General features: G+C 44.6%; 2 protein-coding genes across 5 annotated transcripts; one reads left to right on the forward strand and one right to left on the reverse strand.

Moving 5' to 3' along the window:
• The first annotated feature begins 2,555 nt into the window (after positions 1 to 2,555).
• Positions 2,556 to 17,720, forward strand: LOC133381125 (zinc finger protein 501-like). Of its 2 annotated transcripts, none has more exons than XM_061619714.1 (3): positions 2,556 to 2,893; positions 3,982 to 4,108; positions 15,345 to 17,720. In XM_061619714.1, the coding sequence occupies exons 2-3, from the start codon at positions 4,093 to 4,095 to the stop codon at positions 16,454 to 16,456; spliced, it is 1,128 nt and encodes a 375-aa protein (XP_061475698.1). In that variant the 5' UTR covers positions 2,556 to 2,893; positions 3,982 to 4,092; the 3' UTR covers positions 16,457 to 17,720. The 2 variants fall into 2 exon arrangements, with proteins under 2 accessions (XP_061475698.1, XP_061475699.1); XM_061619715.1 differs by having other exon boundaries at positions 2,556 to 2,865.
• Positions 17,721 to 30,587: 12,867 nt separating this feature from the next.
• On the reverse strand, positions 30,588 to 59,253 carry LOC133381095 (zinc finger and SCAN domain-containing protein 2-like). 3 transcript variants are annotated; one of them, XM_061619650.1, is made up of 6 exons: positions 59,137 to 59,253; positions 55,794 to 56,736; positions 54,179 to 54,329; positions 49,686 to 50,180; positions 48,272 to 48,779; positions 30,588 to 35,303 (listed from the first exon to the last, which is right to left on the reverse strand). In XM_061619650.1, the coding sequence occupies exons 2-6, from the start codon at positions 56,574 to 56,576 to the stop codon at positions 34,577 to 34,579; spliced, it is 2,664 nt and encodes an 887-aa protein (XP_061475634.1). In that variant the 5' UTR covers positions 56,577 to 56,736; positions 59,137 to 59,253; the 3' UTR covers positions 30,588 to 34,576. The 3 variants fall into 3 exon arrangements, with proteins under 3 accessions (XP_061475634.1, XP_061475633.1, XP_061475632.1); XM_061619649.1 differs by lacking the exon at positions 30,588 to 35,303 and adding an exon at positions 46,853 to 47,566 and having other exon boundaries at positions 48,321 to 48,779; XM_061619648.1 differs by lacking the exon at positions 30,588 to 35,303 and adding an exon at positions 57,267 to 57,416 and having other exon boundaries at positions 46,853 to 48,779.
• Positions 59,254 to 60,269: the final 1,016 nt, after the last annotated feature.

The following is a 60,269-nucleotide window of genomic DNA, read 5'->3' on the forward strand; positions in this document are numbered from 1 at the left end:
CAGCTCCGTGATCACCAGGTGTGCCCCTGGGCGGGCTCAAACCACCATCCTTCTGGTAAACAGCCAGACACGCTGACCAATTGCACCACAGATAGCTGGACCAAACCACCTCTCATCCTCCTGCTATGCTCGCCTAGATTCTCAGAGCAGTGAGAAGGTCCTAGCCCCCAACGCTTATAAGGTTTTATTTTCCTTTCCAAAGAGGTCGCTGGAGAGAAGCAGCTGCTACTCAAATACTGCTGTGACCTTCAAGAGCCCAATCTCAGGTCACTCTCTCTTCCTCTGCACCAAACTCACAAACTGAACTATTCCATTCTTTTCACACCAAGTCAATTTCTCTTTAACTCTCTTCGTCTAAAAGGAGGCCCCTGCCAGGAAGGTCCTGCTCTGTACAGCGTTAGAGCTATTAAAGGAGGACATAAAGTAGGGTTCAGCATGCTGGGTTAAGGGCTTTCCATAACTCGTTGCATAGACTTGGTGTGTTTAATCCAGTGAACAGACAAATCTGGGACTTGGGTCCAACACTGTGTCCCTGAAAGCCATCCAGTCCCACGGTAGAGGTGAGGCTGCTGGAATTGACCACAGGATAGCGTACCATACCATATCCATATTGCCTGAATAACACATCTCTTCAAAGCATAACTGCTGTAGTTTCCCAGCATTTTGCAGCTTGAGTGAAAATGGAAAGCCCTTAACACCACTTACTGAACCAAAAGGTTTTTTGTTAATTGATTCTAATCAATATAATACACTTTCAAGTTTAGCAAAGATGTAGTAATGTCTAACTTGCTTGGTTTGTGACTAAGAGAACTTTGGAAGATTGGTGGGACTGGAAGCAGTACCCCATTTTGGAGTTCCTAATTTATTTCAAGAATTCCAAATTCCTAATTTATTTCGACATCTTTTGGCCATTTGTGGTGTGCATAGACACACTTGATCATGCCATGCGTCCACAGGAAGCTCCAGGCCAGGCGGGATTCAATGGATTCTCAGAGGACTCTTTGTCTTATCTATGAGTGTATGATTTCAGTGTCCCAAATTATATTTTGGGGTAAGAACCGCAAGTTCCTATTCTTTTACTACATATTATGGCCATTTGCCTTGTGCCTAGATGCCTCTGACTGTGCCATTTACCTGCAAGAAGCTCTGGGACAGGTGAGATCTAATGGCATCTCGTAGAGGACACTCTCCTGTATATGTGAGTGCTTGATTTGTGGTGGCCCAAAGCAAATTTGGGGGTAGGCAGCTTCAGTTGCTTTACGTTAGCTATTTTTCTTGAGCATAGATGCCCTTCTCCATGCCATATGTCCAGAAGAAGCTCTGGGTCAGACAGGGTGCATTGGCATCTCATGAAGGACACTCTCCCGTTAGCTTGGGTGTACGATTTGTGCTGGCCCAAATCACATTTTTATTGAACATTTGTTTTGATTTGTTTATGGGCTGGTTATACAGAAGCATTCATCCAGATTTGCTTGCAGGGTGTTTACATGTCTGCAGTGTGGGAGATGACAGAAGGAGCAGATTAGGCAGGAAATCTGTTCTTGGACTGAATCACTTCAGACTGCAGGGGGATTGTAGCAGAATTGAATGTTCTTCCATACAAATCAGCAAGAAAAAACCCAGCATACAGAAATCTAGCAAGTAAAGAAAAAGGGGTTTGGCCTCTTTTCTTTGCTAATGTGCATGGGATTTTTATTTTTAATATGGAGGAGAGACACCATCCAGAAACTTGCTGACCACCTCCTCTTGCTCTCTGTTATGGCTGGTTGTGTGAAACAAACTCAATGATGCTCAGATCTCCCAGACGGCAAACAGGTTTATTCATCACAAGGGTAGCTATGATAGAACTAGAAAAGGTCCTCAAATGCAAAGATGTATCACCGAACACTAAAGTCAGGATCATGCAGACCATGGTATTCCCGATCTCTATGTATGGATGTGAAAGTTGGACAGTGAAAAAAGTGGATGAGAGAAAAATCAACTCATTTGAAATGTGGTGTTGGAGGAGAGCTTTGCGCATACCATGGACTGTGAAAAAGACAAATAATTGGGTGTTAAAACAAATTAAACCAGAACTGTCACTAGAAGCTAAAAATGATGAAACTGAGCTTATCATACTTTGGACACATAACGAGAAGACAGGATTCAGTAGAAAAGACAATAATGCTGGGAAAAACAGAGGGGAGTAGAAAAAGAGGAAGGCCAAACAAAAGATGGATTGATTCCATAAAGGAAGCCACAGACCTGAACTTACAAGATCTGATCAGGGTAGTTCAGGACAGATGCTATTGGAGGTTGCTGATGCATAGGGTCGCCATAAGTCGTAATCGACTTGAAGGCACATAAGAACAACAAAAACACAAGCAAGCCCAAATACACAAATTAGATCAAAGCACTTGGTTGCTTGAATACTTTCCCAACTTTCCCTAGCGGTTAAAGGGCCATTACATCACACATTCTTTGTGAAGCAGGCAAAGGGTTTCAGGCCCTTTAAGGGTTTAGAACAACAGAGCAGCCATTCCTAGAGGAGAAGGAAAGACGGCAGAAGAGGAACTTCCCTTTCCTATCCCGCCTTCCTGAAAGAGATGCCGTGAGGGAGCATGGGAGACTTTTTCTGTTTGCACAGATGATAGAAAGGGCCGATGGAGGAAGCCCCAAGATCAAGGAGCACAATTTGGGGCAGTGGGTAATGGGCCCTTTAAGCCCCCCAGCAGACTCCCATTGTTTGAGGCTGCAGTCCTGCCCTATATAGATCTCAACTGCCCTACCACTGGGCTCTGTCTGCCTCCACACCCCACCCCACCACACTCTACCCCGCTTTCTGTGTTTGGGGCCCGATTTGAGTATCCTTCGGGAACATCCGCAGTTAAGTTATGGTGATGAATAAAATCACGTATGTAAATAGCAAACATTTATTTTAAAGTGCTGCACCTTTATGCTTTACCTTGGAATTTGATCTTGAATGTATCTAAGCTTTGGATATACACACGTGGAATACTTAAGAACATATCTAAGCAGACAAAAGTCAGCTAAAAGGACTGACTTTTAAAGCAGCTTCTTAATGTTTCTTGTTTTGCTGTTTGGCTTAGCCTTGATATTTTAATAATGAAGTTATTATTTAAATACCCATCTGCTGGCCCTCCTCTCTCAAAATTAAGGTCTGTGCTTGATTCACAAGAAGAGAACTGTGGCCCTGCTTTTCAAAGTAGCCTGGGAGACATAATGTTTTGCAAGTGAAGCTTTTCCTGCAACTGATGCAAATTGGTGGGAACAACTTCCCCCTCCCTCTTCCTGCATTCCAGGTGTAAGAGCCCTGCCAAATCAGAGCCATCTCTCCAGTTTAAACCACATTCAACACATATTTAAATTATGTGGTTTCCTCCAAAGAATCCTGAGGGCTGCAGTTCATTATGGGTGTTGGGAATTGTAGCATGGTGAGAGGTAAGCTACAATTCCCAAGATTCAACTGGGGGAAGCCGTGTCCTTTACATGTGTGTTGGACATGCTTTAAACATATGGTGTGACCATACACCTATCATGTCTCCTCTTACTCATCTTTTCTCTAAACCAAAAAGGCCCAAATGTTGTGGTCATTCCTCACAGGGGAGCTCTCCATCCCTTTAATAATTCTGGTTGCTCTTTTCTAACCCTCTTCTACCTCTACAATGTTACTTTTGAGGTCAGGCATCCAGAACTCTACACAGCATTCCAAGGGTCTGGATTCCCTTTTTTTTCTTTAATGCAATACATTGACCAGTCCTCAGATATAGAAGCTGGTCATATATGTACATATTTTTGTTAGAAGATCAGCAACATCACATTTTAAGACCTCTCAGGTAGATGCCATGTGGACTTCAGATGTTTTGTGAAGGAAAAATCCCCGCTTACCTCATCTCTCTTCAGATTGTGAGTGAAGGGCAGATGATGTCCACACCTTGTCTGGAAGCGTTTATGAGGAAGGCTATTGTTTTCTTGTCTCAGGGACTGGTGACCTTTGAAGACGTATCCTTGCATTTCACCGAGGAGGAATCGGTCTTGCTGGATCCAGGCCAGAGAGCCCTGTACAAGGAGGTCACTTGGGAGATTCATGAGATGGTGACCTCTCTGGGTAAGGATTCTTTTGCCCTCCGTGAATAGCTATGGAAGGTATGAATTTCTCTTGGTGATGTTACCAATGAGATTATAAGAAGGGTCCTGATCTGTTTACCCGGCATAAGAACATAAGAAGATACCTGCTGGATCAAACCAAAGGCGTGTGCAGTCCAGGATTCTGTGGCCACCCAGATGCTCATGGGAAGCCCACAAGCAGAACATGAGTGTGAGAACACTCTCCCCACTTGTGATGCCATCACTGCCTCTGATAATGGTGGTAATGGATGGATTTGCTCTGAGTTATGTATCCTGTTTGTCTTTTTTCTGGCCAGGCAGGTCTCTCGTTGGGAGAAGGATGGGGGGAACTTGCCATTCCTTCAGAGTACACAGTCCTAAGGTGGATAGGCCCAGGAGTGGCTGGCAGGGAGGGGTAGGGATGGGTTGGTAAGTAGCTGGGGGCTGTGTCAACACACTGGGGGGGGGAGTACTGGATTGGCTCCAGCAGTGCTCTGGCAGAGCCCCGATCTCTCCATCGTGTTGCTCCTCTCCCTCATGCTAAGTAGCAGCGCCACCACTGCTGGGGAGGCCTGGTGAACATCACCCCTCCCAGTTGGCTGCTCCTGGGTAGACTGATGCTGATTAAGGCAGATTTGCATTTATATGTTTCTTGCTCCAAAAACGCCACCTAACCTCATCTCCCAGCTGGAAGAGGAGAGATCAGCAGGAAGATATTCAGTTGAGATTGGACTATGTGTCTGGGAATGGTGACTAAACTGTAGAATATGAGTTGTGTCCCCATCAGCATTACTTCACACAGGCGTTCTCAAACGTTCCTACTCGCAGGGCCCTCCAGTCACAAAATGGTGGTGCAGGGGCAGAGCCAGTTCCAGAACGGTGGCAGATGGAAGTAAAAGATTTCCATTTCCCCAGATCATCTGGTATGGAAGGAGAAGGCTCACGGTTTCTCCTTTGTGCCACTTGGCATTGCATTTCTTGATTTTTAAAAATGTAGAGTGATTTCTAGACTACTGGTTCTCAGAAGCATACTGCATCTGACTGTGTTGGCAGAGTGCAGCCATCGGGGCCAGTAGCCATTGGTAGCCGTATCCTCCATGAGTTTGTCTGATCTTCTTTGAAAGCCATCCAAGTTGGTGGCCATCACTGCCTCTTGTGGGAACGCATGCCATAATTTTACTAGGTGCTGTGTGAAGAAGGACTTTCTTTTGTCTGTCCTGAATCTTCCAACGTTCAGCGTCATTGTATGTCCATGACTTCTGGTTTTATGAGAGAAGGAGAAAAACTTTTCTCTATCCACTTTTGTCATCCCGTGCATAATTATATCCACTTCTGTCATGTCGCCTCTGACTCGCCTTTTCTCTAAACTAAAAAGCCCCAAATGCTGCAGCCTTTCCTCATAGAGGAGTTGCTCGATCCCCTCGATCATTCCGGTTGCCCTTTTCTGATCCTTTTCCAACTCTACAATATCCTGTTTTGAGGTGAGGCGACCAGAACTATACACAGTATTCCAAATGCAGCTGCCCCATAGATTTATACAGTGGCATTATGATATCAGCAATTTTATTTTCAATACCTTTCCTAATGATCCCTAGCATGGAATTTGCCTTTTTCACAGCTGCCGCACCCTGGGTCAGTTTCTTCTGCTTGTTGACACTCTGAAAGACTTCTAATAAGTTAGTGAGACAGGACTTTCCCTTGCAGAAGCCATGCTGGATCTGCTTCAGGAGGACTTGTTCTTCTATATGCTTGGTTAATTTGTCTTTAATAATACTTTCTTCCATATTTCCTGGGACAGACGTTAAGCTAACCAGCCTGTAATTTCCGGGATCCCCCCTGGACCCCATTTTAAAGACTGGCACTACAATCGCCATTTTCCAGTCCTCAGGTATGCAGGTTGATCTGAGGGACAAATTATATATTTTTGTTGAAGATCAGCAATTTCACAGTTGAGTTCTTTGAGAACTCTCAAGTGGATGCCATCCAGACTCGATGATTTGTCAGTATTTATTTTGTCTATTAAGCCTAGAACTTCATCTCTCATCACCACTATCTGCCTCAGTTCGTCAGACTCCCTTCCTGCAAATGTTAGTTCAGGTTCAGGGATCTGCCCTATATCCTCTACTGTGACGAGAGATGCAAAACATTTATTTAGCTTCTCTGCAATCGCCTTATCCTGCTTTAGCACACCTTTGACTCGCTTATCATCCAAGGATCCAATCGCCTCCCGAGACGGTTTCCTGCTTTGAATGTATTTAAAGAATGTTTTATTGTAGGTTTGTATGTTGTTAGCAATGTGCTCCTCAAAATCTTTATCAGCATCCTTTATTATCTTCTTGCATTTGTGTTTCCAGAATTTGTGTTCCTTTCTATTTTCCTCGTTCAGACAAGACTTCAATTTTTGGAAGGAAGCCTTTTTGTCTCTAATAGCTAGTTTGACTCTGCTCATCAACCATGTTGGCATCCTTTTGGCCCTTGTGAAACCTTTCCTGATCTGCGGTATATACTCTAGTTGAACTTCTATTATTGTGTTTTTAAACAACTCCCAAGCATTTCGCAGTGATGTGATCCTCAGGACATTTTCTTTCAGCTTTCTTTTTACCAATCTGCTCATTTTTGGGAAGTTTTCCCTTTTGAAATCAAATGTGACTGTGTTGGATTTTCTGGCAAGTGGCCATTAACATGTACGTTTAATTTATTAGCACTATGGTCACTGTTCCAGATTGGTTCAACAATACTTCTTGCACCATGTCCTGAGTGTCACTTAAGAGTAAGTCCAGGCTCACTGTTCCTCTGATTGGTTCCATGACCAACTGTTCTAGGGCACAGTCATTTAGGGTATCTAGAAATCTTGCTTCTTTGCTGTGACTGGAACACCTATGTAGCCAATCTATGTCAAGATAGTTGGATTACTGTAATGCGCTCTATGTGGGGCTGCCCTTGAGGTTGGTCCGGAAGCTGCAGCTGGTGCAAAATGCTGCGGCGAGACTGCTCACTGGGGCAGGGTATTGCCAACATGTCACCCTGCTGCTGAAAGAATTGCACTGGCTGCCCATTTGCTACCGGGCCAAGTTCAAGGTTGTAGTTTTGGTGTACAAAGCACTATACAGCTTGGGACCAGGATACCCGAAAGACCGTCTTACCCCATATATGCCCAGTCGATCACTGCGCTGTGCAGGTGAGGGCCTCCTGCAGATACCATCCTATCAGGAGGTTCGTTCTGTACAATATAGGAAACGGACCTTTAGTGTGGCGGCACCTACCCTGTGGAATTCCCTCTCCTTGAATATTACACAAGCGCCATCTCTGCTATCTTTTCGGCGCCTTTTGAAGACTTTCCTCTTCCAACAAGCCTTTTAAGTTGAGACCTATCCCAGGATTTTTTTAACATTGTTTTGTTTTAATGTATTTTAAGATCTGTTTTTATGATGTTTTAAAGTGTTTTTAGCACTTTGTTTGCCGCCCTGGGCTCCTGCTGGGAGGAAGGGCCGGATACAAATTAATAAGTACTAATAATAAATAAATAAATAATAGTTGAAGTCACCATTTACTACAACATTTCCTAGTTTGGATATTTTCCCGGTTTCATTTCTCATCTCAAATCTCCCTGAGCAATTTGATCAGAGGGACGATAGCATGTCCCCAGTACTAAGTTACTCTTGGGGCGCAGCATCACCACCCACAACAGTTCTGTGGAGAAGGTTCTGTGAGGTTCTAGCTTGCTGGATCCAATGCCCTCTTTCATCTATAGAGTGGCACCACCGCCAATACATCATGCCATTTCGTTCGAATGTAGTTTATAACCAGGGAGAACCGTGTCCCACTGTCTTTCTCCGTTCCACCAGGTTTCCGTTATGCTCACTATATCAGTGCTTCCTCCGAAGATGTTGTGTTTTTCCTGCGGTGGAGGAGGGGAGTCATGGAGGGGTTGTTGCTGCCCGCTTGCCCCACTGGCAGGAAGTTGGTCTTTTGAAGGGTTCCCCAAGTGGGCTGAGCAACCGCACCCTAGATTGACTTCCTGCTAACTCCACTGGAGGTCATTCATGAGTAGGGTTGCCAGGTCTCCGGTTTTCTGCCGGAGTCTCCGGCAAAAGGGGGCCGTCTCCGGCCTCCAGCCATAGTTCCTTTGAAGAGGCTAATCTCCGGCTTTTGAGCGTGCCGCTCAGCCACGCATGCGTGATTGACACACGCATGCGTGAAGGCTGTGGCTGGCTGCCTTCCTGCCCTTTGTAATTGAGGGAGGGACTGGAGAGAGAGAGGAGGAGGAGGAGTTGAGTCGCCGCCACGGCCCCCCCTGTGCAGCAGAGCCTGGCTGCTTCCGCCGGCCGCAGAAGTACAGGTGAGGGGGTGGTGAGTGGAGGCTATAGCCGCATGGCGCCGATGGGCTGGAGCGGCCGCGATGGGGCTGAGGAGTCTGTGCGTGCGGTCGTTCCGAATCTGGTTGGGGGAAGAAGGCCGCTGGTGGAAGGAGCTGGTTTGAGGCTGGGTCGTTTGTAGGCCGTCGCGCAGAGGGAGAGAGAGAGAGAGATTTGTCTTGAGTCTGCTGTATTTAGTGAAGCTTGAGTCTGCTGTATTTAGTGAAGCGGCCGGCCGTCCTTTCCGGAGCAGGGGAACTGGCTGAGGCTGGCAGGCCGCTCACTAAATACAGCAGACTCAAGCTTCACTAAATACAGCAGACTCAAGACAAATCTCTCTCTCCCTCTCTCTCTCTCCCTCTGCGCGACGGCCTACAAACGACCCGGCCACAAACCGGCTCCTTCCACCAGCGGCCTTCTTCCCCCAACCGGATTCGGAACGACCGCACGCACAGACTCCTCAGCCCCATCGCGGCCGCTCCTGCCCATCGGCGCCACGCTGCTCCTTTCTGGAGCAGGGGAACCAGCTGAGGCTGGCAGGCCTGGCAGCCTCAGAGCCAGTTCCCCTGCTATGATAAATGAAGGTAAAAATGAATTGGACATTGTACTGATTTTAACTTAATAAAGATTAACATTTTTTAAAAAATGGATGCTCATTCCCAGGTTCATAAAACATGGGTTTATGAAGTCTCAAATGACTGTTCAAACTGACCTACTGCAACATCTATTCCTGGGTTCAGAATTCTAAGTTTTAAAAAGCTACACTGTAAATTCACAATATTACTACGAAATGACAAGGTGAAGCAAGTGGTGACCAGAGAGGGTGCCTCCTTAGTTGTGACACCCTCTTTATAGATCTTCCTCTCCAGATAAGTTTGCTTGGTAGCCAATATTACATTTTCTTATTTTCCCAGGCCTTTAAATGTATAATATTGTATTTTTTTAATATGATGATGACTGGTTCTTGTATTTTACTTTGTTTTTGTAATGCACTCATCTCTATTCTTAAAATTTGTTCAACCTTGGCAGGCAGAACTTCCATTTGGTAACAGCAAGCTTTTAAACCTCACTGGGCTTCACAAAGCAAAAATCAAAATGGAAAGGTAGAGTCAAGTAGCTTAACCAAATTTAAGAAATGTAGATATTAGGTAATGGCTCCCTGTAAGCCTTTCCCATATTAAAATTCTTCGTAATATTTTAACCAGCAGGTTCCTTGTTGTTTGCTAAAACTGCTCACTAGGCCACTGAGCAGCTTTTACATTTAAGGCCCTGTCAACTAGAAGAGTGTTCATCAGTGCACAGATAAGCCTGAAAAAAATAAATAAAGTGTCTAGCATCCACAAAATGCAAGAAAAAGAGGTAAAAAACCAGAATGCTGAAAAGATATTTATTGTTCTGTACAAAGGTACTATTAAAAATATATTGGAAAAGTATTTGCAAAAAATTTTTTTTGAAAAATAATTGCAAAAGCTAGAAATTATATTACAATGTGTCCCCTGATGAAGGCTTGGTTGCACAAGCTGAAACGCGTTGGGCTTTGAGCTTCTAAGAGCATCTTGTAATATAATTTCTAGCTTTTGCAATTATTTTTCAAAAAAAATTTTTTGCAAATACTTTTCCAATATATTTTTAATAGTACCTTTGTACAGAACAATAAATATCTTTTCAGCATTCTGGTTTTTTACCTCTTTTTCTTACAGATAAGCCTGGCCACAGTAGGAGATGACAGTTTTTTTCATGCCCCTCGAAATCTCTTAATTCCTGTCATTTTTTCTCCCCTCCTACAAAATCTCATTCTTGCAGGGGAAAAGACTTCATGCTGTAACTTGCTTAGCAAGTTCAGTTAATATCCATGGCACTAAGAGAGTATTTGGATTAAAGGACTACAGCATACAGATGTTAGCAGAATTTTCCCACAGACTTAGGCTTTTAAATACCCCTTCCATCTCAGTATCTGTCCAAATTGATTAGGCTGTGGATTGAATCGTGGTATAGAATGAATGAATTTTTTTTGTAGTCTGTGGATCTTAATGCAAGATTCGGAGCTTACACTTCTGGATCTAATGATCTTCTGAAATGCAGATTACAAGTGAGAACACCCACCTGCCTTCTAAACAGCTAAAGGGATTATTGGAGACACCAATATGGGGAGCAGTAACATGGGTGCAGTGTGCAGTCCTGGTGTTGTAACTCTGCTGGATTATTTGTTTGTAGTAACTTAATGCTACTGTAAAATTGGCACATTGATGCCTTTTGTGTAGGCATCTGCCACTCAACAATAGCAATGAGCAACCTATTAATATAGTTGTCCCCTCCCAAGGCTGGAACTGATCTGGAATGTAGTAGGGGCACTTTCTAAGGTGGAGGCCTCCTGGACTATAGTGCTTTCATGGGAGTCTCTTATGGGCTAGCAGATTAAAGCATGTATGTAGCAGCAGACATGGTTTGAATTGTGCCTTTTGTTTGGGATAGTTGGTGCCATAAAACAGCTCTCTCATCCCTACAAACGTTACTTTTAGATAGTGCAGGCAAGAAGGCGTTGTTATGTGCCTTCAAGTCGATTACGACTTATGGCGACCCTATGAATCAGTGACCTCCAAGAGCATCTGTCATGAACCACCCTGTCCAGATCTCGTAAATTCAGGTCTGTGGCTTCCTTTATGGAATCAACCCATCTCTTGTTTGGCCTTCCTCTTTTTCTACTCCCTTCTGTTTTTCCCAGCATTATTGTCTTTTCTAGTGAATCATGTCTTCTCATTACGTGCCCAAAGTATGATAACCTCAGTTTCATCATTTTAGCTTCTAGTGATAGTTCTGGTTTAATTTGTTTAACATGGCTGCAACCATATCTACTCAGAAGTAAGTCCTATTGAGTTCTATGGGGCTTAGTTCCTTAATAAGCATGTTTACAGTTGCTGCCTTCAGGGGCATCCATCTAACATCTCTGCAACACTAAGCTCCTTTCTTCCAATAATGGCCTGGCCTGAGGGCACGTAAACCCTTCTTGCCAGAAGCAAGTAAACTAGATTAAATGTTCCCTAAAGGTGTTGAACTGTGACCTGGGAGACCAGGGTTTGAATCCCCACACAGCCATGAAGCTCACTGGGTGACCTTGGGCCAGTCACTGCCTCTCAGACTCAGAGGAAGGCAATAGTAAACCACCTCTGTCTGAATACTGCTTACCATGAAGACCCTTACCATGAAGACCCTATTTGGGATCAACTTGAAGGCAGTCCATTTCCATTTTGCATCACCCTAAGCTTCTGAGAAAGAGTGACCTTGTCACTTCAGATGGACCTAGGAACACCCTATTTTAGGTAAGATTTCTATTTTAATCTCCAATCAGAGAATTTTTTTTTGAATGGTATGCTCCAAGCAACTGTGGTTGATACAATGTATCATGTTTAATGATGTCACTAGGGCCGGCCCCATGATGTCACTAGGGCCCACCCCATGACATCACTAGGGCCCGCCCCCGTTTTCTCAGGTTTTTGGATGGTTCCGACCTGGCAACCCTATTCATGAGCTCTCTCCAGAGCACATGAGAGCAAGATGGGATTCTTTTCTTTGTCTCTTTACTTCCTCATTCCTTCCTCTCGCCTTCTTGCTCTTTCTTAGCCAGCTATTTCAGCAACCTGATCTCCCCCTCCTTCTTTCCATTTTCCTCTCCATCTGTCAATTTCACCCCCCTTTTTCAAAAGAAAGAGGGGAGGGGGAAGGAAAGAGAGGGGCCAACGTGAGCATGATGGTCCTCTCAGTGGATTCCTCGGAGGAGAGTGAGGGAAGGAAGCTCGCCCGAGGTGGGGGTTCTGCTTCTGCGGTTCAGCATTGGGGCTCTTCTGCCCTCTCTAGCACCACAAAGGTAGCTGGGGGTCTTGTGACATGAGCGGCGGCATCAGGCATTCTGGTAGGCCCAGTGGTAAGCCGGGAAGAGGGGGGAGGGAAAGGCCAAGGGTCCCTACCTCCTGTACCTCATGAGGACATTCTGCTAACACCAGAAGTCTTCAGGGGCTTCAATGGGTGTTTACTCACCCAGCCCCCAGTTCCGGACAGGCTCCCCACCCCACCCCACCGAGGCCTGGCAGTGGAGGCCATGGAGGTTCCCGCCACTGCAACAGGCCAACAGCGTGGGGTGTAGTTGTCCCAGCCCTCCCTGGAGGTGCAGTGGGGAGCACATGGGGCGGCATTGACCTCAGATGACGGTGGCCACCATTTTGATAGAAAGAGAGTGGAAAGGTCAGCTTCCTATTCCTACTCCTTTGGTTCATCCAGGGGTTCAAGGGGGGACTCATTTGCCACAGGTGGTGCCGGTGCCGCTGCAGATTCCACACATGCATCCCCCGGCCTCCCATTTCACAGGATGGTTCCCTTTCTCTGGAGGAAGGCAGCCAGCAGGGACAGGGAAGGGCTTAAGGGCAGGCAGGGCTGGGTGTCCCAGGAAGACATCAGGCCTCGAGAGAGAGAGTTCCCAGGCAATGAGGCAGCGGGGGCAGGAAGACCCCCCCTTCCCTCCCTCGGACAGGGAGGAGGGGGAACTCTCATCTGGAGGGTCAGAGGAGGAGGAAGACTCAGGAGCTCCCAAACTGTTCGCCCCACAGGACCTAAAAGCCGTCCTCAGGAAGGCCTGCAAAACAGTTGCACTCGCTCCTATTGCCTCTAGGAAGGGGGAGCAAGCAACAGAGGCAGGGGACTCTTCTATAGCTGTTCCAAAGCGCAAAACTTACAAGAGAAGTCCTTTGCACCAGGCTTTAAGGAAACCGTTATGTCCGAGTGGAAGAACCCAGGGGTGGCTAGATCCTGTCGAGCTCTCATGAGACGTCCTTAACCATTTGAGAAAGGTTGAATTTCTGGGGGTCCCGCTCATAGATCCGCCAGTAGCTTCTCTGGCGCATGGCTCCACGATGGTCGGGATGGGGAGGACTTCTGAAAGAACCCAGAGGATAGGAAGGCAGAGGCCATGTTGCGCACGGTGCACAAAGCCTTGGTCTTATCCATCAGAACCTCAGCACCGCCATCCTTTATGGCCAGGACCTGCCTGGTATGGGCACAGGCCATTTTGCAGTAGGCGGCCCAACCTGATCCCCATGTACAACCAGGACTGACCGAGCTAGCCACGGCCTCCCCCTTTGTGGCAGGTGGTTCAGGAGATGCCATCCAGCTCTCACCTAGAGCCATTGCAGTGGTCTCCAGGGCCTCGGGAACTGTGGCCACTTCCAAGCAGACCTTCCAAGTCAAGAAAAGTTCTCCCTCCTGACTCACATTGGCTACAAGTCCACACGTGGCTCTTGAGAGGGGACTGTGACGCCCTTCCCTGGCTCTCCCTGTGAGGTTCCTACCTGCACGTGGCTACTGCCTGTCACTAGGCACCACCAGGGACTCCACCAGTCCGGACTGTCCTTTATTTTATTTTTTCTCTCCCCGCTCTAGCACAGATCTCAACAGATCCCCCTGCTAGGCAACCACCAGTCACGTCCTAATACTAGTATTCCCAGAGACTCTGAATACTGGTATTGTTATTCTCTTCACCGCTGCCACCATTTGTTACAGTTCCCCTTCAGCCTTGGTCATTACCTTACCCTCCCTTCTGGTCTGTGAAACCCCAGCCAAGGATCAGGCCTTTGGTAAACCAAATTAAGTATTTATTAAAGATAACAAAGCTAACAAGATTAACAAGATTTCTTCTTAAGGCACATAAGCATATGGTTTTACTCAATACTAATCCGAACTCCACCCCCCTCCTTCTCCACTCTCTCCTGGCAAACCACTCTCTCAAACCCACCAAACAACCCACTCTTTCTCTTCTCTCCCCAGATTCCACTCTCTTTCTTTTATACGTTCAGCCATTTTAAACACTCAGCCAATCATCTAGCATTCTACTGCCCATTCACTCCCCCTCCTCTTTCACTCCACTTACCATGTATCTTCTAAACAACCAACACTTACCATATATACATTAATATAGGAACATCACAGGGACACCTAAGGGGGTTTGGTTTCTCTGACAAGGGAGCTTCAGCCATCATGGCCTTGCACAGAAGCTCCATGCAATGCATGTATGAGTTGACGTGGAGAGCCTTTGTCAGGCGGGCATAGAGGAAAGGCCAGGCCTATTAAAGTACCTAGACAGCCCAGCCCAGGGCTCTGACCCCAGTGGGGACAATGGAGTGATCTGCTAATTCTGACTGTACCTTCTTCTTCAGGACTCTTTCAACTTTTGCCCAGGAGCTCTGCTCCCCTTCTCTCCTTTATCTGGGCTGCTATGCAGAAATATGGGCTTCAGTCAGACACTGGAGTCTGGTTGACCAGCCAGCTCGAATAACCCATCCAAAAGGTCAGCTTCCTGCCAGCAGAATGAGTGAGTAGCTACTCACTCCTCTGCTGCAGAAAAGCAACTTATGGTAAGACCAACATTTACTTCACACAAACACATCCTAAGAGTCTTGTGAATTACGATCTTTTGAAATTGTCAATAGCAAGTGTTGGCAGATCTCCCTAGAACATACACTCACAGAGGACTTAAAAATGGGGATATTTATTGAGCGCACGCATACAGAATCAAAATATACACATTTAACACCCCAATAGGGAATAGTTCAGCAAAAATACATATGTATTAACATCAGTAGAGTTAGCCTGTGACAATATACATTTCTTTGGAGTGAGGGAATTAGCTAAATAATCTTGACCATAACGAAAGTCACCCACACATTCAACATACATGCAGACACGAAGGAGCAAACACAGAAGGCATAGGAGTAGGTGGGGGGTTGAGTTCAGCACAACTGAGGAAGGACACTAGACTGCCCTTTATCATTCAGGGTTTACTTTGGAGAGTTGGCCTCAATCACAGCACTTTACCAGCTTTCCTTTTTATTCCACCAGGAGATGTCTGCAGGATTATGGCTGAAGGGAAACCATCAGAAGCGTTATTGGAAAGAGCTGAAGAGCAGAAGGAGGAATGGAAAGTGTGGAGTAAAGATGGAGCAAAGAGACAACAGGAGAGACACACAGAGAAGCTGGGGGATGAAGCCAGTACTTCTCAGGGAGGTGTAAATAAAATTAAGGGGGGTGCTGATCATCTGAAAGAAATGAGAATGTCTCCTGAGTGCAGTAAAATCTCAACTTGCCAAAAAGCCCTGAATATACATCCAAGACGGCATATGAGAGAAAAAGCATATAAATGCTTAGAACGTGGAAAGAGTTTCAGTTACAGTAGCTCCCTTACAAAACATCAAAGATCTCATTCAGGGGACAAACCTTATGAATGCTTGGAGTGTGGAAAGAGCTTCAGTCAAAGTGGCACTCTTACTACACATCAAAGAACTCATACAGGGGACAGACCTTACGAATGCTTAGATTGTGGAAAGAATTTCAGTCAGAGTGGCCACCTTACCAGACATAAACGAACTCATACAGGGGACAAGCTTTACGAATGCTTAGAGTGTGGAAAGAGCTTCAGTCAGAGTGGCCACCTTACTACACATCAACGAACTCATACAGGGGACAAGCCTTATGAATGCTTTGAGTGTGGAAAGAGCTTTAGTGACAGTAGCTCCCTTACTCGACATCAACGAAGTCATACAGGGGACAAGCCTTATAAATGCTTGGAGTGTGGAAAGAACTTCAGTCAAAGATCCACCCTTACTTTGCATCAAAGAACTCGTACAGGGGAGAAACCTTATAAATGCTTTGAGTGTGGAAAGAGCTTTGCTGACAGTAGCTCCCTTAGGAGACATCAACGAACTCATACAGGGGACAAACCCTATGAATGCTTTGAGTGTGGAATGAGCTTCAGTCAGAGTGGCACCCTTACTAGACATCAAAGAACTCATACAGGGGACAAACCCTATGAATGCTTGGGGTGTGGAATGAGCTTCAGACAGAGTGGCCACCTTACTATACATAAACGAACTCATACAGGGGACAACCCTTATGAATACTTGGAGTGTGGAAAGAGCTTTAGTGACAGTAGCTCCCTTGCTGGACATCGATGAACTCATACAGGGGACAAGCCTTATAAATGCTTGGAGTGTGGAAAGAACTTCAGTCAGAGATCCACCCTTACTTTGCATCAAAGAACTCATACAGGGGACAATCCTTATGAATGCTTGGAGTGTGGACAGAGCTTCAGTAGCAGTGGCAACCTCAGTTCGCATTGAAGAACTCATACAGGGGACAAGCCTTATAAATGCTTAGAATGTAAACAGTTTCTATGACAGTGGCACCCTTACTAAACATCGAAGAACTCACACAGGGGACAAGCCTTGATGTGTGGAAAGAGCTTCAGCTAGAGGGGCACCTTTACTTTGCATCCAAGAACTCATAAAGGGGACAAACCTTATGAATGATTGGAATGTGGAAAGAGTTTCATTCAGAATGGCCATCTTCAGGCACATCAAATGATCTATATAGGGGAACAGCCATATAAATGCTTTGAATGTGGAAAAAGCTTTAAGAAGAGTTGTAGTCTTTCTGTGCATCGAAGGACCCATAAAGCCCTATGAGAAACTCATACAGGGGAGAAGCCTTATAAGTGCTTGCAGTGTGGAAAGAACTTCAGTCAGTATAAGAATCTTCAGACGCATCAAAGGATCCATACAGGGGGAAATAAATAGCCAAATAAACACTTTTCATGTGGAAAAAGCTTTAAGCAGAGTTGTCGTCTTAACATACATGAAAGCATCCATGCACCGGAGAAACCTTATAAACGTGTGGAACGTGGAAAGAGCTTCAGTCATCATCACATCCTTGCTGCACACAAAAAGTAACCACACTGGTGGGGAACTATATAACTGTCCAGAGTGTGCAAAGAGTTTCATTCAGCATGCCTCCTGTTTTCTGCATCAAATAATTCATAGGAAACAGCTTGAATCCCATTTCCATGTATCATTCACCTCAAAGGATACTTAAAGGGGAGAATGTTTTATTGGCAACATGAGTTCTTTGATGAATAGTAACAGAGCTACTGTTCATGACTGAAGCTCTTTCCACACCATAAAAAGCTGAGAGTGTATCAAGAGAGTGTTGGGAGTAAAGCACCAACACAATAGTATAAACAACCTGAAGTCTGGGTGGGGGAAGAGACAGAAAGGCAATCTAGTCTTGCCTCTGCTGATTCCTCTTCCAGAGTTTGATGTTTTTGCAGGCTTTGCTCCTCTTTACTCCCTTCTCTTCCTGTTTTTCTTCTTTAGTTCAAAATTGCTCCCTGAGTGCAAGCCGCATGGCTGTTTCAGCATTGTAATAAACCTTAAGTTTCTTTATTCTTTAAACCACCTGTCTTAACAGACCAGTTATTGCTGCAATATATATCCATCAAACACTCTAACAGAGAGAACAAAATGAACAGTACTAAAGCTCCACATAAAAGTAAAATGCATTTAAAACATGACATAACGGAGAAAGCACCCTTTTCTTCCAGTGTGAGAGCCGCATTGCCTTGTGGGCAACCTTGCAGGGGCTGCATACCAGTGATGGGCGAGGCCAGAGGCAAGAGCGGGGGTGTTAATCTGGTCATTGCTGGGGCTACATATGGCAGTTATGGTAAGAACATGTAGTAGTGAAAGTGTGAGGTGAAGGCTGGAAAGTGACTTGAAAGACTAGGGAAATGTAATTGTTTTCCTGCTTCTTTTTCTTCATTTTCGAAGGGCTGAGGAATGTTTTATTGGCAACTGAGTTATCTGAGGGGAGACGGCGAGAGAATGAGCTAATGCTAATGGTCTCTCCTGTTTCTCTACTCTTGCTTCAGATCTGCAGAAGTTGATTTGTTCAGGCCACTTTGAGGCTGGGAGGAGGGGGAGCTCTGGTTTTATTTTTATTTTTTATTATACAACCACAAGAGTGGCTGTATACTATAGCCAGCATGAATTTTTTTCATTCCACAATGTTAAATTGAAAATACCCCCATACCATTCTGCTGCTTCCCATAAGCACATTTCAAAACAAAACCTTACAAAACTTATAGTCCTGAACTCAGAAACACTTGCTTAACAACCCTGTATGTTTTCATGGTGATACACAAAACAGTCAGAGAGAAAAAAGTGTTCTAAGTGTAAAAAGAGGGGGGGGGAACCCAGATCCCTTTTGGACTTTTTTCTGTCAGAGTTCTCATAATTTGTTGAAATTAATTAAACATCAGCCATGTTCACAGAGTCCCTGTAATCCTATTACTGACATTGCCCCATACTCTGACCTTCATCTTCTGCAGTTTAAAAGTTTAAAAAATGCATGGCTGATTTTTAATTAAAGTACGACATTTAACATTAAAGTCTATTATAGTGTCGTGCATGCTCAGTAAGAACCAACTATCAGTGTTCTAAAAGCCAAAGTCACAGCTGTTTGGCTTGGCTAATTGGGGCCACCCATGCCAGACATTGATTCCACTTTAGACAGTCATGGCTTCCCCCACAGAATCCTAGGAAGTGTAGTTTGTGAAGGCTGCTGAGAGTTGGTAGGAGACTCCTATTCCTCCAACAGAGCTCTAGTGGCCAGGCTGGTTTAACAGTCAGCCCCTCTTCTGGGGATTTTAGGTCTGTGAGGGGATTAGGGCCTCTCCTAGCAACTCTCAGCACCCTTCACAAACTACACTTCCCAGGATTCTTTGGGGCAAGCCATTAAGGTCTAAAGTGAAATAAAGGTCTGGTGTGGACGTAGCTAGTGACAGCTTTGGTTTAAATTTGGGTGGGAGACTACATGTGCCTGCCGTAGAATAAAAAGGTGGGGGAAATGCTGAAAAACAGTGATACTGTTCACAATGTTTCCCTTTTGGAAAGCAAAGGGGCTTTCCCTCTGTCCAGTGCCTGCCCCCCAATCTCCCTCCACTTTCTTACCCCTACCCTTCCTCCCCTTCTCTCCCCCTTCACCCTCCCTGCCCCTCCCCAAGTCAGTTGTACCTCTCCTAAGTATGATTGCACAGGAGTAAATCCCATTGAACTCAATAAGCATGCAAATCATCAATCCATTCTCAGCAAACTTGCACAGGATGCCATTTCTTACCTTCTGGATTAAAAAGCAGAGAAATTCACTAATGGGCAAAAAAAACCCTTGCAGTTTAAGAACGTACCTATAGCCCACAGATATTTCTATTAAACTTTAAACAGCATGGAAATTGGGCAGCTATAGTGAATGCAACAGGGCGGCAGGAGACCTGACCTCCTCTCTGAGATACTGTATGGCCCAGAAATTTGTAAAAATGCAAACACAATTTGGGTTGGTCTTTCACAGTCCAAAAAAATACCTTGGACAACTTATTCCTTGACCAGTAACCAAAGACAAATGAGCATACAAAGTCAAGGTCTAATAAAACGTGATATGTTCTGAAAAATATGCAGAAATAAATAATGGAAAATATGGTCTCATAGCCATATGAATGTACAATAATGACCAATTTCTACTGCACATCCAATTTACTCCCACAAATTGTGATGTAAACTGCTTGCTGTGCTGACAAGATGTACGTGCACTCCCAATGACAACACAGCAATAAATTGCCAAGGTATTCTAATGCAGAAGTATAAAATGCAAACAGAGAACATATCTCAAATAATTTGCCAAACGTGATTCGACTTGAGACAAGTCTTCTTTAATGGCATCTATATGGAAAGTTTCTCTTTGAGTGGGGATTTAGATAAGGCAATACTTAAAAATATATAAAAAAACTTTTATTAACATGAAAGAATGTACCAGTTCATATTAAAAATATACTTAAAATTTAAAAAAGGCTTACCAAGTGAACTACATTGCTGCTGCAGCAAATATCATCTATGGAAAATACTTTACAATCCTTCCATAATGCAGCAAGATACAAGCCTATGTGAACATGACCACTCAGGATTATATTCCAATTCATATTTGGAATTGCTTTTTAATATGTTTTTAAACCTTTAAAAAAAACACAGTATGTTTTAACCTTTTTTAAAGATGTCTTGGAAGCTTTTTAAAAATGTTTTTAAAGATGTTTTGTTTTAATGTATTTTAAAGTCTGTTTTTATGATTTTTAATTTATCAATACTTGGGCGCAGTCATTAACCAAAATGGAGACAGTCAAGAAATGAGAAGAAGGATAGGACTGGGGAGGGCAGCTATGAGACAACTAGAAAAGATCCTCAAATGCAAAGATGTATCACTGAATACTAAAGTCAGGATCATTCAGACCATGGTATTCCCGATCTCTATGTATGGATGTGAAAGTTGGACAGTGAAAAAAGCGGATAAGAGAAAAATCCACTCGTTTGAAATGTGGTGTTGGAGGAGAGCTTTGCGTATACCATGGACTGCGAAAAAGACAAATAATTGGGTGTTAGAACAAATTAAACCAGAACTATCACTAGAAGCTAAAATGATGAAACTGAGGTTATCATACTTTGGATACATAACAAGAAGACATGATTCATTAGAAAAGATGATAATGCTGGGGAAAACAGAAGGGAGTAGATCACAACAGGTTCACAACAGATGCTCTTGGAGGTCGCTGATTCATAGGGTCGCCATAAATCGTAATCGACTTGAAGGCACATAACAACAACAACAACGTGTTTTTAGTGCTTTTGTTTGCCACCCTGGGCTCCTGCTAGGAGGAAGGGCGGGATATAAATCAAATAATAAATAAATAAAATATTCCAATTCAAACAAGAACTTAAAATTTATCTCAATCCATGAAAAGTTTCCTCACCCAAATGTTCTACTTCTTTCTCTTGTTTTTGCTCCCATTCTGCATGTATATGCTTCCTTATTCTAAGTCCATGCTCAGAAATAAGCTGATTTATATATTTATTTTTATGGGGTTTTTTTATGATGACTCAGCATCCAGTGGGAGGATGATGCAATGTTACATTTTCCAAGACTGATGGAATGCTAACACCCCTGCATACGGGCTTCACTCTGACAGTACTTAACATATTTAGAACAATGATATCAATTTACAGAACTTAGCATGTAATGTAATATATATATACAATCTATGAACCATTTTGACAGAGCCAAACTGACTCACAGAGAATAGCTAGGAATAACCATAAATGAATCTATGAACAGGATAGATATAGTTCTACATAAGAGGCATCCAATCTAACTCTTCATTTAAACCATTTGGCATTAAGGTATCTAACTTATATATCCAAAACATTTCCCTCCTTCTTAGCTGTTTGCACAATTCTTTCCCTGAGGTTTTAATTTTTTCTACACACCAAAATTGAAGAGATTTCTCATCATGTTTGAATTCCAAAAAGCGTTTTACTAATGGGACACATACTTTCTTCGTTCTAATACAACTTTTATGTTCACAAATGCATATTTTAATTTTCCTTGTAGTCATACCCACATACAAAAGTGGGCACGGACAACGCACAATATATAGAATCCCTTTAGCATTGCACGTGAATAAATCTTTGATATGATATGCTCTCTGATCTCTGGGGTTAATGAATGATTTGATTTTGTTGCAATTAGAACAAACACTACTGTTGCCTTGCCTGGAGTGCTATGAAGCAACCTTGGTGTTCTCAGTCCCAAATGTACTAACAAGTCCCTTAAATTAGGTGCACATTTGTATGCAAACATGTGATAGTTCTTACAGCGTGAAATATCCTCCAGGAGGTGCCAATGTTTATTGATAGCCTCCTTTATGGATGCTGCATGTGTGTTAAATGTTACCGGTACAATCATCCCGTGCTCTGGAGCAGACCTGTTCTTGGATGTCATATATATATATATATATATATATATATATATATATATATTGTGCTGGTACACAGCAGTGCAAAGTCGTAACAAAAGTGAAAGCAGAGCATGTTTTTGAAGGTGCCAGTGGAGAATCACGGAGGCAGGGGCCTCAGATGCTCCTCTTTGTCCCCCTCCCAGATGAACGTATTCTGGGGTCCACCCACCTTCACTTAAAGTCATAACATTTATTGGACAATTCCAACTTTCTGATCCAGTTTGGTGGTCAGTATAAAAGATGCATTCAAATATTGGGGAATTAGCTGTTCTTTGGGGGGGGGTTGCATTTGGGTCACTTTTTTTCTTACTATTATCTGCTTTGCTCCGTCCCTGCTTTTGCATGCTTTGCCCAAGCTGAAGGCTTCAGGGCCACCCAATCATATGTAGCTATGTCTTTAATATCCTGGGAAACTCAGCTAAAAACACATGTCGTTGGGCTGGAGGGAGTTAGGTGGAAAATACTGTGTTTGCTTTGTCGATGCTATTTTAATCATTCTCTCGGCGTTAACAGTTCATGTTTTTGTTACTTAACTATGAGTTCATATCATTACTCATTAGTTTATGCAAATATATATCACATTGTTTTAAGACGTTTTGTAAGTTACCTTAGGTTGCTGTAGTTTCAAGTATTTCTCAAAGTAAACCAGGACTCTTGCCAACTCGCGATGTGGCAGCCTCTCAGCCAAATCCCCCTTCCCTGCAAAATACCAAGCCTTGTGAGGGGAGATAGGGAGTTGCCAGCCTCTTTCCTGCAGCCTTCTTCCTTGGGAAGGAAAGGGCCGAGAGGTATAGAGGCATCTGAAAATTAGTTTCTAAATTTCAATTAGTTTAAGGCATGCATACACTGTCAAACTCTGGCCCATGCATCAACCTTCATTGGATTCTTGACCCTGGTTCAGTTTACACAGCAGCAACCCAGTCTGCGTCTGTGTTGGAATTGCTATCTAACATGCTTTTAAACCTTTTTTTTTTTTTAAAAAATTAACCTTTTTTTTTTAAAGTCTTCAAAGCTTTTTTTAAAAATGTTTTTAAAGTTGTTTAATGTATTTTATTGGCTGTTTTTATGATGTTTTAAAGTGTTTTCAGTGCTTTTGTTTGCCGCCCTGGGCTCCTGATGGGAGGAAGGGCAGGATATAAATTAAATAATAAATAAACAAACAAACCCAGGAGAACACGGAGAGAGAAAAAACAAATCTATTACCAGAAACCACAAACTCAGAACTGTAACTGAAATGAATACACCAGTTTATTGAAGTACAGTGGTATCAGAGGACATGAAATGATCAACATTCTCAACTGAGACAACAAAAATGTAATGTTACAGCAACACAAATTATCATATTTATTTATTTATTTATTTATTTATTTATTTATTTATTTATTTATTGCACTTGTATACCACCCCATAGCCGAAGCTCTCTGGGCGGTTTACAGCAATCAAAAACATTAAAACAAATATACAATTTAAAACACATATTTTAAAAACAATTTCAAACACAATTTTAAAATTTAAAACAATATAAAAACAATTTAAAACACATGCTAAAATGCCTGGGAGAAGAGGAAAGTCTTGACCTGGTGCTGAAAACATAACAGTGTTGGCGCCAGGCGCACCTTGTCAGAAACATCATTCCATAATTTGGGGGCCACCACTGAGAAGGCCCTCTCCCTTATTGCCACCCTCCAAGCTTCCCTTGGAGTAGGCACCCGGAGGAGGGCCTTTGATCTTGAACATAGTGTACGAGTGGGTTCGTATCAGGAGAGGCGTTCCATCAGGTATTGTGGTCCCAAGCCGTGTAAGGCTTTATAGGTCAAAACCAGCACCTTGAATTGAGCTCGGAAACATACAGGCAGCCAATGCAAGCAGGCCAGAATCGGTTTTATATGTTCAGACCGTCTGGTCCCTGTTACCAATCTGGCTGCTGCATATTGCACAAGCTGCAGTTTCCGAACCGTCTTCAAAGGCAGCCCCACGTAGAGTGCATTGCAGTAATCTAATTTGGAGGTTACCAGAGCATGGACAACTGAAGCCAGGTTATCCCTGTCCAGATAGGGACGTAGTTGGGCCACCCACCGAAGTTGGTAGAAGGCACTGCGTGCCATCAAGGCTACCTGAGCCTCAAGTGACAGAGATGGTTCTAGGAGAACCCCCAAGCTACGAACCTGCTCCTTCAGGGGGAGTGCAACCCCATCCAGAACAGGTTGGACATCCACAACCTGGTCAGAAGAACCACCCACTAGCAGTATCTCAGTCTTGTCTGGATTGAACCTCAGTTTATTAGCCCTCATCCAGTCCATTGTTGCAGCCAGGCACCGGTTCAGCACATTGACAGCCTCACCTGAAGAAGATGAAAAGGAGAAATAGAGCTGCGTGTCATCAGCATACTGGGCGGCAGATTGATGATTTGATAGTGGCAACAAAAAATTGTTTTTTTTGCTGCCCTCACTGCCCCTAAATACAGCTTACATAGGCACTTACCAGTGAGTAATTGCATCTACCAGGAGTTCACCTCCATCTGTACTCAAGCCGTCTCCGATATTGTTTCATCGCTCTCAGCTCTGGGGTATACCATGGAGCCGTATGAGCTCTACACAGGACAGGGCGCTCAGGATCAATCATGTCAACCACCCGGGTCATTTCTGTATTCCACAGTTCAACCAGGGTTTCGACAGGAGCGCCAGCCCTATTAGCCGGAAAACTCCCCATCTGGATCCATTAGTCTCTGGGGGCGGACCAACTTAATAGGTCCCCCACCCTTGCAGAGGGGAAAAGCCACTGTAAGTCAAAGCTTCAGCAATCAGTGATCTGTCCATGACAGAGGGACTGATGTAAGGCCCCCCACATTCAGATCACCATCTCCATGTCCAGTTGCAAAAACCAAGTCTAGAGTATGCTGTGCTACTTGTGTTGGGCCAGTGGCATATTGGGACAGTCCCATGGTTGACATGGAGACCATGAAATCCTGAGCCACCCCGGATAAGGTGGCCTCGGCATGGATGTTGACATCCCCCAGAACCAACAGTCTGGGGGATCTCAACAGTACACCCAAGACCACCTCCGTCAGCTCAGCCAGGGAGTCTGTTGGGCAGCGGGGTGGGCGATACACCAACAGAATCCCCAGTCTGTCCCGTTGACCCAACATAAGGTGCAAACACTCCAGACCAGTAGTCACAGGGACAGGGTGCCTGCAGAGGGAGATGGAGCTCCTATAGACCACAGCAACCCCCCCTCCCTGACCCTCAGGTCTACTCTGATGCTGAACCAGGTATCCTGGCGGGCATAGCTGGAAGAGACTGACTCCCCCCTGCTCACCCACCCAGGTCTCGGTTATACATGCCAGATCGGCTGCCTCATCCACAATTAAATTGTGAATGAGGGAGATCTTATTATGCACCGATCTGGCATTTAGCAGCAGCATCCGGAGGCCTGAGAGCTGGCTGATAGGGCAACCAACAAACCTGCGGGTGTGGGAGGACCGGAACAAGGCACAGCCGTTAACTGCCTGGGCCGCATTGCCCTTACCTGGCAAGCCCTCCTCACAATGCCATATCTCCCTCGACCCATTACTACACTGATTGGGGGCCCCTCAAATCTCCCCACTTGGCTCTGAGTCCTCTCTCCCAGGTACATAACTGAAGACCCAGAAAAAGGCAGACAAAGCAGGAGCCGCCTCAGCCAGCTGGCTTATGTATCCCCTCCAGAGAAGGGACAGGTGGAAAAAATCAGCCACAGCTGGCTGAGTACCTGGGGCCTGGTCCTGCAAGGTGTGGCCCCCGCAGAGCAGAAGTCCAACTGGGAAAGGGCGGTGGTGGTGGTAACCGAGCAGCAGCAGCAAATGGCTCCCTTTCCCTGGATGGTGGTGTCCCCCTTCCTCCTGCTGGCACTGGGTCTCATAGGAAATATCTTACTTTTGTATCATCTGCAAATTTGGTAAGGATTCCCTGCACCTCCTCATCCAAGTCATTAATAAACATGTTGAAGAGCACAGGGCCCAGGTACCCTGCTCATTACCTCCCCCAAGTTTGAGAAGGAACCATTGATAAGCACTCTTTGGGCACGATTCTGTAACCAACTGTGGATCCACCTGAGAGTTGTTCCATCCAGCCCACATTTAGCTAGCTTGCTCATCAGAATATCATGGGGCACTTTGTCAAAAGCTTTGCTGAAGTCAAGATATGCTGTATTATGTCCATAGCATTCCCACATGCGTCAGAACGATCAGATGCTGTGGCACCCCCATTTATTTTAAAGCATGCCATAGTGTAATTGGTTCATTAAATGTAGAAAATCCTTCCCAAAGTCTAATTTACACAATAAAGCCTTTTAAAAACTCTGTTCTACCCATCGAAGGCTTTAAAAGCATCTAGGAAAACAAGCTGCTGAACATTTACAGGAATTATTAATTAAATGTATAAAATTTAGAGCTCTGTGAATGGTATCACCAATGTTCCTCGTAGGAATAACATCAGTTTGATCTGTCACCACATACTGACGTATAAAGAGATTCAACCTTGTGACCATCACCAAAGAGGATCTTAGTGTCTTGGTTTATGAATGCAAATGGGCAGTATGAATCCTATTGAATCCTACCTGGTTTCAATAAAAGCACTATCTTTTACCATTGCCAGGTTCCAGGCAATAGCCTCCTGATGGGGTATAGTTAAAAGTTTGGTGAGCCAAAGGGTTCGTTCAGGCCTAAATGCCTTATTATTATTATTTATTAAATTTAGATCCTACCCTTTCTCCCAGTAGGAGCCCAGGGCGGAAACAAAAACACTAACAATCCTCTAAAACATCATAAAAACAGACTCTAAAATATATTAAAACAAAACATCTTTAAAAACATTAAACCAAAGCATCTTTAAAAACATCTTTTTTAAAAAAGCTTTGAAAACATCTTAAAAAACCATTCTAACACAGATGCAGACTGGGATAAGGGATATAGACTGGGATATAAAAGTCACTTGTGAAGCCGTCTTCTGGTGATTTGCCGTTCTTCAAGTTTTTGATAGCCCACCTCCTACTGAAATGGCCTGAATGCACAGGATTGAGAGTTCTGCGGTCTCCCCTTTTGTCCGTAAAATATCCAGATGACTTATATGGCAAACGTGGCCACCTGAGCTTCCAGAGTCTCTGCCAGCAGTTAGTCTGAGATAGGCATGCTAATGGTTTGAGATCTTGATCTAGGGATAACTTAGGAAAATTCATTTCTTTAACATATAAATTGCTTCAGTACACATAATGCTATGGACAGCTGCAGCCGAGGAATCAGAATATCAGATCATACACAGTACATACGGGGGATGTGCACCAAACATGTTACACTTTAGAACAGTAGATGTCGTACATCACATTACAGTCTTCTTCGCTACAACATGTAATGGACTCAGCTCGCTCTTGTAGTCTGGATCAGCAACAGGCAGAGCAGCGTTCTTCTGACCAGGCTTAAAGCACTGGTAAAAATGTCCTGGCCTGACTGTCTTGTCACCTGTTCCCATCTGTGAATCTCACAGCATATGCTGCTTATGTTCTTTATGTATTCTCTGTATAATGTAATCTGACCTTGTGTCTGTAAGCGATGGTGCTCATCAGGAGCATCTGACGTATACAAATTAGCAAAGAAAGATGCAAATTCAGAATTAATTTGCTTGTGGTCAAAAATAGATACTCTTGAATCATTCCAGGGATTAGAAATTAAATTTCTTGTATTTGGAGAGCATGAGTTAATAATTTAGAACCCCTGTCACCAAATTCATAGTATCACCTTTTCATGTGTGCCATGGCCACATCATCTTTACCTGTCTCTAAGGCTTGTAACTCCATTTGCTTACTGTGTAAGACCTGGCCTATTGTACCATGGCAAAGGCAACGATTTTGGCAGAATCCGGCTCCAAAAGGCCAACTGGCCATTATTAGGTGCACAAGGGGAATATCACGTATACATTTCTAATTTCCCTCACAGAGCTCCAGTTCTCAGAGTTCTCTGGGAAGAGAGACTGACCACTACACCACTGGGGGAATTGTAGCTCTGTGGGAAGGACAGGAGTCTCCTAACAACTCTTAGCAGTACCCTTCACAAGCTTCACTTCCCAGGATTTTGGGGGGAAAGCCGTGACTGTTTAAAGTGGAATAATAGTGGAATAAATGTCTGGTGTGAATGTCGCCCGAGTTTCTTTTACATAGTTCTCAGTCTGGCATCCATCTTGGAAACACTCCCTTAAAGTGTTTAAACTAGTTAAAGTGGAAGTATAGTGGGATTATTGTTTTCATCTTACTGATGTAGCCTAAATACAGTAGATTATAGCTCCCCCATACCAGCTTGCCCATTTCCACAGCCAGGGACAAGAGCACAGCGGAACACGCAGCCATGGAGCCTCCTGTAGCTCACAGATGGGAGTGGCAAAGCCAGCATGGCCTTCAGTAGCTCATCTGGTAGAGCAGAAGAAGGTAGTGTGCAATGCAAGGCATCCTTAGGCTGCCGGTTCAACTCTGGCTCGGAGGAATGCTGGAGGTTCCGGTGGCAAGAGTGGCACAAAGCAAGGGGAGTGTTCTTTTGGGCAGCGTCCATCCAAGAGAGACAACTTGGCCAAAGAAATGTAAAGCTTTGCCAAAGCCTGGGACTGAACTCGAGACCTTTAGCTTTTCAGTCTCCCAGCTGAGCTACTTCGGCTGCTTCAGGAGCAAGCAAGCACAATTCTAACATCTGTGAGCCAAGGTTCAAACAGGCTAAGAAGGGGGCTGTCATCTCCCCACCACACACACTGGTTTGAAACCTGGTTTCAGTCTAATGATGGATGTTTATATTTTAATGTCTGTGTAATTGGTTTTTTATACTTGTAAACCACTTAGGAACCTGTTCTGACATCATGTAGTATATAAATGAATTAAATTATTGCTATTATTACTATTATTATTTCACATCTGGGGCAAACATGGCAACCATGTTGCTACAAAAACTGCACCTTGGCCAGAGCCTCATTCCTGCCCCCTGAGTGAGAGAGATCCATCAGGCATGTGGTTACCCCTTACTGTACCTCTTGAAAAGTTTCATATGAAACCTACAGAACATTTGTGGCATGAGAAGTTACAGGATTTCAGCAGGATGTGCACTGATCGGAAATGAAGCAATCTGACCTCCCCAAAACGCTTGCAGGTGCAAATAGCTTTGAAAGCAGGATCACATATGCACCAACAATGCACAATAAAAAAGACCACCTGTAGGGGCCCCAGCTGCAGTTTCTGGACTATCTTCCAGGTAGTGCCACAATCCTGCCGGCAGGAGCAGAACCATCATCACATCGAGCCTCCAACTCCAGCGTCACCAAGTTGTCTGCGGGAGGATACCATGGCTAATGGCATGAAAGCTACCGAGAGGTCAACTCCCCATATCTGATACAGGTCATAAGTCAGGATGACTATGACGCCAGCACATCCATTGCACTCTTGGTGTGCTGATCCCTGCGATTTCCCCAAATGCAGAAAACTTGAGTGTATCATTTGTGAGTCATGTGTGGCCTGAGAAGGGAGATCCAGCCAAACCGAGTGTTCCCGTCTGCTCGGGCCACCCTTCCCTTTAGACCTTGCTACTACCAGATGATTGGGTTTTCCTGCAAGGCTGCCAATCATCATTCAGCCTTGGGTCTCCCTGAAATCTCTCAAGGTAGTATTGTTTATGGCTTCTAGGCATGGGGGTGTTTAAAATAATTAGAGACCACAACAGTTTTAGGAACAAAATAAAAAGTTTTTCTAAGTGTTCATGAGTAGAGTGATGCGGCGAGGCAGTGGTGCTCAATGCACCTGGTGGCGGTGGTGGCAATGACGTTGCTCAAGACGCCCAGTAGTGGTGGTGGCAATGGTTGTGTTCAAAGCGCCCGGTAGTGGCAGCAGCGATAGCGGCACTTGAAGTGCCCTACAGCAGCAGTGAAGGAGGTGCCTGGGGGGGCAGAAGCAAGCAAGGCACCCAGTGCACTGGCTGTGCTGTCTGGGCCTGGGTCAGTCGGTTGGTTGGTGAGAGGGAGACCTGTGGGAGGGGAGGGGATCTGGGTGGATGGTGACCCATGGGGAAGGAGGGCTGGTGACCCATGGGGGGAGGGGAGGACTGGCAACCCATAGGGAAGGGAGGGCTGGTGACCCATGGGGAGAGAGAGGAGAGGGTTGGTGACCCTTGGGGGGAGGGATGGAGGGGAGCGCTGGTGACCCATGGGGGGAACAGCACTGGTGACCAGTGTGCAGGGGGAGGGAGGAGGAGCACTGGTGACCTGTGGGAGAGGAGCGCTGGTAACAGTAGGCAGGGTTGGCAAGCAAAGCAAGCAGAGGTGGAACCCCTAGTACTAAAATTTTTTTTTTTTTAAGTTTATTAGAATACAGGCATTACAGGGAAAAGCTACTAGCATACAAGCAACTTCCCTGTGGAGCAAAAGAAAGTAGATTAAAACACCATCAACGTTGCCTGAAACTAAACGGTTCCTTACCATACCATTCTCCATAGAACTTTCTGTCTTTCTGCAGCTATCATATATATTCTTAACATACCGAGTTCCACCTTGAACTAAATCTCAATCAGCCAGCTACCTCCAAAAATAATCCCTGCCTACCTGCCCCCTGTCAATCGCAGGCTCTGCCCAGCAGGTTAAAGACATCAGGAAATATTGGAACCCAGGTTACACGCACCAGGAAGTATTTGGAGACTTTAATTCCCAGGTTGCAGGCAAAAGATGCAACATCCTCCAGATCCTCAGTGGAGTTCCCACTTCCCATTTGAGTCGCACAGGGCAGGGCAGGGCAGGTATAGCTAGTTACCTCAAGACAACAGACAGGCAAGAGTTTATATGTTCATGTAATACAAAACAGTCTATAAAAGCAAGGTCCATACAAGCAGTCCATTTCAGCAAAGACGACTTTCTTCAGTGACCAAGGCCACTTCAGTGCCTACCTGAGACATAAAGCTAGATCAGGGATGCGGAAACTCAGACCCAGGTGCCAATTGTCCTCTTTATCTGGCACATGAGAATCTCTCCAGGCCATATCCTTCACTGGCTCTGATTTGCACTTTCCTTGAGTGTTTCTGCATGGCTGGATTGTGTTCCTTAACTCTGATAATGCTTCCTGTTGGCCTAGACTGAGGATAGATGTGAGTCTGTGTAGAAACCAGCTTACTATAAAAAGGTAAAGTTGACATTAATTGCTCTGCCCAGTTCTGCATCTGGCCCTGCCCACCACTGGCATGTCCAGGCTGTCCAGGAAGGAATGTGATCCTTGGGCAGCAGCGTAGTGCCAAATTTAGAACTGCAGGGTCACTTCATTAGTCATCAGGATTGGCCTCAGAGGCCAAATATGATGGGTAGTGTCACCCACCTGTCAATCACATGACATCATTATGGTGTAAAAGGATTGATAGGTGAGATCTCCAACCCACCTATCAAGATCCCTTGCAGGGGTCCCCAAGCCACAACAGCCTACTGGCAATCAGGTGCTTGGAAATCACTGTACATGGGGCTTTGCTAGCCCTGTGCTCGACACTTCCCAAGCACCAAACATAGTGCTAACCAAGTGGTTCCATATGCACTTCCATGGGCGGGGGGGACAAAGAAGCTGGTATTTTACAGGTATTGCTGCGTGCAAGAGAGGTCCCTCTCGCAGCTGATTTGCAAAAAAAGTTTCCCGTGTTTTGCATTAGCAGCTGAGAGAAGGATTTCTTTCTTGCACATGATGCCTGCAAAATACAAGGGTCATTGCTTGACAAGCAATTCTCCTTGTCCAGACTCCCTGCAGCTATTACAGAGGGTGCGTAGGGAGAGAGGGAAAGAGAAGAGGGCTGAGAAGAGTGAGTGGAGAATGAGGTGAGGTGGTGTTTCCTCACAAAGAAGGGGGCAAAGGAAGGAAGCCTGCGGAAAGGAAAAAGGTTGTCTGTAAAATACAAGGGGAATTGCTTGTAAAGCAATTAGAGAAAGACCTCAATGGATGACTGAAGAAACTCTTAAAATGGTTAAAGAGAGAAGGAAAGCAAAAGCAAAAGGAGATAGAAACACAGTCAGAACCCTAAATGCAACAATACAGCGACTAGTATGTAGGGACAAAGAGAACTATTACAATAGCTACTGTATAGAAATAGAAGAGGACAATAAAAGGGGTAGAACAAGATCCCTGTTCCAAAAGATTAGAGAAATGAAAGGGAAATTTAAACCAAGAGTAGGGATGTTGAATAATCAACAGGGGAACACACTGACTGTCCGAGATGAAATAAAAGGAAGATGGAAGCAATACACTGAAGAACTCTACAAAAGAGATGCCCAGATGACAGATTCATTCACGGAGGAACCGTATGATGTAGAACCAGAAATTTTAGAATGTGAGGTGAAAGCTGATCTTAAAATACTTGGAAGAAACAAATCACCAGGAATAGATGGCATAACAATAGAGTTGCTACAAGCTACTGAGACTGAATCTGTCCAAATTTTGACAAAAATTTGTCAACAAATATGGAAAACTAAACAATGTCCCACAGACTGGAAGCGTTCCATATACATCCCAATTCCAAAGAAAGGGGATCCCAGGGAATGCAGTAATTATCCAACTATTGCCTTAATATCCCATGCAAGTACAGTAATGCTCAAGATTCTGCAACAAAGGCTCTTACCATATGTGCAGAAAGAAATGCCAGACATCCAAGGTGGATTTAGAAAGGGAAGAGGCACCAGAGATCACATCGCAAACATACGTTGGAACAGACCAAGGAATTTCAGAAGAAAATCACCCTGTGCTTTATAGATTACAGCAAAGCCTTTGACTGTGTAGATCATGAAAACTATGGAATGCTTTAAAAGAAATAGGGGTCCCACAGCATCTGATTGTCCTGATGCGCAACCTATGCTCTGGACAAGAGGCTACTGTAAGGACAGAATATGGAGAAACTGACTGGCTCCCCATTGGAAAGGGTGTGAGACAGGAGTGTATTTTACCACCCTATTTATTTAATCTATACACAGAACATATCATACGGAAAGCAGGATTGGGCCAAGATGAAGGAGGTGTGAAAATTGGAGGGAGAAATATCAATAATTTAAGATATGCAGATGATACCATACTACTAGCAGAAACCAGTAATGATTTGAAACAAATGCTGATGAAAGTTAAAGAGAAAAGCACAAAAGCAGGACTATAGCTGAATGTCAAAAATACTAAAGTAATGATAACAGAAGATTTATGTAACTTTACAGTTGACACTGAGGACACTGAACTTGTCAAGGATTATCAATACCTCGGCACAGTCATTAACCAAAATGGAGACAATAGTCAAGAAATGAGAAGAAGGCTAGGATTGGGGAGGGCAGCTGTGAGAGAACTAGAAAAGCTCCTCAAATGCAAAGATGTATCACTGAACACTAAAGTCAGGATCATTCAGACCATGGTATTCCCGATCTCTATGTATAGATGTGAAAGTTGGACAGTGAAGAAAGCAGGTAAGAGAAAAATCAACTCATTTGAAATGTGGTGTTGGAGGAGAGCTTTGTGCATACCATGGACTGAGAAAAAGACAAATAATTGTTAGAACCCATTAAACCAGAACTGCAGTAGAAGCTAAAATGATGAAACTGAGATTATCATACTTTGGACACATCATGAGAAGACATGATTCACTAGAAAAGACCACAATGCTGGGAAAGACAGAAGGGAGTAGAAAAAGAGGAAGGCCAAACAAGAGATGGATTGATTCCATAAAGGAAGCCACAGATGTGAACTTACAAGATCTGAACAGGGTGGTTCATGACAGATGCTCTTGGAGGTCGCTGATTCATAGGGTCACCATAAGTCGCAGTCGACTTGGAGGCACGTAACAACAACTGTGAGAAAGTGCGAGGGAAGAGAGCCTCACAGAGGATGGAGTAAGACAGAAATAGCAACGGACGAAGTGGGCAAAGAGCGAGGCTGCCTGTATTTTATAAGGGGAAGAAACCTGCTTTTGGTAGATCAGCTGTGAGAAGGAATTCTCTTGCGTGCAAGTGATGTCTGTAAAATACCTCCACTCTTCTTAGCCCTTTGCTTCCCCCATCCACTTTCTCACAATCTGCAGAAAACACCATCAAGGAAGACAAAAAAATACTTTACAAGCAACACACCTTGTATTTTACAAGCAGCCTTCCTTCCTTTGTCCTCCTTCCCTGAGAGCAAATGCTGCACTGCCTCACTCTTAGCCCTATGCTCCCCACCCCCCAGTGTGGCTCTCTTCACCCATCCTCCACTTTGGCAGCTATTAGTTTTTATGGGACCGTTTGAAAGCCCTTCTTTTTAGCTCTCTGCAACACAGGATGAAAACTATGCTTAGGATGAAGCAAATCAGAAGCTTCCATTTAGGCTGAAGAATATCAAATAAGATCCCCCACTCCCCACGCAGCTAAAACTTCTAGATAGTCCTTTTCTCCCTTGAGTGGGTTCTTTCATGGGATGTAAGACTGCCCTTCTGACTGAATCTCCTCCCACAATCAGAACACTCATATGGCTTCTCTCCTGTGTGGATTCGCACATGGGTCATGAGGTTTCCCTTCTGGCGGAAGCGTTTCCCACAGTACAAGCATGGATATGGATTCTCATCAGTATGGATCCTCTCATGTATTACAAGGTTTGACTTCTGAGAAAAATTCCTCCCACAGTGTGAGCACTTGTACGGGTCTTCCTCTGTGTGGATTCTCTTATGTGCAATGAGATCACATTTTCGACTGAAGCATCTCTCACAATCCGAACACTTAAAAGGTCGCTCTCCCATGTGGGTCTTCTCATGGATAATAAGATTGCATCTCTGAGAGAAACCTTTTCCACAGTCCAAGCACTTGAAAGGTTTCTCTCCCGTGTGGATTCTCATGTGTTTCCTAAAAACTGAGCTGCGAGTGAAGACTTTCTCACAATGTGGGCATCTGTATACATTCTCCCCTGTGTGAATTCTCCCGTGTGCTGTAAGGCTCGAGCTATGATAGAAGGTCTGTCCACAGTCTGTGCATGCATATGGTTTGTCTCCTGAGTGGATTTTCTCATGTGCTCTAAGATTTGAGCTGTGGGTGAAGCTTCTCCCACAGTCAGAGCACTCGTACGGTTTCTCTCCTGTGTGGGTTCTTTCATGTACTAGAAGGTTGGTGCTTCGGCTGAAAGTTTTCCCACACTCTGAGCACTTATACTTTGACTCTCCTGTATGCATTCTTTTGGTGTTTATGGTTTCAGCTCTGTTGGAAGCTGCCTTTGACATCAGTACATGGTTTTACAGCATTATAATCATGATCTGTAGCTTCTTCCCCATCCAAATCATCTGAACAGGAAGCAGCTTCATCCATACTTTTCACTAGATCATTTCTTCTCTTGTGCTCTGGTCCCTGCTGATCCCCTGGCCTTGTTCCCTCCCTAAAATACTGCAAAGGGTTGCTTCTTCCCAGTAATGGGACATTCAGTTCCACTTGCTCCACACCTTCCTCCTGAAGGTTCTCCCTCTTATTCTCGTGCACCTACCCATCACCTGCAGAACAAAAAGGAGAATCACAGTATGAGTCACATCCTACTCTGGATGCCTATTTATTACAAAAAATATTACTCCACACATTGGTCCAAAGATTTTTAGAATGGCTCATCATGGTCTAAAAGCACCAAATGTAGCAGCGACATAGAAGATGAAAAGCTGGAATCCATGAAGTCTAAAAATCCTGAGCAAATAAAAAAGAGTTTGCCCAATTCCAGAAAGACAACAAGCTTGGCATCAGGTCAGCAAAGAGACCATCCCATAAGGCAGGGTGAGGAACTTCAGGCCCAGAGGCCAAATGAACCCTCCATGCCCTTCTATTTGGCCCTTGGGACCCTTCCCATGCCACATTCTGTCTCAAGTACATTAGCCTCGCTGAAATGTGTCTTTCAACTGTGATAATGCCTCTTGCTTGCCCAGAAGGGAGGGAGGGAGGGGGAGAGAGAGAGAGAGAGAGAGAGAGAGAGAACCCTCTGCCTTTTGCATGGCTGGAATGTAATCTACTACACAAAGGTAAGATTCACATCCATTGCTCTGTGCACTTTTGCATCTGCCCCTGGACCCCACTGGTATCCAGCCCTTGGAAAGTTGCCCACAAGTGAATGTGGCCCTTGGGCTGAAAAGGGATCTTCCAACTCTGCCATAAGGGATGCCACCACCAAGAAAGCCCTATCCCCAGTCATGTTCCACCTCGCTTCCTAAGGCAGGGGCCTGAGAGAAGAATCTCTTTGGCCAATTTAAATATTTATTTATATCAACATTTATGCGCCACCCCCAATTCCCAGAGGGCTGCCTACAATAAACAAGTTAAAATACAATCCAAACAAGAATGCAAATGCAGCATAACATGAAGCAACAGGGAACAAACTTGGCTGAAAACAGCAGGATTCTCAAGCTGCATAAGCAGACCTCAGAAACGTCAACGCTCCAAACCCTGCAGTCCCTTAAGGACTTCCCAGCTTTTAAAAAAGTCTTCACCTGATCCTAACTTAGGGAGCAATCCTACACAACTGAGTGGGTCTGACTGTTCCCAATTCTCTCAGAGGCCTACTGGGGTAACTGGTTCAGGTAGATTTTGTTGGTGGGGCTCTTGTGGATCCAGGGTGTGGACAACGCATTGTTGTAGGAGGGAGTGGTTCCAGCTGCCCTGAAAGAGGCAGTGATCTGACCGCTCCTGAAAACGCCCGCCCTGGACCCATTGGTTTGTGACAACTACTGCACGGTCGCAAATACCTCCTTTTTAGGGAAGGTGATTGAAAGGGTTGTGGTACAGCAATTGCAAGTACTCTTGGATTTCTTAAAATTTTATTAAAGAACAACTCTTTAACCTTTACATATGCCAACTTTCCAATTAAAACATTACAAACATAAATTACATTAAGTTGTACTAACCCAACGTCTAGTATATTTTAATTTTAACCCCTCCCGCCCTTCAAAGAACATACTAACCCCTTTCTCCCTCCCACCCTAAGTCCCCTGAGAAAAACAGAACTGTTTGCATAGTTAATCATACCGATAAAAGGGAAAGTTCTTTAACTTAACCCTATATATCTTGCTGCAACTGACAAATGTCCTTGTAAATCACTCCAAAGCGTATGTAATAAATTTCCACCATGTAGAATTGAAATTGTCTTTTCCAATCTCAAGAGAGATGAAGTAAATGGGTAATTTTCTCTAATAAATCAATGTCCCATACATTTTTATCCATGCCAATATATTCAAATCTTTTAATTCTTTCCATCTTTGTATCATCGTTTGACATGCTGCCAGAAGCAATAGAGATATCAATTCTTTAAATTTAATATTCGCATTCTGATCTTCAAATAAGGATAATAAAAATAACTCAGCAGAACATACAATCTTTCCCCCTGTGATTTTGAGAAGTTCTCTGTGAACTTCCCCCCCAAAAATCTGAATTCGGGGGCAGGTCCACCAGAGATGAAAATATGTACCTTTTCCCTGACACCCTGTCCAACAGGCAGGATTCATTAGAGATGTGATTCGGACAATTTGAACTGGAGTTCTGTGCCACCTATGATAGATTTTTAAGCTCATTTCTTTCAGATTGGCTGAAACCAACTTAAATGGTTTCAACATCCAGAGTGCCTTCCACTTTTTATCTTCTATTTTTATATTATCCTCCCATATTTGTTTGGGGAAAAGAGGAGGTCCTGTTTGGGTGTCTATTAAAATTTTATAAAAAGGTTTTACTATCCCTTTCCCTGTCGATCCCCGATTCAGAACAACCAGTTCAAACTGCACAAGTGACCTTGTAGCATCCCGAAGAAAATGTGCCATTTGTATTTCCTATAACCAATTTAAATTCCATTCCGGAATATCAATTTTCAGTTGTTGTATTGTTACTGGAGTATCTTGCATAAAAAGATCTTTTATTCTATAATATCCACTTGTTTCTCATTGCTTAATTCTATTATGTGCAAGTACTCTAGGATGAAACAGATCATCTTGACCCATTCCAATCTGGGTTCAGGCCTGGTTATGGGATTGAATCGGCCTTGATCACCCTCATGGATGACCTTTATCGGGAGAAGGACAGGGGGAGTGCGACCCTGTTATTCTTACTTGATCTCTTGGTGGCTTTTGATACCATTGACCATGTTATCCTTCTGGGCCGACTTAATGAGATGGGTATTGGAGGCACTGTTTTACAGTGGTTCCAATCCTAACTCCAGGATCATTTTCAGAGAATAGCATTGGGCAATTGTCTTTTAGCCCCCTGGCAGTTGTGCTGTGGGGTGCCGCAGGGTACCATCTTGTCCCCGATGCTGTTTAACATCTATATGAAGCCCTTAGGAGCGGTGATCAGGAGATTTGGAGTGAGGTGTCAGCGGTATGCTGATGATACCCAGCTCTGTTTCTTTGTAACATCTGAATTGGGAGAGACTGTGCAAGCCCTGGACAGGTGCCTGGATTCAGTGATGGGCAGGATGAGGGCCAATAAACTGAGTCTGAATCCTAGCAAGACAGAGGCGCTGTGGGTTGGTGGTTTCCGAGTTCAGATAATTGGTCAGTTGCCTGCTTTGGATGGGGTCACATTCCCTCTGAAAGAGCAGGTCCGTAGTCTGGGGGTGCTCCTGGATCCATCTTTGTCGCTAGAGGTATAGGTGACGTCAGTGGCTAGGATTGCCTTTTCCCAGCTTCGGCTGGTAAGACAGCTGCAGCCTTTTCTGGACCAGGACAGCCTGGCCACTGTTGTCCATGCACTGGTAACCTCCAGGCTGGATTCCTGTAATGCACTCTATGTGGGGCTGCCCTTGAGGTTGGTCAGGAAGCTGCAGCTGGTGCAAAAGCGGCGGTGTAACTGCTGACTGGGGCAGGATATAGCCAACATGTCACTCCGCTGCTGAAAGAACTGCACTGGCTGCCAATTAGCTACCAGGCCAAGTTCAAGGTTCTGGTTTTGGTGTACAAAGCCCTATGCAGCTTGGGACCAGGATACCTGAAAGATCATCTTACCCCTTATATACCCAATTGATCGCTATGCTCTGCAGGTGAGAGCCTCCTGCAGATATCATCTTATCAGGAGGTCCATTCTGCACAACATAGGAAGGGGTCCTTTAGTATTGTGGCACCTACCCATTGGAATTCCCTCCCCTTAAATATTAGACAGGCAGTCTCTGTATTGCTCTGTATTGCCTACTGAAGACCTTCCTCTTTCAACAAGCCTTTTAATTAGAAATCTTATCCAAGAATGTGTCTGTATTGGAATTGCTTTTTAAGATGTTTTTAAAGCTTTCTTTTTTTAAAGATATTTTAAAAGATGTTTTGTTTTAACATTTTAAAGATGTTTTGTTTTAACATTTTAAAGATGTTTTGTTTTAATATATTTTGAAGTCTGTTTTTATGATGTTTCCAAGTGTTTTTAATGTTTTCGTTTGCCGCCCTAGTCGCCTGCTGGGAGGAAGGGCAGGATATAAACAAACAAACTTAGGGAAGGAGGCTGAGGGCTGAAGGAGGCTGCAGCCACCTTTCTTTGCTGGTGCCATGGGATGCCAGCTGGCGGAAACCACCCTAGAAGTAGAGGATAGCATGGTGAGGCTCTGTCACTCACTGAATCACCCTCCAGCTGAGTAGCTGCTGCATACTGAGACAGTAGTGATGCCTCTCCCTTTCTCTGTCCCAGTATGTAGCAGCAACTCAGCTGAAATGGTGCAGTTCTTCCCTAGTGTGCGGCCTGCTCCTTAGAGCAGCAGAAGACATCTCCATCACGGCTGTTCTTCTGCTGGCAGTGATCCGCAGGGGGTGGGGCCAGAAAGGGGGCATGTCCAAGGTAGGGAAGGGAGAGAAATTTGATTCAGTTCACATTTGAAGCTGAATCCATCCAATTGAAAAGCACCAAAACACAACCATCCTTCAAAATTTGCACTTAAGCTGAATTTTGCAATGCACTTCGCCAACCAACCAATGTTTGCAAAAATGCATACGTTAGGGGAAAGTGTGCATAAATATTAGCATATTAATGAAAACAACATTAAAAATGTATCATATTAGGAGAAAGTGATTGCCAAAATGTGTTCATTTAAATGCAAATTGCTGTAGAAATGTGGGGAACTGAATTTAAGACTGGACAAACTGAGGGAACTCAAATTGACAGTTCCTTCCATCCTTGACTAGGGGAGGTCTTGGATCCACAGGATCAGAAGCTTCCTCATTCCACTAAAAGGGCAAAAAACTATACATGCCCCAGAGCTGACACAGTAGCACTCTGGGCTCCTTCTGGGAGGAAGGGCAAGATATAAATTTAATAAATAAATAAATGGTTATTTTCCCTTCCATTGGTGTCAACGGGGAACAGAAACATCCACCCACCTACACTTTCTTCCTGGACTAGAGCAAATAATCTTGCTCCTTGACCTCAACAAGAAGTGAATTAGTAGGGATAGGGAAAACATTAAATTCAGTTCGCAGTGAAAGGCAATTTTGGTTTCTCTCAGCTTCTTGTTCTTCCGGTCTTAAGTTCAGTTCCCCATGTTTCCACATCAGTTTGAGAATTTCTTTATATATTAAAAGTCCTCATGAAATTCCAGAGCATTTTAATGCAAATTTCTCCTAATAGACACATTTTTGCAAAGCAATTTTCCTTTCTATAATGTGTTCTTGTATGCTGTTTCCCCAAATATACACATGCTTATGCACATGTTACCCTAGTATATGTGTTTTTGTGTACATTACTTGGCTAGAAAACTGCACTGAGGAATTTGGTGAAGTGTGAATTTCAAAGGATGACTGTGTTTGAGTAGGTTTATTGTTTTGGGAAGTGCAAATTTGGTCGGTTTGCCTTTAAATGCAAACTAAATCGAATTTCTCCCCCCGTCACTAACCATTTTGCAAGCTTTTCCAAAACTTTATTTTGGGGGTGGGGTGGCATGGGGAGGGTGCTGCTGTCTTTTTAAAGTTGCTGTTCAGTAGCTCCTAGTTTTTTCTTACTGGTTTCAGGAAATTTTTTTGCACAGTGTTTACATTTCTTTCTGTTAATAATTCATTTACCCCACACTTTTCAGGGCATTTCCTACCCACAAAAAGGCCATTAAAAAAAGAAAGTGAATTTGTTGCACCAGAGTTCTTTGATCTACTAATTGCACAAACATAAATATCCAGGATGCCCTTCAGCAATACACTGACAGTCTGTAAGCAACCTGTTTTATGTTTATTGACAGATTGACTGTATGATGTTATTGTGTTTTATGGATATTGTTTCCTGCTTTGGGATTCTTTTTTATAATAAAAAGCAGGTAACAATTTTTGTTATCAATAATAATAATAATAAAGTATGGGGTGTATCCAAAGTAGCAGGAAGTCTCTCCATCAGTGCAAGGATTTCTTCTGGTGCAACCAAACGTTCTCCCTTTCTCCTCCACCCCCCCAAAAAATCTAATTGGTGGGTTCCCCCAACCCTCCCGCATGGCAGGAGAAGGAGGGGGAAGAAGTCCTCTTGTGCTAGCGGTAATCTTTGCGCTAGTACAATTATTTTATTTTGTTGAATCCTGCCCAATGTCACGTTTAATTTCCTTTGTAAGTCGCCTTCAAAACACTGGCAGAAAGGCGGGATAGAAGACAACAATAACTGATAGAAATAATAAAAATAGTAGTAGTCGTTTAATAATAACAACAACAACAACAACAGTGGCATCTCCCAAAGGCACAATGAAATGATGATAGCATCTCCCAAAGACGAAAAAAGGGACAATGGTTTACCAGGGTCAAACACCAGAAAACGGAGTCAGACGGAGCAGCGTCTGCACGCACCGGATTCTCCTTCGTGGTCAGTATCCCTCCGTCCTTCTCTTGCAACCCGCTCGCCGGCTGCTGCTGTTTATAACCTGGCATTTGCTAGGATTCCCTTTTAAACCTCCTCGTTGCAGCCTCAGCAGTGCAGCCAAGGGTTGCTGCGTAGACCGTGTCCTCTTAATGCTGGGGAAGGAAAAGAGCCCTTCTAAAAGGTGTCTGGTAAGGAAGCGGGCTCCCTATTCATCTCCCCCCCCTTTAGGCCTTTCTAGGAATCGGAAGGGTACTCCTTGGATTTAACCGTTTCATGGATGAACACTCAGCCGCTTTTCTGCGGTTACTTCCAGTCAGAGCGCCAGTTTGTGGGGCGTTCTGAGTCCTGATTTGTTTGCGGGGAGACTAGGCCGTATCAGCTATTTCCTGAGCATTCTTCTGCTTTGTTTGTGGGGAGGTTAGGCGAAGTTGCATCGAGCAACTGTTACCCTATCCTTTCTAGGGCATTTTCCCCATTCATTTTCCTTACCGCAAAGGGGCACTTCCAGTCTGTCACTGTTTCTGGGTGGATTCAATGACATACCAGTAAATTCACATCGTGCAATTAAAGCTGATTTTGAGCTGTTATGCAACAAATCTACTTCCCAAAAAGTTTTGTGTGAGTGTGTGTGATAAGGAAAGTGAAGGGGAAAGCGCAGGATAAAACACTGGCTTTGAAGGAACATTGTCTAACCTCCCTGTAACACATCACTGTGAATGCTCATTAAATAGCCAACAGCATATCGTCTCCCTGCAAACCAATCAGGATGAATGGTTAATAATCAGTTTGTCTGGATGCTTCCCAAAAATCCTGTTTGTGCAACCTGAACTTGCTGATATGTGACTGAATCCCACCCCAAAACAGCGGCAGTCTGGAAGCACCCTAAGTGGAAAAGGAGGAAACTTGTGCCTGGGAGGACTTCCAGGCTGTCAGGACCATAGCTCAGTGGCAGAACTGAACTGGAGCAGTGGGTAGCAACAGACAAAAGACAACCTATTCTTTCCCCTGCTGATTCCTCCTCTAAAGTGTTGTTTTTGCAGGCTTTCCTTTGCCCCTTCCTCCTTTCTCTTCCGGTCCTCTCAGTCAGTTAGTAATGGCTCCCCGTGTACAAGCCGCATGTAGTAATAAGCCTTAAGTTTCTTAATTCTTTCAACTACCAGTCTTAGCAAACCAGTTATTTCTGCGCTCCAATTCAATTCAATTCAATCAATGGCGATCACTCGTGACCGAGTAAGATTGTCTTCCAAAATAAAGTCTTTAACAGTGGGTCCATAAGTGACTATGGAGGCCAGTCCTAGATCCACACAGCCTCCCACAGTGAGGACATAGGTTTCCAGATGGAAGACGGTTGCGATGAGGATTTGTTTCACATGCCTTAGGCAGACTATGTTTAGGGCACCTTTTCTAGCCCCCTCCCCATACGGGATGAGCAGAGTGGATCCTGAATAGGACTACTCAGTTGTGGATATAGCTGCTGAACTACTCAGCTGCCTCGGTCCTTGAGCCAGGATGACTGAGTCTGTATCCACCACCCATATGCTGGTCCGTGACTGGGGGCTTCCAGATTTCACAGTCCAGCCCCCGACACCATTTGCCAATCACCATGGGACTTTTGGTTTGGTATGGAAGACACCTGTGGGTGAATTTGTTTTATGTGGGGAGATTGGCGCACAACGATCAACACACAATCTTGACAGAAAAAGGCTTTAATCCAATGGCATGGATACCACAATGATTGGAAGTCTTTTATCTGCTGCAGCGTTCACCCACCTTCACAGCCATTGTAACATACACATTGTTATCCTCCGCCTGTTCTGCCACTGAGGACATTCTTGGATCGTTCTTTGTCTGGTTCCTCTCCCTTGACCTTACCGCCATGGGTGACCCTGCTGGGAGCACATGACTCCCGACGGCATCGCTCACAGGGTGCATTGGAACACGCAAGCCCACTCACCTCTATTTATTTATTTATTTATTTATTTATTTATTTATTTAATTTAATTTAATTTATATACCGCCCGAAGCCCAAAGGCTCTCTGGGCGGTGTACATAAAAGGTAAAAGCAAGGACAATATATAAATACAATAAATACCATAACTCAAAAAACAAAAACACACAAACAATACGAGAACCAAACAACATCCAGAATATAACATAGTAATAAAATACTGTAAAAATACACTTTAAAATGCCTGGGAGTATAAAAAAGTTTTCACCTGGCGCCGAAAAGATAGCAGCGTCGGTGCCAGGCGCACCTCATTGGGGAGACCATTCCACAGTTCGGGACCCACAACCGAAAAGGCCCTATTTCTAGTCACCATCCTCCGAGCTTCTTGATGGGATGGTATTCGGAGGAGGGCCTTAGATGTTGAGCGCAGTGTATGGGTAGTTTCATATTGGGAGAGGCGCTCCACCAGGTATTGCGGTCCCATGCCGTATAAGGCTTTATAGGTCAAAACCAGCACTTTGAATTTAGCCCGGAAACAAATAGGAAGCCAGTGCAGACGGGCCAAAACAGGTGTTATATGAGCGGACCTTCTGGTCCGCATCAACAATCTGGCCGCTGCATTCTGGACTAACTGTAGTTTCCGAACTATCTTCAAGGGCAGCCCAACGTAGAGCGCATTGCAGTAGTCCAATCTACAAGGTGACGATCCAACGAGTGGGTCCGCTCCAATATATATCTACCAAATACTCTAATGCTGCTTTGCACACAGAAGGTCCCAGATTCAATCCCCGGCATCTCCTGGTAGGGCTGGGAAGGTACCCCAGCTGGAGTCCTGAAAAGACAACATTGATCTAGATTGAGCAAAGCTCTGACTCAGTATAAGGCAGCTTCCTATGTTCCTATGATGTTTTGCAGGTAGGAGCAAGTTGGTGCTCTTGCAAAAACAAAACAATAGCCCCACCAAAAAAAACCCTGAACATTTTGCATTAAGGGAAAGTGATGAGAAAACTAAGGATAACCATTGCTTGATGCCACGCTGTATAACCTCACTGCAGACAAATCAGAATGAATATAACAGTCGACGCCATAAAAGCTCCCTGAAAACTTTGCACAAGCAAATCAGGATGAATGCTCAATAAGCAAGTTGTATGGAAGTGAACCAGATTGGACTGAATGGGCCTGGGGGCTTGCCTTGAGAGAAGCAGAATTCTTACAGGGCAAGGGCCATCTGGGTAGGAAAACGCATGGCACATGCAAATTACCTGTGTGATGATCATAATTGCATACACACACACACAGCCCAGGCACCTCCAAACACACACACACACCAGGCACTCCCAAACACATACAGGGACTCATGCACACAAACGCACACAGGCACTGACAAACTGCTCCCCTCCCCCAGAACTCACTAACCACTCCCCTCCCTCAGGCATTCACAAACCTTACTGGCCTCCCACCTGTCTAGGCTGCCACTGCTGCCACCACCACCGAGAGATGTAAAATTTCTGGAAATTTTGAAGCCATGGAAAGAACTCTGTGTTTTTTTCAGGAAAAAATGGAAAATTTTGGAAAAAATCCAATATTAGCACTTTTTACAGATTGAATGTCACTTTGTTACTTCAGGAACATAAAGTGTAATTATGTACAAGTTGGTACGGCATAAAATTATCACATTTGGTATATTACAAGTACACTTTATTCAAAGAATTATTACAAACTAAATTTACTTTTTAAAATTTTTACTTTTTTTGTTAGAAATGGAGCTACAAGCTCCAGAACTGTAAGTAATCTCTTTCGTTTTGCCAGTTTATGAAGAGTAGGCAAAAAACAATTTTAAAAAAACAGACATGAAAGTTAAAGAGGAAAGCACAAAAGCAGGACTACCGCTGAATGTCAAGAAGACTAAAGTAATGACAACAGAAGATTTATGCAACTTTAAAGTTGACAACGAGGACATTGAACTTGTCAAGGATAATCAATACCTCGGCACAGTCATTAACCAAAATGGAGACAATAGTCAAGAAACGAGAAGAAGGCTAGGACTGGGGAGGGCAGCTATGAGAGAACTAGAAAAGGTCCTCACATGCAAAGATATATCACTGAACACTAAAGTCACGATCATTCAGACATGGTGTTCCCGATCTCTGTGTATGGATGTGAAAGGTAGACAGGGAAGTGGATAAGAGAAAAATCAACTCATTTGAAATGTGGTGTTGGAGGAGAGATTTGCGCATACCATGGACTGCGAAAAAGACAAATAACTGGGTGTTAGAACAAATTAAACCAGAACTATCACTAGAAGCTAAAATGATGAAATTGAGTTTATCATACTTTGGACACGTAATGAGAAGACATGATTCACTAGAAAAGACAATCCTGGGAAAAATGGGAGTGGAAAAACAGAAGGGAGTAGAAAAAAAGGAAGCCCAAACAAGAGATGGATTGATTCAATAAAGGAAGCCACAGACCTGAACTTGCAAGATCTGAAGAGGGTGGTTTATAACAGATGCTCTTGGAGGTCACTGATTCATAGGGTCACCATAAGTCGTAATCGACTTGAAGGCACATAACAAACTTTCTTCTATCTGTCCTCAATCTTCCAACATTTAGCATCACTGGATGACCAGTATGCTTCTGGATACCAGTGCTGGAAACTGGAGGAGGGAAGAGTGTTGTTGCACTCAAGTCCTGCTTGCAAGCTTCCCATAGGCATCTGCTTGGCCACTGTGAGTTCAGGATACTCAACTAGATGCCTGTGTCACATCATGCCTAATTTTATACATCTTCAACATGCCCCTCAAAAAAGCTCCAAGTGTTGTAACATTTCCTCAGAAAAGCGTTGTTCCACCCCTTAATCACTTTGGTTGCCCTTTTCTGAACCTTTTCCAGCTCTCCGATATCCTTTTTGAGGTAAGGTGACCAGAACTGTAGACATTATTCCAAAAGCAGTCGCAGCATAGATTTGTACAACAGCATTATGATATTGACAGTTTTATTTTCAATACCGTTCCTAACAATCCCATTAAATTTGCCATTTTCACAGCTGCTGCACACTGGGTTGACATCTTTATCAGGCTATCCGCTACAACCCCAAGGTCTCGTTCTTGGTCAGTCACCCCCAGTCGAGACCCCATGAGCGCATATGCGAAATTAAGGGTTTTTGCTCCAATATGCAAAACTTTACACTTATTTACATTGTCACTGCCAATTCAAACCCACTTATTGTATATGTGAAATTACGATTTTTTTACCTGGACAAGCATCACTTTACACTGACTTTGATTTAACCAATCCTCACACTGCTTGGTCTGGTGTGCTGACATAAAAAACATAATTATAATTATTTTACAATATAAATAGAGAGAGTGATATACACAGATGAGCTTCAAAGATACACACACACACACAACAATTCAAATAACGCTAAACACTCTGTTTCTACATTCATATTTGGGGGTTGGGGAATTCTTGTACACAGTTTCTTCAAGAGGAAATAAATAAAAGGCCACCATATTATTGCAAAATTTTCAAAAGAGATACAACTTCAGCTAAGGCCTGGTTCACATAGAGGGAGCACACCTGTCTCTGGGAGGTACCATGTTGGACTGCCAGCCGGCGGGTTATGCTCGTGTGTCTGAATGCATACCCCCCCAAAAATCTCCTGCAAATAGAAAAATAGCATGTTTAGGCAAAAACCCTTCTCTTTTATACACTAGTTTTCTCTATATAGGGGATTTATTTATTTATCATTTAGTATATTGTGCTCCCACCTGCAATCAGAAGTGGTACATCCTAGACACAGCTTTACTGCTTAAGTGGAAACTAGGCCGAGTACACACCATAGATTTAGAGCACATTTAAAGCACATCCCCCCCAAAGAATCCTGGGAAATGTAGTTTATCCCTCACAGAGCTTCAGTTCCCAGCACCCTCAACAAACTACACTTCCCAGTATTCTTTGGGGAGAAAATATGCTTTAAATGAATGGTGTGCACACAGCCCCAGAGGATTGTTTTTTATTTTTTTTAGGAGGGGGGTTAGCTAGGTTCAGCAAAGCTCCTAGAGAGCTTTTCCAATCACATTTCAATATCTGAAATGTCTGGTTCCTCCTATACCTTAACAATGCAAATTGTGGCTCCAAAGAGAGACTACGTTAGCAAATAATTCTAAGCCATAGTTTATTTTAACCATGGTTTGTCCAAAAATTTGCCGATTTTCTCAGTCAGAGCTTCTCCATGGTCCTCCCTCCTAAATGGATTCTCCGATGTACCCGAAGGCCTGAGCTATGCCCAAAGTTCTTCCCACAGTCAGAGCAAGTATATGACTTCTCTCCTTTGTGACTTATCTCATGGGCCAGGAGACACGACTTCTGGATGAAGCTTCTTCCGCAGTCCGAACACTTATAGGGCTTCTCACCTGTATGGATTCTCTCATGAGTCAGAAGGCCCGATCTGGTTGTGAACCTTTTCCCGCACATTGAGCACATGTACGGCTTCTCTCCAGTGTGAGTCCTCACATGGGCCCGAAGCGTTGAACCCTTGCCAAAGCTCCTCCCACAGTCCGAGCACTTATGTGGCCTCTCTCCAGTGTGGATTCTTTCATGAGCCTTAAGGTTGCAACGGTACTTGAAACTCCTTCCGCAGTGGCAGTGGTGGAGCTTTAGCTGGCCTTTGCCCTCTTCCCACCCAAAGTTACCTCCCTTACTGGGAAGAGCTCCATCCATGGTCTTCTCCGGCTTGGTTCCCTGTTGACTCCCAAGCCTTGTTCCTTCTCCACAATGCCAAGAAACCTTCCCTCTTCTCAACAGCACATCTCTGAGCTCTAGCTGCTCTGGGTTTTCCTGCTGAAGACAATACCCCTTGTTTTCAAGCACTCCTGGATGAATAAAAAAGGAGAAACTTGATGTGAATTCTCTGCTCTGGCTAAAGGCTATCTATTTACACTCGGGCTGGGAACTTCCAGCCCTTTGCTGAATTTCACCAGCCCCCCGCCGAGGAAAGCTTTAAAATGTACAGAACAGGCTTGGCCTCTGAGATTCCTAATCTGCACCTTCAAAGTTCCCCATTCTCAGGAACACCTTTGAAAATACACACTAGTTGGCAGAGCATCTGCTTTGCATATAGAAGGCCCCAGGTTCAATCCTCGACATCTCCAGGCAGGGTTGGGAGAGATGCCTGTCAAAACCCCTAGAGAGCCACTGCCAGTCAGAGTAGACAATATTGAGCTAGATGGACCAGTTGTCTGACTTGGTATAAGGCAGCTTCCTTATACCATCTGGAGGCCACAGGCTCCTCCACCCCTGCCTATGACCTCCAGTTGTTGTTGGACTCCGATTCCCATCAGCACCAGCCATCAAGCCCCATGATCAGGGATGATGGGAGCTGGAGTCCAGCAATATCTGGAGAGTCACAGGTTCTCCACCCTGTCCTATGTTCTAGATGTTCCGACTTGAGATATAGCAGCTTCATATGGCCTCACACTACTGCCACGTCAAACACTGAACATACGTCTGTTAAAGCACGTTATACCGAGTGAGAGTATCGGTCTACCTTAGCCCAGTACTGCCTATTCAAATGTCAGTGGGTTAAGGATGGGTCTCAGGGAGAGGAATATCTTCCCAATCCCTGCTATCCCCAGATCCTTTTACCTGGAGCTGCCAGGGATTGAAGCAGTGAACCTTCTTTCTGCCACTGAGCTACAGTCCTTCTCCTTCCTTCAGTTCAGCCTCCAATCTGCTTAAAACTCCATGGAATTCTTCTGCTTAATGCTGACATTTCTCACCTGTGTAGATTCTCTCATGTGCTGCGACACTTTCACTATGACAGAATCTCCTCCCACAATAGGAGTATTTATGTGGCTTCTCTCTCAGGGGGCTTCTCTCATTTGCCACAAGGGTTGAGCTTTCACCGGAGGTTTCCACTTGGCATAGCAGTTCCTGTGGTTTCTCAGCAGTGTGGCTTATCCAAATGTCTGAGCCCAACCTGGATCGCCCTCCGAGGTCACCATGTGTCTTTTCTCCTTTGCCATGCAGGATGTTCTTCTGGGCTGCGGTCACTTTCCTTTGACAGCCCCCTTCCCAATAGGAAAGGGTTTCGGCCACACTCTTTTCCACAACCTTTCCCTGCTCCTCTTCCGGCTCTCGCTGAATCCGAAGTCTTGCTGCCTCCTCGTAATACTGGAAGACATTGCCTGTTTCCAGGGACTCTGTTTTTGATGGCACCTGCTCAGAACTTTCCTGATGAAGACCCTCCTTGTTCTCATGCATCTGCCCATCAACTGCAAGAATCAACAAAGTATCATGCCCAAATTCACATTTAAAATCATACCAAAGAAATTGAGGGACTTCATTTTTAAAAAAGCACATGACCAGCACTCGATAAAAGGTTGCCTAATATAGGAAAACAACATAAATAAGAATTGAAAAAGAAATACAATAGACTTAATAACTAACATCTGAGTCATTATTTAGGGTGCAGAACCCCCAGTTTCTGGCCAGATACAGCCCTCAGTAGAATTTCATCCAACCCTCTGGGTCTCTGTGATGTTCCTGTATTAGTGTAAATAGGGTAAGTGCTGTTTGTATAGGAGATACATGGTAAGTAGAATGAAAGAGGAAGGGGGAGTGAATGGGCAGTAGAATGCTGGATGATTGGCTGAATGTTTAAAATGGCTGACAGTATAAAAGGAAGAATGACAGTGGAATCTGGGTGGTGATGAAAGGGAGTGGGTTGTTTTGGTGGGTTTGAGAGAGTTGTTTGTCAGGAGAGCGTGGAGAAGGAGGGGGGTGGAGTTCGGATTAGTATTAGATAAAACCACATGCTTATGTGCCTTATGAAGAAATCTTGTTATCTTTGTTATATTTAATAAAAACTATATTTGGTTTACCGAAGGCCTGATCCTTGGCTGGGGTTTCACAGACCAGAAGGGAGGGTAAGGTAATGACCAAGGCTGAAGGGAAACTGTAACAAATGGTGGCAGCGGTGAAGAGAATAACACCACAAGTATTCAGAGTCTCTGGGAATACTGGTATTAGGACGTGACTGGTGGTGCTGCCTAGCAGGGGGATCTGTTGAGATCTGTGCTAGAGCGGGGAGAGAAACCATAAAAAAGGACAGTCCGGACTGGTGGAGTCCCTGGTGGTGCCTAGTGACAGGCAGTAACCACGAGCAGGTAGGAACCTGACAGGGAGAGCCAGGGAAGGGCGTCACAGTCTCCTCCCACCTATCAGCTCTTCAACTGAGAGTGAAAATGAGGTGATGTTGTACAAAGTGTGAAAGAATAATGAACTTTGACCTTTCTGATAAGGAGGCAATATGCTTATAAGTGTTAAGAGGCTTTCTCTCACATCTTAAGGTGCATGATGAGCTCACAAGTAGAAATGAGGAAGTACTGTGTGATGCCAGCTAGCAGGGGGGAAAGGGAAGTTGTGGGCAACAGAGATATGTGAAATCTTTCTGTTAGAGGTTTAGAGTTGATTCCAGCTAAAACAGTGGGTTAGGAGTATATAACACCTGATACGTTTAAGGAACCACCCAGGAGTGTGATAAATGCACGCACTCAACACATGCCCTGAGCACCTCTCCTCACTACTCTGAGGAGGAGATGCATCACGTGTACCACTAACCACACCTCATGTATTGGACAGTTTACCATGTAGGGGATAAATCTAGAATGTTCTGTGTGATGCATGCACAACTATATAAGCCTGTGTGTTCATGGTTCGGGAGGGAGATTCTTTGACTCTCTCTCCTGATGTACATCAGTGATTTCTTCTTTATTGCAATAAAGCTTGTCTAAGCGACAGCTACTCCTAAATTTGACTGGTGAGTTATTTTTCCTTCAGCAAAAGCATGCAACTGCAGGGTGTTGCCGCTGTTGTTGTCATCTGCTGGAAGGACAGTCGCTGTTGTCGTTTGCGACGGTGCTGCTGCGCTTTTCGATCGTTGCCCTCATTGGCTTTCCTGGTTGGACTGCTGTGGATCGGCTGGTGCTACGTTGACGTTGTGCCTTGTAGGACTGGATCCCGAATGTTTGCTCAGCTGTGACTAATTTTTCTCCGCCTGCCTGCAGGGAGAGGGGCATCACCGCTGCTCGAGGAAGGAGAGCTGTGATTGCTGTTAGTTGCTGTTGCTGCTGCTCCTCTGGCTGTTACCATCGTTGCCCAATTTTTTGGAAGGAGGGTTGCTATTATTGTTGCTTTAGCATCTATTGCAGCTTTTATTTTTGTGTGAGAGTGTGGTAGTGTGGGATGTGAGTGAATGTGTGTGTGGACTGTGTGTGTAAGTCTTGGGTTTGCACCATGTGCTTGGGAGAGAGGATTCAGAGCCGAGTGGGAAGATTTGAGGGGGCCCCAATTGGTGTAGTGATGGGTAGAGGGAGATATGGCATTGTGCGGAAGACTTGCCAAGTGAGGGGAACTCGGCCCAGGCAATTAATGGCTGTGCCTTGTTCCGGTCTCCCAGTTGTCCTATCAGCCAGCTCTCAGATCTCTGGATGTTGCTTCTAAATGCCAGATTGGTACATAATAAGATCTCTCTCATTCATGATTTAATTGTGGATGAGGTAGCCGATCTGGCATGTATAACTGAGACCTGGGTGGGTGAGCAGGGAGGAGTTAGTCTCTCCCAGCTATGCCCACCGGGGTATTTGATTCAGCATCAGGGTAGATCTGAGGGTCGGGGAGGGGGGGGTTGCTGTGTCTATAGGAGTTCCATCTCCCTCTCCAAGCACCCTGTCCATGTGACTACTGGTCTGGAGTGTTTACATCTTGTGTTGGGCCAACGGGACAGATTGGGGATTCTGTTGGTGTACCGCCCACCCAGCTGCCCAACGGACTCCCTAACTGAGCTGACAGAGGTGGTCTCGGATGTATTGTTGAGATCCCCCAGACTGTTGGTGCTGGGGGATGTCAACATCCATGCCGGGGCCGCCTTATCTGGCGCCGAAAAGATAATAATGTTGGCGCCAGGTTAAAACTCTCCTCTTCTGCCAGGCATTTTAGTATGTGTTAAAATTGTTTTTTAACTTTTTAAGAATTTAAAAATTTTAAAGATGTTTTAAATTGTCTAAATATGTGGTTTATTGTATTCGATGTATGACTGTTGTGAACCGCCCAGAGAGCTTCGGCTATGGGGCGGTATATAAATTTAATAAAATAAATAAATAAATAAATAAAATTTCAAGATCTGCTGCCAAGAAGATCAAAACAGAAGGGAAAGTGTTTCAGCAGCCTTTTTCATTTATTTTTTATTTATTATTTGATTTATATCCCGCCCTTCCTCCCAGCAGGAGCCCAGGGCAGCAAACAAAAGCACCAAAAACAATTTAAAACATCATAAAAACAGACTTTAAAATACATTTAAAATACATTTAAAAACATTAAAACAAACAGGGCGACCAAGGCTGTCTCAGTGCCAAAACCAGGCCTGAAGCCCGATTGAAATGGATCTAGATAATCGGTTTCATCCAAAAGCGTCTGGAGCTGGTCAGCGACCACTCGTTCCAAGATCTTGCCCAGGAATGGAACGTTCGCTACTGGTCTGTAGCTGCTGAAATCTTCTGGGTCCAAGGAAGGTTTTTTCAGGAGTGGTCTCACAGCTGCCTCTTTCAGACAGCCGGGGACCACTCCCTCTCGCAAGGAGGCATTTATCACTTCCTTGGCCCAGCCAACTGTTTCCTCCTTGCTAGTTTTTATTAGCCAAGAGGGGCAAGGATCTAGTACCGAAGTGGTTGCACGTACCTGTCCAAGCACCTTGTCCACGTCCTCGAACTTGAGTGGAGTTGCTAAAAATTAAATAATAATCTCTGTTTCCATGGGAAATTGCTTTGTATCTCAGTGTGTGTGTGGCCCCACTCATGTCCAGGGTCTGGTCCTGCCCATGTTCAGGATCTTGAATGCAGCCCCCAACAGCCTTATGACCATTAATGTCAGACAAGGAAATGAGCAAGTAAGATCAGCAGAAACAATGAAAGCAGCCAGAAACAGGCTGTCAGGTACTCAGAAAGAAAATGTTTAATTCGTTAGTGTTCTTTTATGCTTGTTATCCCTTTGTAGCTTTGTATAAATGTAGAAGAAGGGTGTTAAATACTTCAGAACAGGAGTGGTGAACCTTTGGCCCTCCAGATGTTGCTGAACTACATCTCCCATTATTATTTATTTATTTATTTACCTACCTACCTACCTAACCTGCCCTTCATGATAAGGTCTCTGGGTGGTCCTTGCACTAACAGGTGATTTTGTATCATCACCAGTTCTGATGTAACTTGAGTCTTACCCCTCAAGTCTCTCCCTCCTTTTCTCGCCAGCTCGGCTGCCTGGCAAACCCGCCTCTGCCAGGTGCCCAATGGCAAAGCCTGGCTAGCCTCAGCGGAATCCACAGCCACCACCATGGTGGGGACCGTCCCCAAAGGCCGTGACAACTGGAACTGTAAAGAAAAAAAAACAAAACAATACAATTAATGCTCCAAAACATGCTGATATTTAGATTCTTCTCTTTAAAAAATGCACTCAATGTGAGCCTTCCCTTGCGCCTGGTCCAGAAACTAGTTAGTGCAGAATGCTGCCGCACAACTGCTGACAGGAGCGAGAGACCCTATCAACATCTTACAGCCTATTTAGGGGAAGGGCCATAGGTCAGTGACAGACCATCTGCTTTGCATGCAGAAGGTCCCAGGTTCAATCCTTGGCATCTCCAGGTAGGGCTGGGAGAGATTCCTTCCTGAAATCTTGGACAGCTGCTGCCAGTCAGTGTAGACAACACGGAGCTAGATGGACTATTGGTCTGACTCAGTATAAGGCAGTTTCCTGTGTGCACCTCTGCTCAGACATCTGTACTACCTTGTTACCAGGCAGAATTTAAGGGGTAACTATTAGTATATAAAGCCCTCCGCAGCTTGGAAGCAATTTACTTGAGGGATCACCTTACCCCATGAGTGCCCACTTCAATTTCGAGAACTGGCACTTTTACACATGCCACATAATGTTTGTTCTGCACTTGCAAAGAATTGATCCTTCAGAGTGCCAGCACCCATTCTCTGGAACTCCCTGCCTATTGATATTAAGCAGGTGATGCCTTTGCTGTATACTTTTCAGTGCCTGCGGAACACTTTTTTGTTCAGGCAAGCCTACCCAGACATATAATGTATTATGCATATTTATTTTAAAACTGATTTCACTTAGACTTTGATCAATTTTACATCTGTTTGTAAAGGGCAGATTCCTGCATTGTTATTGCAGATGCTTTGCAAGCCACAAGTCCCAGGTTCAATCCCTGTGTCTCCAGGCAGGGTTGGGACAGACTCCTGGCTGAAACGCTCCAGTTCTGCTGCCAGTCAGTAGTCAACAATACAGAGCTCAATAGACTAATGGTCTGACTTGGTATAAGGCAGTTTCATGTCTTTTGATTTCCAGGGCCAGCTTTATCTCAGGGGACTCCACCATAACCCCAGAAGACTAGCTGCAAAAATCTAGGCTAAAATGGTGGTTGGCAATAGAGCCTCTTGAATCTTTTTCGACAATCAGCTGTAATATTTATTTATTTATTCGATTTCTTAGTCGCTCATCTGGCTGGCTACCCAGCCACTCTGAGCGACGTACAAAGCAAAAAACATATAAAACATCAAAAACACCAAACACTAAGCAAGAAAGCTAAACAATAACATAAAAACTAATTCAGTTACAATAAGGCTTCTCATCTGTATAGTCCAAAATGTGCGCCTTCAGATGGAAACTCGTGATGTGAGTCTTCCCACTCTTGCACAAAGACCGGTGTGGGTGATAGTCCATATGCAACTGATAACCAGTAAAGAAAGGTAAAATTTGGGGACTCAACTGTCTCCTGAATCCACCTTCCAGGACCAATTGAATGACCAACATCGAAACCACCTCACCTCTCCTTCCTGTTTCACCATTTTCTGCTTCAGCAGGAAATCCTCAGCTAGGACCACAGCCTGGGCACAGGTCTCTGGGCCCCGTTCTCTGACCCAGCTCTGCATTTCCTGAGGAAGGACGGTCAGGAACTGTTCCAGGATCAACAGCTCCAGAATCTCTTCCTTCGTGTGTCTCTCTGCTCTCAGCCACTGACGACAAAGTTCCCGGAGCCGACTATAAACTGCACGTGGCCCCTCCGTGTCCCGGTAGCAGAACTGCCTGAAGTGCTGGCGCTGCCTCTCCCTCAAGATGGCCTCCCCTTGCAAGATGGCTGCCTTCACCTTCCCATAGTCGCCCCTGTCTGGGGAACTGAGGCCACTGAAGGCCTGCTCGGCCTCTCCGCTCAGGGACGGCAGGAGGAGGGTCACCCACTTGTCTCGAGGCCACCGGCAGGCTGAGGCAACTTGCTCGAAGGAGGCCAGGAAAGCCTTAGTGTCCTCCCATGGCGAGGGCACCACAGACTTTTGAAGGCTCCCCCATCCCGAGTGAGGGGCCTGCAGCGTCCTCAAGAACTCCTGCCATTGGGCTTCCCAGCGCTCCTGAAGCTCCTCTTCTGGTTCACGTTTAACCTGCCGTGGAGAGGCCACAGCTTGTAACTCTCCAATCCCCTCTCTGTGTCCAAGCTGTGGGGCTTTTGTTCCCCCGAGATCAGCCCATAATTTGACGCTGGGAGCATTCAGCTCTGGGGCCTTGGCTGCCCCTTCGTCCACAGACATGTTCACCTCCACACTCAAGGCCTCCATCCAAATATGTAGAGAGGAATGTCCAGCCTCTGAGGGGCTTTCTTCACATTAAGTCACTCCTCACAGTCAGTCCACAAATCTCTTGCTAAATGACAGCCTTCTAGGACACAACGGAGGGTGGGGTGCAGGGGACTCCCCAATAAAGTGAGGCAGGCATCTCCTGACAGGTAAACAAATAGATGGGAGAGAGTATTCAGATGGGAACCTTCCACCTCAGACAAAACAGTCACTATTCCTCCCTTCACAAAGAGTCTGGAACTTCCCCATAGGCTAGCTTTCTAAGTGCAAGCAGCTTTCGTTCTGCCTCCACTGTTGAAGGCAGTAAAAGCTTCTGAATTCCAGTTGCTGGGAATCACAAGTGGGAGGGTGCTGTTGCGCTCATGTCCTGCTTGCGCGTTTCCCATGGGCATCTGGTTGGCCAATGTAAGAACAGGATGCTGGCCTTGACGGGCCTCTAACCTGATCCAGCAGGGCTCGTCTTATATTCTTATGCTTGAACAGTTGAGTCCCAAATAATCTAGCTAAACAGTACACTCCTAAGAGACAGCTCCTATCTTATAATATTATTTATGTGTTATTTTCTTTCTTTCTTTTATTGTTGTGAGATATTTTTATCTCAGCTTTGTTGTTGGAGAAGCGGCCTCCAAATTTTAAATGCAATCACATCAGACTTAAGGTTTTCTTACATACATTCTCTCAGGAATCCTGACAACAGCTCTCTAAGTAGGCCAGTCTTATTAGCCCCACAACTGATGCAGACGAATGAGGGCTGGGCAGGGATGTCAATGGAAGAGAAGCATACTCTTCACGGTTTATTGTGGTATGAGGGACCTGCAGGGGCTAAAAATAAATGTGAGGTATCAGTTGAAATATTGTATTTTAATTATTATTATGACAACAGCTTCAACTGATATTGTCATTCATGGTCAACAGGCCTCAACGAAGCCAATGATACTTTAAAATAAAAAATTCTATAATAGCATTAAAAGCAATAATGCCATGCAATAGTAAAGTCGTCATTGGGAACTATATCAGCCGCAGATGGCATCATTCATGAAGAACCAGCCACTTAAACCTCAGGACTCAAAGGCAAGATCAGGGGTGGGGAGCCTTCAGCTCTCCAGATGCTGTTGGACTCCAACTCCCATCAGCCCCAGCAAGCATGGCTAGTGGTCAGGAATGATAGGAGTTGCATTCTAACAGCATCTGGAAGGGCACAGGTTCCCCACTCCAGCATTAGAAGAACCATTGGCATATATCTGGCAAGTTCCTGTAGGAAGGGAATTCAAGAAGCAGAAAACCACCACCTAAACCCCCTGCCCATTGATATTAGGCAGTCACCTTCACTGTAGTTTTGGGTGCCTGCTAAAAACATTTGTTTCAGCAGGCCTACCCAGGCGTGTGATTTTAGTAGGTATAAATGTTTTTAAATTACTGGGTTTTTTCCTATCTTTTTTAATTGTAACTTGTTCTTAATGTTTGTTTTTTTCTTGGTATTTTAAATGAATATTTTAGACTGTCTTGTAAACCACTTTGAGTTCCTTTGTTCTAGTAAGCAGTATATAAATTTTGTTAAATAAACAAATAAATTTTAAAATGCCCTATTTCTAATTGATGAAAACCTGACCTGTGAGGATGAAGAATAAGAAGAATAAGAAGAAGAATAAAATGCTTGTGAGCATGATCTTACATCCCAGGACAAGGGGTCATAGAATTGTAGAGTTGGAAGGCACCTCAGAGGTCATCCAGTCTAACCCCTGCTCAGTGTAGGATCGAGAATGCAACTAGAGCATTCCTGACAGATGCCTCTGCTTAACTATCTGCAGTAAAGGAGACCCCACCATCTTTCAAGGCAGAAAAAAAGCATTCCCTCAAATAGTAGATTACCCTTTCAATGCAAAACAGCAGCCTAAAGTGTATCTAAGGTTGGCAACCTATTTTTCTACTTAGCCTCCTGTGCTTCTAGAAGTTGCATGGCAAACAAAAATTCAACAGGTGAGGTTTACCCTCTTGGGGAAATTCAGTGATGGAGAAAGCTGCAGCTGTTGAAAGCACAGCAGCCCTATCAGGAAAATCAAAAAAGGGGTGTGGGGGGGGTAACCAAGAATTTAAATTGACGGCGGCAGGTGGAGGGATACCACCAGACTCCTCTGCAGTTTAACATCAGAAGACAGCAAGTGAAGCCCTTCATGGTGTGGAAATCATTCCTGCTGAGCCTGAAGGTGCTGTTTACAGGCACGGGCACAGGATCAGTTCAGTTGGCTGGCAAGGCAACCTTGCGCCGCTGACCCATGTTGCTGGACTCCAGCTCCCATCAGCCCCAGCCAGCATGGCCAATGGTCAGGGATGATGGCAGTTGTAGTCCCACAGCATCTGGCGGGTCACAGGTTCCCCAGCCCTGCTTTGCAGGAGGGTTGCAATCGTTTTGTTTGGAAGAGAGGTTGCTGTGGGGAAGCCTGACTGTTCTCCCATTGCTCTCAATGGAAATTGTTCCATTGCTCTCCTGCATTTCTGCATGCCCTGATCAATCTGCGGCTCCCTCCCCTTCCCTTCAACTCACCCTTCCTCCTGCAGCCTTGACACTGCCCTCCTCTCCTGGCCTGACAATCCTGCTCTGGGAGGCTCCTGTCTTTCCCGCCGCTGAAGGACGATATTCAAAAGCCAGTTTCCCACCAAAGGGGAGGGGGCAGGAAGTGGGCATTCGCCGCAAAGAGACCGGCCTTTGTTAGAAAAGCGAAGAGCCTTCATTTCCGGTTCTCCGTAGAATTTTTCTCATCTGCGTGGTGGGACATCAGAAGAGCCTGGCTGCTGGATGAGGCCAGTGGCTCATCATAGTCCCGCATCCTGTTCTCACAGTATCCAACCAGATGCCTGTGGAAAGCCCTTCATGGTGTGGAAGGCAGGACCTGAGTGCGAGAGCATCTCCCTCCCGCAGTTTCAAGCGACTGGTGTTTGGAAGCATACTGCTTCCAAACAGAGCATGGAGTATGGAGGCAGAGCATAGCCATTGTGGCTAGTAGCCACTGCTAGCCTTTTCCTCCATGAATTTGTCTAATCCTCTTTTAAAGCCACCCAAGTTGGTGGCCATCACTGCCTCCTCTGGGAGCGAATTCCAGGCATCACTGGATGTAGCTTTTGAAAGAAATCAGGCAGGATAATAGACGAAAGAAAGGACTTTCACACTGCCTATAATTAATCTATGGCGTTTGCTCCCACGGGAAGCAGTGATGGCTACCAACTTGGATGGCATTCACTGTCGAGGCTGTATATGCTTCTGAAAATACCAGTTGCTGGGAATCACAAGTGGGAAGAGAGTCCTGTTGCTCTCTGGGCCTGCTTGTCGGCTTCCCAGCGGCACATCTGGTTGGCCACTGCAGTAAAAAGGATGCTGCAATGGGCCACTGGCCTGATCCAGCAGGGCTTTTTCTTATGATCTGACATAATCAGTGTCTCAGTCACACACATCCCACACAACTATTTTTCTTTTCTGGATGAGCCTGTTCTTGGTGAGCATGGGAAGGAAGAATGAGCAGAAAAAGTCAACGCTGACATTTGGAGCTTTGCCAGATAGGGAGTTTCTTCTATAACTCATTGCTACTAAGAATATGCCCTTTCAAAACTCAGAGCATTTTCATTTTAACATGAATACCCCACCTTTCTACAAAGTACAGAAGCAAGAAGAAGAACCATTGC

Source organism: Rhineura floridana, chromosome 3 (assembly GCF_030035675.1).
Source record: "Rhineura floridana isolate rRhiFlo1 chromosome 3, rRhiFlo1.hap2, whole genome shotgun sequence".
Classification (NCBI taxonomy): Eukaryota; Metazoa; Chordata; class Lepidosauria; order Squamata; family Rhineuridae; genus Rhineura; species Rhineura floridana.

Coding starts and splice junctions, on each gene's coding strand:
- LOC133381095 (XM_061619650.1), bottom strand. CDS start 56,576: ATGGAGGCCTTGAGTGTGGAGGTGAACATGTCTGTGGACGAAGGGGCA. Junction 54,330..55,793: donor TGGTGAAACAGGAAGGAGAG/GTGAGGTGGTTT, acceptor TTTTCTTTACAG/TTCCAGTTGTCACGGCCTTT. Junction 48,780..49,685: donor ACATGAGAGAATCTACACAG/GTGAGAAATGTC, acceptor TTATTCATCCAG/GAGTGCTTGAAAACAAGGGG.